Source organism: Dermacentor andersoni, chromosome 1, assembly GCF_023375885.2.
Source record: "Dermacentor andersoni chromosome 1, qqDerAnde1_hic_scaffold, whole genome shotgun sequence".
In the NCBI taxonomy this organism is placed as follows: domain Eukaryota; kingdom Metazoa; phylum Arthropoda; class Arachnida; order Ixodida; family Ixodidae; genus Dermacentor; species Dermacentor andersoni.
The window spans coordinates 152,542,914-152,615,002 of NC_092814.1; the positions used below are offsets into that span (position 1 = coordinate 152,542,914).

Here is a 72,089-nt window from a genome sequence, read left to right on the forward strand (position 1 = left end):
GAAGGATGTTTCAGCCGAAGACCTCGGCAAAACGGCGCAGTGTTGGTTGTAGCGATAGGTCTACTTGTGCGTATAGCGAAAGCACCTGATTGCCACGGAGGATGGAAAATGACTAGGAGGCACCCTAAGCACAAAGATGAGACAAATGCTTGTACTAAGCATAATTCCCATGGTGTCGGAATTAATGCAAGGCCAGAGCTCCCGCTAGTGATATTTGTAGGCAACTTTATGACACATGTTAGAGCGCAGTGGCACATAAGACCATGATTGGTCAGCATGAGACGACTAGTTCGCGGATCGAGTGGCTCCTTCGAGGAGAGTAGCACGCTTGAATTTTGAACCGTTTCTGTGGCGTGCACCAATCTAATACTTCGCACACACAAAATCGCCATAGCGCAGTCTACCGACGGCACTTGCTTGTTATAAATTCCCAAACCAGGCGAGGGGCCCCTAATTAAAGGAATTTTGATGAGTAAAAACAATGTGCGAGTTTAATTTTGCTTCCGCAATGGTGACTTGAAATCAGCTAGTGTTTATTTGGCAGAACAGTAAGCTCTAGGTCTGCGACTGTTGCCATATTGTCGTATTCCCCGGTGCTGCTTCGAGTGGTTTGAGATAATATATGCAGATAGATGTATACATACTATATGAGTGAAAATTTTACTTGTTGCATACTATCGGCGATGCTTAATTGTGGATAATTGTTAGTGTTATTCGTCACTCAGACAAACGAGCAGTGAGTATCGAAATGTATATACAATGTGAACAAGTGATGTGTCTTAAAGACTGCTTTCGCTCTCCTTAAAGAATTTCTTACAGGCACAGAGAGAAAGAGAAGAAAAGGCAGTGAGGTTAGCTAGACTTTGTTCTGTTTTCTACACTACCCGAGGGGAGGAGGGCGGCGGGGTGGTGATAAAGAGAAAAGACTGGAGTTAAGGTCAATCCCCCGCATTAGACAAGGCGCAGCGAGTCTACAGCCGAACACTCAAGTCTGTCGCCTTCGTGCGCTGTAGAAAAGCTCGTATGGCTTTCGGGCCTGATGAGCTGTGAAGCCAGGCTGGCGTTGCTTTGGCGTTGTTCGTCGAAAGGCGAACAGTGGTTGTGGCATAGATTCTTAATCTAGCAATACCTTAGAGGACACGTAAGCTGGGGCGCTATAACGTAAAACTATTCCAAACTTTTCTATTCCAATTCTCCAATAAGGCCACCGCGATTGGTCAAAAACATTTTTGGACCCCCCCCCGCCCATTTCACCTCTCTGTCACGCGACGTCCCGAAAACCGCGATAGATTCCCATCTGATATGACGTGTACACACTGATTATGCATAATTTGACCGAACAAAACAAAAATATTTATTTCTGATTCGACGCCTTTTTTGCCATTAGGCCTCGGCTGTTGGTCAAAAGTTTTCGAGCTGCACCCACTTCACCTGCCTTTCACGCGACGTAACAAAACCGCAAAAACTTACCGCGTCAAAGCGACGCGTGCGCGTTAAAGATGAATTAATATGCCGAACAAAACAGAATTTTCTTCTGAATAGCCGCAGGCTGCCCCCTTCCGAAAGGAATAAAAGATGGCTGCCGCCAATCGCTCCGGCACTGGCTACTCGCCCCTGTAGGAGAACATGTGTTTATTTGCGTATAATAAAGCTTTTTGCATAGCCGTGTAACGTTTTCGAGAACTTTCGGCACGTTTACTACCTCGTTCTGCCAACTCTTCTTTGCTGAGGATCCGTTTTAACGTCATTCTTAACTTCCGTTGCATGCCGCCGCGATTGTCGACGAGCCACCGCAAGCTAAGTAAGAGAAAGCGGACCAATCGCAGACGCCGGCACCACCCTCTTCATCCGGTTATCGATATTCAGTGCAGAGGCTCGGCCCCATCGAATCCCTCTCCACTTGAGCATGCTCCTCGGCTCTTGTGAGCCAATTAGATAAGACAAGCCGCTCAGTGCAGGCAATGTTATTCGTTTTTCAAGGAAACAAAAGTGACCTCCTATGAACGAGAGGAGCATTTGATTGGTTTGTTCAGACAACCCTGTGGGTGACCGCCCGAAGCTTGCGTCGGCGGTTACGCAAATTTGACGTCAGGAGATTGGAATAAAAACACCTTGGAAAAGTTTTACGTTATACGGCCCCTGAATGCATGATTAACAGCACTAAGCGCTAACGCTAGCCACCAAACTAGGCAGCAACAGTGTGTGCTATGCTCTTCCTCTCCGTTGTCAGAGAAGTTTCATAACTGATCGAAACACCGTCACACTATAGATAAGGTTTCATTCGTTTCGGCATTTTATTATGTCCGTGCGGCATGGCTTCCACCATGTCGAATGTATGACAATGGGGGGCTGCAAGGGGCAATATAAGCAATTAGGACATCCGCGCTGTTGTGATCTTGATTGGCACTTTTTTGAGGAAAATATAGCCAACGCGGCCGAGCAGCATAGCGAATGAAAGAGTACGCAAGAATGTGCATACGTTACATGTGCCATGATGTCGTCGCTCATTGACTTCCTTGCTTAACGGAATCAAATACGGCTAGTTGGAAAAGACATCACAGTAAATTTTTTTTATATTCTAAGGACTGCCATTATACTTTAAGAGTTCGGAAATGCGACATAACAGAAATTTCAAATCACTGCTCTTTTGATGTAAGAAATGACAAGAGGTGCGTGTCATGATGTGAATACTGCGTGTACTTCGTGCAGTATTCACATCATTTTCGTGCTGCGGTAACCAACGCACTGGCGAGTTCCGAGATTCGGTGCAGCAGTTTTGTTCTGTTTCTAATGCTTCCTTAATGAAAATCATAATGCTTTCATGAAAACAGGAAAAAAAATGAAACAGTACATGGACGAGTGCATGATACTGGTTTTGCGTGGCTTGCGCGGGTGCGCTTTAAAACCACGGCGCTGTAATGATGCTTCAGAAGCTTTCCTTTCCTTTCTTCTTCTCCTCCCTTAAATTTGTTCTCTTAATTACTACACGCAGAGCCAAAGCAACAGCGCTCACATTTGATCCCGCATATGAGATGAATATATGTATATATATATATATATATATATATATATATATATATATATATATATATATATATATATATATATATATATATATATATATGTAGAGAGAGAGAGAGAGAGAGAGAGAAAATTATCAGTCATAGCACTCGTGCTATGACTAATTTGAGTGCTATGACTGATAATTCTCTCTCTCTCTCTCTCTCTCTCTCTCTCTCTATATATATATATATATATATAGAGAGAGAGAGAGAGAGAGAGAGAGAGAGAGAATTATCAGTCATAGCACTCGTAGTACAGCCCTCTCGGCCGTTCTCTTTTTCGAAAGTAGTCTTATTAGGGTTATTATAATTACACGAAGGTCGCCCTCGTGAGCAGCAGTCCTTGAGATAGTTACTCGAGCTAGCTTCCCACGCTAAGAGTGCCGCGCTCGCACCTGTTTAAGGTTTTCCTAGACTCTAGAGCTATACTATGCCCGCGAAGCCTTGAGCGATCGGAACGCACGTTTTCTGCGCTTGGCCGGCAAAAAAGGGGGCTTTGTTCCGGCCATAAAGCACTCCATGTCTCAGTAAGATGCCTGGTGTGGTCTCGTGCGGACGCTGTCATCTCGGTGAGCGCATATTCCCCTCATCTTTTAAAAAGTTCAATAATTCCAAGCATTTGTCTCGCAAACCATACTTAGTTCAAGGGAATTTTCCACGTCTCAATAATTTCTCTCGTCGTATTCGAGTGCCGATTGTCCTGTTATCGGTTGTTCACGAAACTTTCTCTCAAGTCTCCAAATATTTTAAGGCAGTTTGTCGTGTGCGTATCATGACCACGCACGCTTATATCTCCTTCCTTTTCTCTACCGCGGGTGCGCTTTAAAACCACGGCGCTGCAATTATGTTTCAGAAACTTTCCTTTCCTTTCTTCTTCTCCTCCCTTAAATTCGTTCTCTTAACTACTACACGCAGAGACAAAGTAACAGCGCTCGCATTTAGTCACATATAGGAGATGAATGTATATATATATATATATATAGAGAGAGAGAGAGAGAGAGAGAAAATTATCAGTCATAGCACTCGTAGTACAGCCCTTTTGGCCGTTCTCTTTTTCGCAAGTAGTCTTATTAGGGTTATTATAATTACACGAAGGTAGTTCGCCCTCGTGAGCAGCGGACCTTGAGATAGTTACTCGGGCTAGCTTCCCACGCTAAGAGTGACGCGCTCGCCTAGCACGTGATCAAGCTTTTCCTAGTCTCTAAAGCCGCTCGAGTTTGCTCTTATCCACGGGCGGCCATTTTGCCGAGAAAGTATGCCTTCCAATCGACCATCGCGGACAACATTAGTCCCTTTCCACGTAACTATGAGGCTCTGGACAGGAGCTATGGCGCTTCAATGTAACCTGAAGCCTGACGGACCAACCGACTGAGCTATCTTTCCGGGCAACATCCAAGGGTCACGAGTTCAAATCAGCTGTTCTCTTCCTTTTTTAGTTTTTGTTTTCCTTCTTTTCTTTTCCTTTTTTTTCTTCCCCCTTTTTAATGTCTTTTCTTTAAGTTTATCACTGTAAAAGGACCCTCCTAAAAAAATAGAAAAAAATATTTTCTATTATATGGCCACACATGTGCAGGTCATAAATACCAGGTTCTCTCGTTGAGTGCCATCCGTGCGGTATAACCGAGCTCAGATTGGTCCACCTTCAGTGATCAAATAAGGCCCCACTGTAGGTTAAATGAGGCGTACAACTCCTGCGCGGGCGGTAGAGTATCCGCCTCGCGTGGAAGAGGACCGTGGTTCGAATCCCGGTGCCGCGCGATTCTCCACCGGAAAAAAAAATACCGTGTTGAGAAAATTGCACAAACAGGCCTGGAGTGCGGCCTGATCCCCGTGACCAGAACCGGTAACGCACTCTCTCATCAGAGCAGGATTGGCCACCCTGGTGCAGTACTTGGCCACAACCTCCTATATGATTACAACAATCAAACCCCGGCCCTCAGTCCCCAGAAGCCGCGAAGCAACTGACCACGGCCGCGGTCAGATCTGTGACGCAGCAGAGGGTGCTAAGAATACCTGGCTCCGGACAGGCTGCCATTGGAATCGGAACCTGGCAACGTTTAACGTTAGAACGTTATCTAGTGAGGCGAGTCTAGCAGTGTTATTGGAGGAATTAGAGGGTAGTAAATGGGATATAATAGGGCTCAGTGAGGTTAGGAGGACAAAAGAAGCGCATACAGTGCTAAAAACGGGCACGTACTGTGCTACCGGGGCTTAGCGGAGAGACGAGAACTAGGAGTCGGATTCCTGATTAATAAGGATATAGCTGGTAACATACAGGAATTCTATAGCATTAACGAGAGGGTGGCAGGTCTTGTTGTGAAACTTAATAAGAGGTACAAATTGAAGGTAGTACAGGTCTACGCCCCTACATCCAGTCATGATGATCAGGAAGTCGAAAGCTTTTATGAAGACGTGGAATCGGCGATGGGTAAAGTCAAAACAAAATACACTATACTAATGGGCGACTTCAATGCCAGGGTAGGCAAGAAGCAGGCTGGAGACAAGTCAGTGGGGGAATATGGCATAGGCTCTAGGAATAGCAGGGGAGAGTTATTAGTAGAGTTTGCAGAACAGAATAATATGCGGATAATGAATACCGTTTTCCGCAAGCGGGTTAGCCGAAAGTGGACGTGGAGGAGCCCGAATGGTGAGACTAGAAATGAAATCGACTTCATACTCTGCGCGAACCCTGGCATCATACAAGACGTAGACGTGCTCGGCAAGGTGCGCTGCAGTGACCATAGGATGGTAAGAACTCGAATTAGCGTAGACTTGAGGAGGGAACGGAAGAAACTGGTACATAAGAAGCCAATAAATGAGTTAGCGGTAAGAGGGAAACTAGAGGAATTCCGTATCAAGCTACAGAACAGGTATTCGGCTTTAACTCAGGAAGAGGACCTTAGTGTTGTAGCAATGAACGACAATCTTATGGGCATCGTTAAGGAGTTTGCAATAGAATTCGGTGGGAACTCCGTTAGACAGGATACCAGTAAGCTATCACAGGAGACGAAAGATCTGATCAAGAAACGCCAATGTATGAAAGCCTCTAACCCTACAGCTAGAATAGAACTGGCAGAAGTTTCCAAGTTAATCAACAAGCGTAAGACAGCTGACCTAAGGAACTATAATATGGATAAAATTGAACAGGCTCTCAGGAACGGAGGAAGCCTAAAGGCAGTGAAGAGGAAACTAGGAATAGGCAAGAATCAGATGTATGCGTTAAGAGACAAAGCCGGCAATGTCGTTACTAATATGGATGAGATAGTTCAAGTGGCTGAGGAGTTCTATAGACTTATACAGTACCAGTAACACCCACGACGATAATGCGAGAGAGAATAGTCTAGAGGAACTTGAAATCCCACAAGTAACGCCGGAAGAAGTAAAGAACGCCTTGGGAGCTATGCAAAGGGGGAAGGCAGCTGGGGAGGATCAGGTAACAGCAGATTTGTTGAAGGATGGTGGGAACATTATCCTAGAAAGACTGGCCACCCTATATACACAATGCCTCATGACCTCGAACGTACCGGAATCTTGGAAGAACGCTAACATAATCCTAATCCATAAGAAAGGGGACACCAAAGACTTGAAGAATTATAGACCGATCAGCTTACTGTCCGTTGCCCACAAAGTATTTGCTAAGGTAATCGCAAATAGAATCAGGAACACCTTAGACTTCTGTCAACCAAAGGGCCAGGCAGGATTCCGTAACGGCCACTCAACAATAGACAATATTCACACTATCAATCAGGTGATAGAGAAATGTGCAGAATATAATTAACCCTTATATATAGCCTTCATTGATTACGAAAAAGCGTTTGATTCAGTCGAAACCTCAGCAGTCATGGGGGCATTACGGAATCAGGGTGTAGATGAGCCATATGTAAAAATACTGGAAGATATCTATAGCGGCTCCACAGCCACCGTAGTCCTCCATAAAGAAAGCAACAAAATCCCAATAAAGAAAGGCGTGAGACAGGGAGATATGATCTCTCCAATGCTATTCACAGCATGTTTACAGGAGGTATTCAGGGACCTGGAGTGGGAAGAATTGGGGATAAAAGTTGATGGAGAATACCTTAGCAACTTGCGATTCGCTGATGATATAGCCTTGCTTAGTAACTCAGGAGACCAATTGCAGTGCATGCTCACTGACCTGGAGAGGCAAAGCAGAAGAGTGGGTCTGAAAATTAATCTACAGAAAACTAAAGTAATGTTTAACAGTCTCGGAAGAGAACAGCAGTTTACGATAGGTAGCGAGGCACTGGAAGTGGTAAGGGAATACATCTACTTAGGGCAGTTAGTGAACACGGATCCGGATCATGAGACTGAAATAACCAGAAGAATAAGAATGGGCTGGGGGGCGTTTGGCAGGCATTCTCAAATCATGAACAGCAGGTTGCCACTGTCCCTCAAGAGAAAAGTGTAAAACAGCTGTGTCTTACCAGTACTCACGTATGGGGCAGAAACCTGGAGGCTTACGAAAAGGGTTCTGCTAAAATTGAGGACGACGCAACGAGCTATGGAAAGAAGAATGATGGGTGCAACTTTAAGGGATAAGAAAAGAGCAGATTGGGTGAGGGAACAGACGCGGGTAAATGACATCTTAGTTGAAATCAAGAAAAAGAAATGGGCATGGGCCGGACATGTAATGAGGAGGGAAGATAACCGATGGTCATCAAGGGTTACGGACTGGATTCCAAGGGAAGGGAAGCGTAGCAGGGGGTGGCAGAAAGTTAGGTGGGCGGATGAGATTACGAAGTTTGCAGGGACAACATGGCCACAATTAGTACATGACCGGGGTAGTTGGAGAAGTATGGGAGAGGCCTTTGCCCTGCAGTGGGAGTAACCAGGCTGATGATGATGATGATGCTGATGATGATGATGAATCGTCTTATCGTATGCTAAATAAATGGGACAACTACCGTGACTTCAGCTCTTTCTAAGCCTGCTTCTGAATTTAAGACAGGTGTCACCTCTTATTTTCAATAACCTGCAGTTTTCGATTACAGGTCAACGAGGTCTTGAAAAAGTGTTTCTTTTTCATGTCACAGCACTTTCACTCGATTCCAGCTGTAATGAACCTTGTGCTGATTTCTACGGATTCCTTGAATTGTCTTGCGATTTCCCCGTATTAAATGAAAAAAAAAAAATTCTTTGTCAAGAATCGTGGGAGGCCATGTTCGCGGCACCGGATTCGGAGGACCAGCGCAAGCTAGTTAACCAGGCCAGCGAAGCAGCAAAGGCCAATAGCTACTGGAATGACGAGGCCAGCCGCCTTGGGTGAAGAAGCACTCTTTCTTGGTGCTTCAGATTATTTAACTTTTATTATCTCTCTCTCTCTCTCTCTGTCTCTCTTTTGTTAGTTGTGCTGCAAAGTGATGATCACTATAATTCATTTATATTTTAAACAGCCTGGGAAAATGATATGGCGGAAGAGGTTTTCTTAACTTGTCGTTTTAAAATACTTTGCAAGGTATCTTATTCCAGAGGAATATAACGATTCTTTTTCGTGCTGTGATGTAGGAAGAAATTACTAAGCGTTCTGATATAAGTAAAATACGCCGCACTTCTCTTCGATTTTCTATTATTAAAGTTAAAAGACTCCTTTATTTTTCTTGATACAGACCTGAAAAACAAATCTGGGAGTTTCAAATCTAAGGAAGTATACGGAGAACAAAGCGTTTTAAGCCCCAAGACGAGCAGATTAGAAAGCTAAGAAAAAGAAAGAGAATAATTTACACTGGAAGCACTGTTCGCAGTGCAACGCGCGACGACATACGGTAGCTGTCGCTTCATAAAGACAACGGAGTCGTATTATAACAAGAACAAAAAATGCCACAGGAAATCGGCCGTCATCTGAGGATATTATCATTTGCTGATGGGAAACAACAGTGAAATTTCTCTGGAACATGTGCTTTGAGAAAAAATAAACGACAAGTTTGGCGTTTTATATGCGCCACGTGAGTGAATGGTGCTGCAAGCAAGAAGATTGAAGCTTTCGTTGAAAATTGCTGACGCGGTGCGGTAGGGGCTTCGTCATTTTTGTCGTACCCTTGTGGAAAAAAGAAATGATAGGTATTATGAGCTGTAAGAACTTGACGGAAAAGTCATATTTAGAAAACTTCGCTAACTTCCAAAAAATAACTTATACGCTGCCTACTGACGTATAATACATGGCGCACTGAGATCCTTACGTAATTATCATTAAAATAATGCAACTGAGTTTACGAGTGCACTAATTAAACGCTTGCCCTGCGTAGTTGTGGCTGCCACAGTAACGAAACACTAGAACGGCAAAATGCGGCGCGTTTATTCAACCGGCCCATTTCTGACTATCTAAGTAAAGCTTGAAGACAGTCAATGGTTTACAAATATTGCATTCGGCGGGTACCTGACGTTCACGCTCATCTATATAAACGCAGTGCGAATCATCACTTCCGTTGCTAAAACGAGGCCCGACTTCGGACAGCGGACGCTCGGCGGGAGATGTTATGTCGAAGCTCACGGGCACGTCCTCTCCGGGCATCGTTGTCCCATCCGACCGGCTAGTTATGCGTACGCCTGCGCCCAAACCACGCTGTGGCTGTTCATGTCAGCGTCCGCGAGTTATACACTCTCCCGCTATTGAGAGTTGAACGTTGAAAAGGGGGATCAACAAAAGGGCGGCAGCCAATGCTACGGCGGCTCGGTGCTGCCATCTTGCGCACTAAAACTTCCTCCAACTGGTAACGCAACTTTTCTCTCGCCTCCTTCCCTTTTTGTCTGTCCTCTACGCGTGCGGCCGTCCTCCTCCTCTCTCTCCTCGTATCTCGCTCCGCCGCCGCTGCGATGCTTTGCTGTTGTTTTGCGCGCTGGCAGTTGTTTCCGTGCCAGCTCCGCACATCCTGCAAAAGGGGGAGGGCCCCTCCGGGCGAGTTGGCTTGGCGGCAAGCGCTGCTGGGGCGGCCGACCGTTTTCGCCGGGGTCTTGCCACGCGGGCGTGGCTGCTAGTGAGAGCGCCTCGGCCGCAGCTGTGTCCACGCCGACACTTGTCGAACGAGCGTCAAAGCAGCGCACCCGCGCACTCCAGCGTCTTGCGTTTTTCCTGCCAGCAGCCAACCCTTGATTTGCACCGCAGGTGAGTGTGCGATCGGGACCTGGCCACGCGTCTCTGCGAGCGAAGCTTGCACAGGTGCGTGGCCTGCCGCCCACCGGTAACTTCGCAGGCGATGCAGCGGTATTGTTGCAGTGCACCGGTAATGTTGCGGAATATCAGTGTTGTCGTAGAGCAGCAGGTGATACGTGTTCCGCGGTCGAGGTACTGGGCCTTCGCTTATTTTTTTTTTTCATCTCTATCGTGCTCAGCACTAACCGCTAAGCGAAGGCGAGCAAAATGCGAAGCAGTCCGAAATCCGCCGCCCCCTTCTGCCGGTCTCAGAGCTAGCAGTCCGCTGAGTTGGGATTGAAACATAATCGAGCATACCGCGTAACTCTGAGTCAGGTAATAAATACTTTATTCGGACTCCCGCTTTCTAACTAGTCGAGTTGAGCAACAGGTGCAGACGTTGCTCTGTTGGGGCAAAGCCGGCATAGCAGACGGCGCTGCCCACGTCCCCAGTAAGGGAAAGGGAATTCGTCGCCTTGAGCAGAACCAATTATGGGGCAGCAGTGGATTGCCACAGTTTGCGCCTCGAGCACGATGTTGCCGTGGAAGTCTAAATGGTTTTGCACGCCCCTCAAGGCTTCAGCCATGTCGTGAACTTGGGCCTGGGATGAACTTGGGCCTGGATATGCGGCGATACCACATGCTCGGCTTTTGGCATCCTGCGTGAAAGCGCGAATGTTGAAGCGCTATTAAATGTTCGCGCGTTCACTCAAGGTATTTCAACACTAACTAGCCCAATCGGCTATACGTTACTTGTCTTCTAGGTTCCTCCTATTTATAGACGCCAAAGAGTCCCACCAAATCAAAGCTGCTTGCAAAGGCTGACTGTTTTAACTCGCTAGGTGGACACTACGACACTCCACGTGTCAAATTTCCTTGATTCTTTTCCCCCCTCACTTCGAAAAATGATCCATTGTTTATGATTTCTAAGTAGCTTATGGTATATGGTATCGTCAATGTGGCAAGCAAACGCTATTTACCTCTCCTTACCCTCACGCAGCGTCACACATGCTCATATTTAGAACGATATTAAATTATGATTGTGGCAAGTAGAAAGAAAAACAATGCTTTAATTGTAGGGGTAAATAAGGGAAACGCTGATGCTGACCAGAAAGTCATGTCGTGCTTTATTTTTCACGGATTTCTCCTCATATTACTTTTTTTAGCATACTTTAATTCTGCATGACATGCGCTACGAGTACATTCACGTAATGAGGCATCCACACGCTGAGCTCGTTCCACACCGGCTTCGGTGACGATCACTATACTGCTTCGGGAAAGTCTACGTTAACCACAGAAAGAAAAAAAAGCACACACAAAAGAAAACGCACAGAACTTCTTTGCGTGCAGTTCTCCGGTAGCTGTTTGTCGTTTCATCGCAGCTAACTCAGAGGAGGCCTCAGTCGAACACAACAGAAGCAGTTACGTGCTCGGGTGAGCGCGAATATCGGCAGCCGAGACGTAAGCGCCGCTGCGGCTGCTGCTCTCAGCGCTACCCGAGCGGGAGACCCTTGCTCGCGGCAGACGCTCTTTTTTGAACCACGAAAAGGGGAAGCGCTGAGCATGACGCCTTCCTTGCATTTGTTTTCATGTTTGCGAGTGGGGAACGCAGCCAGGGCAGCGAGCCTCCAATAAAATGTCCCCACCCCCTTTTCTTTTTTCATTCGGTCGTCTGCTGGTGTTCGCTTTACTGCGCGAACAACGCCTCGCGTTGATGGCCTAAAACAACGCGAAGCGTGCGGAACGACAACTACCCAAAGAACCGAATGAACGCAAACGGGGGCATTGACGGCTGAATGACTCTGAGTGGCATATCAATGCACCGTTCACGCTGCGTTGGCTGCATTGACAGCAGAGTTCGTGTTCTGTCCGATGGAGCCCATTAAAGTAACGGGCCTTCTCACGCGAACCTTGAGCGAGTTTTGTTTTCATTTCGTTCTTCATTTCTTTTTACGCGCTCCTATTCTGCCACCCGTACAAAAGGCCTGTGTTATCGTACTCGAGATAGGCTCGTGTCAGTCACTGAGTTTTGCTCCATGTTGCATGACGTCCTCCCCGCGTGCAGTTTGTTTGTCAGTCGTGCTCTTTCAAGGCCCTCTTCTGCGCCACGTGACAGGAACGCTTCATGCACTGTCAATAACCACCGGAACAAAAAGCATGTACCGATGGTGTACTGATAGGCCGGGAAGGTCTCTTATTTCCTTCCTGTAATGTTCGTTAAGCTCTTTCATTCCTTCATGTAATGTTCGTTACTTTGTTTCCTTATAGAACAAACTTGTTATTTTATCCGTGGTATGCCGTTTACTTATGTTAAACCTCAAATGCCGAGATCATGGCTATCTGCATAAGAAGCAACGCGCATTCTAATAACCAAATGGCGAACTGCTGCGTTCTTTTCTTTTACGTCTTGTTTTCTGATCTTTTCTGCCCCTTATCCCATTTCCCTGTGCAAAGTAGCCAACTGGACACTTTGTCTGGTTAACCTCTCTGCCTTTCGCCTCTTGCTGTCCCTCCCTCCTAATAACCAAATGTCTTCCGAAATAGGATGAAATTAATTGTACTCAGAGGTTTTACGTGCCGAAACCACGATCTAATTGTGAAGCATGCAACAACAGGGGACTGCGGATTAATTTTGATCTCCTGGGGTTCTGTAACGTGCACACGATCGTCTTTATTTTTTTTTTCGGCATTTAAATGTGGCCGCCACGGCCATGATCGAGTCGGTGACCTCGTGCTTAGCAGCGAAGTGTCAGCCACTGGGCTAACACGTCGGGTGAGAAGGAAATCGCAAGATGCGTGGTCATCGCTGTCTTGGTCGACGCGTTATGGCAATGCTGTAGCACACAGGAATAATTAATGAGCCAGCAAAGCGGAGTAGACGTTCAGGTAAGTCTTTCTTAGACGACACCAATATGGCTCTTGTCGGAATCACACGTCACAAACTATACCGTTCTGCAAATAACGGTTTCAGCAACAGTAAGTCTACTGGAAGGCTGTCAATGAGGGCTAACTGTGTTGTTGCCGGGTGATGGTTACGTCAGCGACACATCATTACTGGGAACTTTTGAAAAGGATGTGTATGCTCCATAATAACCTATTCGCAGACTGAGCAGAGTCTGTGGGGAGGTATGCAGTTAATTAGTTGGAGCTCCGGGGTGCTGCAACCAATGTTGGCTGTAATAAAGGTGCTCTGCAATAGGAACAAGGATTGTGGATACTCCAAGTACGTTGCCGCGCAATCTTTGAAAGAAATGCAAAAATGTTAGGCTCATACTAAACGTTTATGATTGAGGCAACAATTCTTCTTTTGCGTGGCATAGATTGATATGTGTTACTCGAGTCTGATTTTGTTATTTGTTGTTTGTGTGTCTTGTTATGTAGATATGTCAAGATACGTTAGCCGCCTCATCTGCAAAACTCTCCAACCCTTTCATGCACTTTCACTTGTTTACATAAACTGCGTGGATTGTTAACAGTGTCTCTTAGTGTCGTTCTTTCACTATCTTCTGAGTCTTGCTTTGCTCGTGCGCGGAACTGCAAATGTTCGTGATATTTGCATGTCTCCAGTGCTCTTCGTGCTTTTAGCATTGATTGCCCTGCGATGAGGAGTAGCCATCGCCATAAAGGCGCCTCAACCTACCCTTTATTTGCACACCAATAAAAAGATGTAAAGCAGGAATATGGGCTTTACTGAGACTTTGTGTGTGACTGTGTAACACTGTATGAAGAACATTTCTATTTATTCTATGCTGGAAGGTAAACAGTCCCTCTTATGCGTAACGAACACTATTACTTTGTCAAAAAGAACAGAAGGCCCTTCACCTAAAAGAAGCACATGATAAAAGCGGACGTCCTGAGATACATTCGAAAAGCAATTTCTGTGCCTTTCATATTGAGAATATAATGTTAGTTAAGCAGATACAGTAAACAACCGACGTGATAAGTTAACCGCACTACGTGAAGGGGGGTAAGAAGCTAAGAGGTGTGTACAAGGCATCGTTTCGTAGACGTGTATGTCGATACGAGCGCTCGGGGGAAGCGGTGGGAATTCATCGCTCGAATCAGTGGCGATAGAGACAAGAATGATGACGACATTCAGACGAGTGTTTAGTAGGGAATTTTGTGCCGGTTATTCGAACGATTCCAGCGGGCAGGGATCGCTGCAACAACGTGCGCAATTTATTATGTCTTACGCAATGTATGTAAAAGAATGTAACAAAGCTTTCTATCATCTCCGGAGCTTACAAGCAATATCGAGATACCCAGAGTCATAGAGCTGAATCACCGCTTGCCATTTACTGAACGATGGATCATTTAGCATATGTGTGCGTGCTTTGAACTTTGCTGCTTGTCATCTTTTGCCGCCTTTTGCCTTTCCCGAGTGCAGGGCATCCAATCGGGCTCAGCCTGGCTATCACTCTCTCTGGCAGCTGTACTGCCGCCATTATAAACAGCCCTTTCTTTACGGGCCGGATTCGCAACGCTTTCCGTTAAGTGCCGTTTCCTCTTTGTCTGCCGGCTCCGCTAATAATATGTATGACATGAAGAGTAGCTTACATTTGCTTTTAAGAACGCTTCTAACGTAAGAGCGTTTATCTTGAATACGAGCTTAGAAGATGAAGGTGCGAAAATGACCGGGAACGCATAATAATAACAAAAATAGCCAAACAGGACATCACTATTGGATTGGTTGTGTGTTTTTGTACTTACGTTGTCCGGGTTGTTTATGTTCCTTGACGTCTAAAGTCATAAAGTAATGTCCAACCAATTAGAACATTGAATTGCGCCGTACATGGATTTATAGCTCGATGAACAGCGACAGTGAGCGAGCATGTGGCATGTTTGGGACGGGATAACTGGAACACAAGGCATTAGAAAGTGCCTGTTGGGTGACACTGACATCTAGGACAGCCTGGTCATTGCCTTCATTACTATTTGTCAACTGAGGAGTCAGTAAAAGGTTTGGACTGTAGATACGACCTAGAGGCTTGCAATCGGCTATCTGCCTGCGCTGTTACTATGTTATACGCTGCCATGGTCGTCTGAAGACAGATGCACGTGTAGTCTCGTACAGTGAAGGATGCTTTGAACTCCTCAGATACTTGAAAGCTTGAGAAGATGTTGCGAGCGCCGCCGATGGATCGATTCGTCCAGTAGGGAGGCAAGCTTCTCCTGCAGATTAGGAATAACAGTGAAACGTCGCAGACAGGTGATTGTCTGCACTGCATCTCCGTTCGCCCCTTTTAAACGGCCATAGCCCGCCTGTTTTTCACATTATTCTTTTTAACCCACATAAATTACGCACTTTGCACTGATAGAATGATGGCAGCTCGTGAAGTCGGCTGGAGCCATGCTGGGCATCCCTGCTAACGTTCCCTAATAAAGAAAGCGAAGCCCTGTTGGCCGAGGTGATGTAACTATTTTATCAGTTATTCCATTTTGAGCTTAGGCAGTGGTTCGAGCGGCTGTACACCCACGTTATACCTGGAACGGCCGCCCGTGAACAGCGGAGGACTAAATAAAAAATACGAAAGGTATCGAGCGAAAGAAATGTTTAGGTTTCACCGGGCCAGTTCGAATGAAATTGACTCTGTTGTTAGCAGCTTCTCGAAGAAGCCTCCATAATTTTTAATTAACTAATTGTTGATAATTGCCTAAGTTTCTAACAATGCAGTTTACCGCCAATGTGTTAATAAGTTCTAAGAGCAATGTTTTTAGCGTCGGTCCTTCCACATTTCCCCCCTTTCTTTACGAAACCGCGCGAAATCTGGAAAAAAAAAAATCCACCGTGAACTCTCATTTGCGTACTGCTGAAGTGCTTGTCTCAAAAACTCTGTGAATGTTTTATTTATTTGTTTATTTATTTGTACAATACCTTACAAGGCCGCTACATGGGGATTGAGTAAGGGGGGCATAAAATCAAGTAAGTACATACAATCTAGTAACTGTATCCTAGTAATCTAGTAATTGAGTGATTTTGTTCGTGTAATCATCAGTCACGCTCATTCATAAGTATGACATTATTGACGCTTTTTCATTTAGCCTGGTATAGAAAATCGACAGCCTGTTATGTGGGACGTGATAACTTGGTTCTCGCAGATTGCTCGACGCTGTTGCAAACTCTCCCTTGCCCGGGCCGGACGTGATTTTATGGCGCTGGCAGGAGTTAAGACGCTATAACCACGGTAAATGCGACGTGAAATCGATGCAACCACCGGTTCAGGAAGGGAGCATGTTGAGTTCGTTAGCGGCGTGTTTTGGAGTAGCACTGCTGTAGCGCGTGCATGTGGGAGACGGCGTAGGCGTCTCTCTTTTTCTGTCTGATTTTTCATAGCCCAAATTTCGCGTTTTTTTGTGTAGCCTGAAAAAAGAAAGAAACAAGAAAGAGCTCTGTTCAAGATCTCGCACCGCAAACTAAAACTGATGTTTGTAAATGTGCTCTACCACGTAGTGACAGGCTGACCGTAAATTTACATATTAAAAATTAGATAATCTCAACAATTTATCTCCTTAAAGAGAACACAAAATACCGGATGCTCCTTAAAAAAATTTCTCCGTGTGACCCAGGATCCTGCTGTATACCGTACAACAATATTCACAATATAGCGACTGCGGTTTACATGCTTTCATCCAGTTCGTGATTCAAGGAAATGAGAAACCATCGTGTTCATTACATGATGTCGTCTGTGCAGCATGTAGTACGTGTGCTATTCGCCAAGATATTTCACGAAGTAGACTAATTTCTGGTATTCATGATCAATATTCCTGAGTATATGTTCTGAGATTGAATACCTAGATGAGACACGTTAGAAAGAAGCTCTGTGGCTTGCTCGTACTACGATGTAAAAGAATAATAAGAAGATAGACAACGAGTTTTAGATTTCTTGTGTTCAGCCGGGACACTCCCAGTATCCGCGATAGCCTTGGACTCGATTCCAACTGCCTTGCTTTCATCTTCAGCCTTCGGAGTGCTTTCGGTATGCCTACACTTGCGACAACGTTCAAAGCCGCCTGCGCACCAACGTTCCGCCAAACCTACATTGTTTTCAGCACTCTATCTTCGGCCACACCTGCTCTGTCTGTCGTTCCGGCAGTCGTTGTTTTCTTAGCTGTTATTCGGAGTCACGGAGTCGTTATTTTCTAACGATCCATTTCATGTTCCATTCTTAACGCCCGTCGCCATTGGCTCAGACGTGGCTCGGACGCTGCCGCGCTTGGTATCGGCCGCTAAGCTGGGTGCATAAGAAAAAATGAACAGTAAATTAAACTCTACATAACCCGTTCCTTACTGGTATGTGAGTGCATCTTAACTGATATATTTGTTTGCTTAAATGACGTACCAGAGGTTTGAACATGCTTACCCGCATCTCCTTCACAGTACTTAGAACCATCATCATCATAATGAGTTCTACCCCAGTTTGCCTTCGTCTTCGAATTGTTGTAGCGCACAGAAGAAGATACAGACGCAGACATAAATGGTACACCGGACAACACACCTTATGTGTGTCCCTGTCTTTGTGTGTGCTGTGTAACAATTTGAACATGACATGCTAACAAGCCCATGAGCCACTCTCATTGCCTTCGTCGTTCATCAATGAACATTTTTGTCGGTCAGCTACGTGCTTGCAGAAATTTTCAAAACTGCGCCAAGGTTCGTGTATGTAGCCCTCTTGTCGACGAAAGTTAGTTGAGGACGACCACCTTTACTTTCAGATCCGGTGGTTGACGCTTGGCGCTCACAGATGGCTGATTTACGACACCAGTGACGCAATGTTATAACTCTACATTCCTAATGTTACTTTGCTTCGAATTGCAAGAGCAACAAAATAGAGAGGAGGGACAGGCAGGTTAATCGGAAGAGAAAATCCGTCTTGCTATATGCCCTACACTGGGGGACGGGTAAGGTAGAAAAAGCATAAGGAAATTTGTGGCACGTGAAACAAATGTACAACGATAAAGACAGTACCTATATGGAAACGCTTTTGCTTGTCGTGAGTGATGTCTTATCGCCTGCTTGTTCAACTGACATATCGGCCTCACTTGCTATATTGTTTCGTCCCAACGTGGCTTGCTGTAGCGCCAGAATATCACCAACAAAATTTAGTGAATTTTATAGAAGTGAATCTAGCGAGCTGCACAAGCAGCGCGCAGAGTAGAGTGAGGGGAGTGCTGTTTTGTCTGAATAGTGACAGCGAAAGTCTCAACACTAAATAAGGTCCGTGCATTGCCTGCACCGGTACACTAGGCACTCTGCCAAGCGTATACGGAATGATTTCCCGGTGCTCCTTGGTTGGACGATGCAGCCGTGGGGAACGGCCCACTGCCAGCTCGCGCCATCTCATCAATCAGGCACTGCCGTCTTTCCTCTGCCCTGTGGCGAACCTTTTTTATCCACTACCTGGTTCAAATTTCGAAATGTGGCGCGCTTTTACGCAATTAATGGCGCTCACGCTGCCGTATGGGAACCCATCACGGCTCGAAATTATAAAGAGGCGAGTATGAATGCCGCTTTAAGTTGGCCGAAAGAGTGCCCAGTCCTTTGACAAATTGAAAGTGACTTTATTTAAGTACAGCTTCCGTATTAACCATGATACAGCCGTCAGTGAATTATTTGTTATTAATAAATTTGATACTCTTGCGTATGTGTTCAATGAAAGTGTGAGGAATTTGAATCGCTTGGCCTTGTAGCCCGCCATTTATTTTCTTCTCTTATAGCCCTGCTTTTCTATCTTTTATTTTGCCACGTTACTTGAGAGCTTGTTGCTTAGTTCACCGCGTGACATGGGGTCAGTTAGTGATTGAATTTGTCACATCAGTCATTTTTCGTTTGAATCCTTAATTTCTTACCGATATCTTCTTGTAAAAATATTTCTTGCAACGAACGGTTATGACATTACAAGTACGAGTATATATGCTTGCGCGTCAAAGTCTGAGACGCATTTTTGTTTGATCCCTTGCGTGTCACTTGCAGACAGCTGTTCTCCAGAACGCTTGTTTACTGCCGCTTCCTCGTCGTTCTTACTTTTTCCGGTGTTTTCTCGTTACACTCGCCCATGACTGCAGATTACGCTGGTGTTTTCTTCAGAGCTCTCAGAGTTGTTTTCGTTGAAGTGCAAACTGGTCGATTAAGATGGCTTTGGCGGGCTGCGCTGGATGTTGCGAGCCAGTTGTAATACTCGTAGACGATCGCGATGTCGTGGTTGGGCAAGCACAGCAAGAACTCTTTGAAAACAGAGCAGTTATTGGTCGCACTTATATGCTGTTTAAAAACCTAAGTCGTCTATGCGACCGCCCATCTTGTCTTCGTCATGTGTGTGAAACAATCTGAAGTCATCGCCGGCGTAATGACACCGTAGATATAATATTTCGTTTTGGTGCGCGATGAAGCTGTTATTGAGGTCTTGACAAGTACACGGAATGTTTAGAACGGCGGAAGTATGTAAGACTATCGGAAAGTAGAATTAATCATCCGTACAGCAATGCGGTGATGCTTCTTTCGCACTGTGGCCGTTGGCAGAGATGGCTCACTGATACACTCAAACTGCCGGAGCTTGACGACACGTCGAGCGTGGCTGAGCGGTCCATGAATGAGGGTGAAATGAAAGATGTTATCAGGAGCTATGACGTCGGGTGAACCGTGGAGGTGACGGGTCTGCGATGTCCAGTGGAAATGACAGCTTGTGTTCGTGACCTGGTGGTCTCCGAGCTCGTTCATTTTTGAACCTCTACCTGGGTTTGGTTTGGTGTTCAATGGTGGGGCTGGGTTAGATCTGAATGCGGTGGAGAGTTGGCTGCCGGAAGGAGTCTGAGCATTCAGTGGTTTGTCGTTACAGCAGGTGGATTGGCGTACCCACAAAGATCGGAGCGGCAGCGGTGGTGTACCGCTTGTTTCGTACTATTTGGGCTGAAGCACACGGCATAACTTTGAGAGCTGATGCCTCCATGTGTTCCAGCGATGGTTAGCGGGGAAGTCGCGTCACCAATGCTTCGGGCCGTGAAGAAGGTTTGGTTTCAGATACATCCAAGATCTGCTGCGTTAAAAGTAGCTTGCGTTAGGAAGGAAACGTGATCAGGAAGCGAGTATGACATTTAAAGTAGTTTTGCCCTCTTTGACGACACGCTCGGACAGCTTTCAGAGGGCGACATTTGCCAATTTTCCATGGGTTTTCCCATCCACAAGAAAGTGGACGGGAAAACGGCGCCGCGGTATCTCAATGGGTAGAGCACCGCAACGCGCAATGCGAAGACGGGGGATCGTCACCCACCTGCAGCAAGTTGTTTTTTCATCCACTTTCATTTCCATTTATTTATCGTTTGTTTAATTCGATTAGTAAGTAGAAGTTATTTCCCCTATGCTGTCCTTGGTGTCTTTGCTGTCTTCTTATGCTAGGACTAATAAAGATCGGGCCCCTCAGTTGAGTTTCTTGTAGTTTATTTATTTATTTATTTATTAGTACCTCAAATACCCCATTTGGGGTTTTACATGAGGGGTGGGCATATTTAGATCGTATTTTCAATGAATGCCTTGAACGATGGATGGATGAATGACTGGAGTGGTGCACCGCTTCTGCAGGTAGATGATTCCAGTCTTTCGCTGTTTGAACGAAGAAAGAGTTAAGATGAGCGGAGGTGCGAGCTGTAGGGGGATAAACAGCCTTTGAATGGCTATGACGGGATGAAGTGCGATGCGCAGGCGCGATGTCGGTCTGATGAAGTAATGAGTGATAAAAATTGTAAAGGGGCACAGGCTTGCTGTTTTGCGGCGCTGCTCGAGGGTTGGGGGGTTCAGAGATGATTTAAAGGGAAGCTGAAGAGTCTGTCGAATTCAATAAAACGCTCATAGACGGATGCGGGCACCTTATGAACCATGTAGGTAAAATTTGGGTTTTTTTTTCAATTAGGAGCGACGTAATCGTCGGATGAAATTGCACTGTAGCTCCGCCCCCCGTCGAATGCCGCGCGCTTCTGCTGACGCTGGCGATGCGAGCGGAGACCGGAAACCGCGGTGTTGTGACGTCAACTCTAGTGTTTCGTTCCTTCGCAGCGTCCGCGACCGTGCCTGACCGCGCTTGTTTCTGCGTGCGTGCCATCGTAATCTGCTTCGATCGACCCTGCATTCCTTTGTTGGTGCGTCTGTGTGTATGTAGAGTGGTAGTCAACGTGCGTGGTAGTCAACGTGAGTGGTAATCAACGTGAGTGGTAGTCAACGTGGTAGTCAACAGATGAAGGTCACTACACGTACTGCATGAAACGGGAAGCTTTTCACGCGTTTAAACCGTCTTTGTAGATTGCCGACAGCTTTGGACAGCGCACAAATGCCGACGATCGCATTCCCGCTTACGTTCCACGAGGAGGCATGCAGGAACACAACACTACAGTTGTTTGACCGGAAACGAGCTCACTAGATCGGCGAAAGATCGGCGAGATCACTAGATCGCTTTGCAAAAAACATACTCACCAAAGAGCATTGCCAACACGAGGAGATCCCAAGACTTTGCTTTCGTTCGCGTCGAAAGCACTGCTCGCACCAGCATCGTTTGCTTCTTCGAGAGGCCGGCTCTTCGCAATCGGCTCGTACATGTAGGGAGTAACGCCGAACTCCTCAGAAAAACGCAGTCTCTCTAAATTTTCCATTACCGTCTCAGAAAAACAGCACCAAACTACCTGGCACCGCGCTTCATGTGTAGCGGCAGTGGTCGGTTACTAGAGTTGACGTCACGAGGCGCCCGACCAATCACAGGCGGAAACGAGACGCGCGAGCTGGGCGTGTCCGCTGCTGCACTTTTCGTCAAAATAAAATATATTTGCGCTTTCTTTCGCTCAATTTCGATACGATATTCGAATTCGGAGGGTTGAAAACCATTATGTACAGATGTTCACTCATTTTTTCTGGAAAACCTTTCAGCTTCCCTTTAAGTTTAGTAACGCTAGTGTGGTAAGAGTAGTCAGAATGAATGAACCTTGCTGCACGATTCTGTATGGATTCTAGTGCTGTTGCCAGGTTAGATGGGTGTGGGTCCCACACTGAGAATGCGTATTACAGTTTGGGTCGAATGATTGTTAAATATGCGAGTAGTTTTACATAGGGCGGAACAAGACGTAGATTACGGCGCAGGTAGCATAGTACACGATTGGCATCATTGCTAATGTTGCAAATGTGCGAGGACCAACTGAGGTTATTGGACAACTTAATGCCTAGGTACTTATATGAAGTCACAGCACATATTTCCGAACCGGCGATAATGTAATTAGCTGAAATAAATGATTGGCGACGATGGAAAGTAAGTAGCGACGTTTTTTGACGTTGAGGGACATTAGTCAATTATTACACCAAGTTTCAATGACGTTAAGGTCGGACTGGAGAGCGCGAGAATCAGCGTCGTTAGTAATAGGACGATAGATTACACAATCATCAGCAAATAAACTAATTTTGGAAGAACAACCTATCGGTAAGTCGTTAATGTATATTAAGAAGAGTAGTGGCCCTAGAACTGTGCCTTGTGGCACGCCGGAGATAACGGGTGATAAGGTAGACGAGCATTGATTAGCTTAAACGAACTGTTGACGGTTAGTCAGAAAGTTGCGGATCCATTGGAGAACGCAAGGGTTAAGATTAAGACATGATAGTTTTAGAAAGAGCCGTTCATGAGGAACCTTGTCGAAAGCCTTTTGGAAATCTAGGAAGAGGGCGTCTATGGGTATGTTTTGATCAAGATGCGAGCTGATGTCATTAACGAATAGAGCTAGTTGAGTCTCGCAGGACATGCCTTTCTGAAAACCGTGTTGATTAGGATTGAAGAAATTAGCGGATGTTAGGAAGTTTACAATATGAGAATAAATTATATGCTCCATTAGTTTAGAACAAACACTGACGAGGGAGATTGGGCGGTAGTTGTGGCACGATGACGATGATCCTTTTTTTGGTACTGGAATTACTTTACCTATTTTCCAGTCTTGCGGCACCACTCGAGATGATAATCATTGTTGAAAGATGTGGCATAAAAATACACTAGAGATGTGCGCAGTGTTCTTAAGCATTTTGGAGTTGATTCCATCGATGCCGGCTGAGGATGTTAATTTGAGGGATTCAATTAGCTTGGTGATACCATGTGCTTCGATTTTTTTTTTATTGATATGATATAAGGAGATGTTGGCGCGCAATTTAAGGCGCCGGCTACTCCTTATCTCTTGGGTGGTTCCGTCATACATCATTCAGGGTTCACGGTTACATATCAAATAATCTTTTCACACAAGCACCAGGACTTATAACGCAACGTTTCCACAGGAAGACTATGACGTAAGGAACACATGGTGCATACAATATACATGGCAAATGTCTCCAGACTTATGTAGTCGAAAGTCTCAAAAGTACAAACGGTACTGTCGCCTAATAACACATTTTCTAGTCAGCGGGTCAGCGGGTACATACAATATACATGGCAAATGTCTCCACACTTATGAAGTCGAAAGTCTCAAAAGTACAAACGATACTGTCGCCTGATAACACATTGTCTAGTCAGCGGGTGGTATATACATCGTGTAAATATATTAGCACATACAGTCACAAGAGAACAGTCAACATAACATAATTCCCAAACAGATACATATATAGAGTGACATTGAAATGAACAGAACAATGAAAGCACTAATAACGTCCAACGATGCCGCTGTCCTCAAGAAAAGTCTTTAGTGCTTTTAAAGCGCTCTTCTGCAAGGCCGTTGTTGGCCAAGGGCCCAAAAGTTTCCTTAAACTGAAAGGTCTGCGGTCTAATTTACTTAGCGCTGATTTAAGTCGGCATCTTGGTGTGTCGTGATGTGGGCGATCTAGAAGGAGGTGATATATATCTTCATCTACAAATCCACAATCACATTCGGGGGTTTCCGCTCGGCCAATTCTGTGTAAGAAATGCTTTGTGTAGGCAGTGCCTAGCCTTAATCGATGAATAAGCGTTTCCATAGTTCTATCTAATGACAATGAAAATTTGAATTCAATAAATGGATCAATATGATATAAGTCAGAGCTCTTAGAATTCTGGTCAAACCAAGTGTTTCTAGACATGTTGAAAGACGTTGTCCTTATAATGCAGCGTAATTCATTCTTTGATATTGGGAGCGGAGCCGTATCATCTTTCAGGTGCGCTTGTTGTGCTGCTTCGTCGGCTGCTGTGTTGCCAGGAATGTTGAAATGCCCTGGTATCCACTGGAATGCTATTGCATGTTTCGCTTCGCTTGCATTTGTGAGGTTTTTAAGTGTTTCATATATTATACTGTCGCTGAATGTTTTCCCCTTTGTGCTGCAGAGTGATGTTAGAGCCGCCTGTGAATCGCTGAAAATTACCCATTTTTGCGCTTCTGTTACTGACAATATAAATTTTACCGCACATAGGATTGCGAACAGTTCAGCCGTTGTGGACGAAGTCGCACGAGATAACTTAAATGATTCTTGTTTGTTCAGGTGCGGTATAATGAATGATGAAGTTGAAGAGGTTGCTGTACTGGAGCCGTCTGTATAGACGTGTGTGTATCCTGAATACCGCATATATATCTGGTATAGTGCTAGTTGTTGAGCAGCTTGAATGAACATGTCTCTTTTGCTGAATATCCCTTCTACTGACAATTCGATTTTTGGAACTGTAAGCAGCCATGGAGGATATTCAATGTCTGAGTTCCAAAATTCATTTCCTGGCAATATGTGAAGATTTTTTTTAATTTCTATATGAACATAACTTCTATCTCGTTTCATTATGTCTAGAGCCAATGGGTGGTTTTTATGCTGGGTTTCAAGACGGAAATAATGCCGGCATGTTTCTGTAGTTCGCATAACTGGAAATGGTGATTGGCGAGCCTCAGCTATTACAAGAGAACTCGAAGTCGCTCGTGGAACTCCTAGACACAGGCGTAGTCCTCTAGCTAAAAGTCTTTGAAGTCTCTCTTCTGACGTGTGGGAAAGTCCGTGTAAGATGGGCGCGGAATATGCAATTTTTTGTCGTATTAATGCATTGTAAACAGTCGGCATGGACGATACTGATCCGCCCCATGATGTGCCTGCAAGTCTGCAAAGTACAGTCACTATGGCATTGACCTCGTTTTCGAGTTTTTTTAAGTGGGGTGCCCAGGATAGCTGCCTATCAAGTATTATACCAAGAAATCGATGCTGTGTGACAATCATTAGAGGGTGTCCTTCCAGATTAAGAGTGAAATTTTTTAACTGCCTCCGAGTGAAGGGCAATACAGCAGTCTTTGCGTGTGATAGTACCATTCCTCTTTCTCTCAAAAATTTGTTGATGATATTTATTCCGTCTTGCAATGCCATCTGAAGTAGTTGAGCATTAGACCCAGATGTCCAAATACACACATCATCTACATACAGTGAAAACTTTAACTGTGATGGCAGTCTTCGCGTTAAATCAGCCATGACGCAGTTAAAAAGGAAGGGGCTGAGTACGCTTCCCTGTGGTACTCGCTGTTTGACAATATGTTCAGCACTCTTTCCTTCACCCGTCTGAACAAATATTTTGCGACCTGATAAAAATTCAGAAATCCATCGCAAGGACCTGCCAGACAGACCAAGTTCCAACATGCTTAGCAGAACATGAACGTGACTAACAGTGTCAAATGCCCTCTTGATGTCTAGGAATGCTGCTATAGTCATGTTTCCACGTGCACGCTCGTGCTCCACACAGGTTACTATATCTAATATTGCATCCATTGTGCGTCTATATCTTCTAAAACCAACTAAGTAGTTGGACAGCACATTCGTTTCATTACACCACCATTGAAGTCGCGCGTCAATCATTTTCTCCATTACTTTGCATAAACAACTTGTCAAACTAACGGCGCGGAAGGATTCAAGGCACAAGGGCGTCTTACCAGGTTTTAAAATTGGTATGATTCGAGCGACTTTCCAAGAGTCAGGTACAGTTTCCTCTATCCATAAGTTATTATAGATGTCTAAGAGAGCATTTGTACCTGTCGGTCCGAGGTTTCTTAGCATATTGTACGTAATGCCGTCCGGCCCAGCAGCGGACTTTTGGCGACATGATGCAATTGCACATTGAAGCTCGCTTAATGTGAAAGTGTGATCTAATTGAGGATGTTGGGCCCAGTAGCAAGCAGAAATTTTCGCTTAGCCAACTCTACTGAAATATCAAATTCTGCACATTGTGATGAAAAAGCAGATCTGGAAATAAGCTCACAAAATTCATCTGCAACTATTATTTCACACGTGTCCCGGGCAACAGCGAGAGCACGAAATGGGAAGCTTTGTGTTACAGGTCCGCTTAAAGAACGAATTACTAGAAAAATTCGTGGGACAGCCGTGTGAGGAGACAGCGTGCCGCAGAAATCGCTCCAGCGCCGTTTGCCTAAGCTTTCCATTCGTCTGCGCATTACATTGTGTATTTTCTGAGCGTTTCTGTATGCTTCTAAACTTCCGCTCCGTCGGTAAGCTCTTTCGGATCGGCGTCGGATGGCTCTTAGGTGTTCATATTCTCCGTCAACTGCAGCATAATCTTTTGGTATTGGGAGCTTCTTTGTGCATATGTTCATATTATCCTGCAAAAATTCTGTAAATTTTTCCACTGTTGCATGTTGGGTAATTTGATCCGTTAGGCGGTACCGAAAAGCTTGCCAGTTGGTTAGTCTGGTGTAACGCCTGATATCATAGTGCATGCTAGGGTGGTTAACAAGGATGGGAAAATGATCACTTCCGCGCGTTTCCATATCAGTTGTCCATCCCACAGCATTCACTAGATCATGTGAACACAGGGTAACATCTATGCAGCTTGAGTAATTATATCCACGAAGGAATGTTGGCGACCCATCGTTTAAAACAGTCAAGTTGCATTTATCTATGGCCCACTCAATAACATTACCCCGTGCATCACAATGATCACTGCCCCAGATGATGTTGTGTGCATTGAAGTCGCCACATATAAATGCATTAGAATGAGCTATTTTGAAGATATCCACTAGCGCATCTACTGAAATCCGGTTTGAAGGTTGTAGATATAGATTAATCATTGTTATACAGAGCTTGCCAAAGGATACTTTACATGCGATGAATTCCGGGAAGTCTGAATCACTGGACTGAATTTGATAAGATGGTAGGTCCTTTCTGACGCACAGGAGCACTCTGCTAACAGCACCTTGACGAGAAGTCTTATATATCACATAATTCGAGAGGCGAAAGTCGTCAGTGATTCCCGCCTCTTGAATGCAAAGTATTGGGAAGTTGTATTGCACAAGCAGTTTACGAAAGTCAGCACACTTTCTTCGAAAACTGTTGGCATTCCACTGAAATATGGAGACATTTTTGTAGCGGTTATTCATGCTGTGCCTGCCGCAGTTTCGGCCCGGATTGTTGACACAACAGTGCTTCTAGAGGCAAAAAGGCTTTTACTTCTGGTAGGTTGTTTGCTTCCGGCAAAGCAGATAGGATTGCCTTAAGAGCTGCGAAAAGCATTGGCAAAATCAGTTGTGTCACCGATGCTGTGGTATGTTCGCTATTAGCTGGTGTTACTTCTGCAGTAGGTGCGTAAGGTCGCTGAGAGAAATGTGTGCGAGTACAGGAGCTTTCTTGTGTGTTACTTTCTGCCTGTTGTCCTCTGGGTTTCCGTAGCACTGATGCATAAGACTGGGCGCTTGACTGTGATCCTCTTGATTGGTCTCTTGATTGCACTGATGGTTGTTCTCTAGAGGAGGGATATCTTATTGGTGCTCTTGGTTGTGGTGGTTCCGGTGCCCGCTGAGGTGGGTGATCTGGCACTGGATTAACAATCTCGAGGTTTGGTGCGGGTTCATTGCGTCGCGGTTGTCTTCCCTGAATTAGTTCATGTCGACGCATTTGTGCCGCTGCTTTTTTCTGTGGGCAGCCTGAGAAGGAGGCGGCATGGTTCCCCACACAGTTTGCACATTTTGGTTGAAGAAGTGACTTGCACTCCTTGTGGTCATGGTCTTCTGAGCAGATTTTGCATCGACGTGTGCTACAGCAGGTTTTCGCCATGTGCCCAAATCTCTGGCAATTATAGCAGCGAAGTGCGGGTCCTAGGTATTCCTCGACAGGGTGACTGGTGAAACCCAAGTAAGTTCTTCCAGGAATAGGGCGTTCGTCTCTGAAAGTCAGAATTACCGTGTGAAGTGCTTCGATTGTTATGTCTGGCATCGTTGGGTTGTTGAGGTAAGGACAGTCTGGGAGGTCAGGGTTAAGTTCAGAAGTGAACACGGAAGAGAAGACAGAGTTTAGTACTTCAGATACTTTATGGTCTGGAACACGGTTATTGTCGTTATCATATAATAATAATGGTTTGCGGTTATTTAAGTTAATGTATTTCCAGAATTGTTTGGGATTGTTTTGCAGCATGTTAGGGAGTGTAGTTGAGTAGAAGGTTCGTTTAGCTGTTGCGGCCAAAGAATCAAACTCCTTTTCAGTGACGTAATATTTTTCCCAGGCCGGGGCGGTATTGGAACGCTTGGCTTTACGAAACAATCTTTTCTTTTTATTGTTTAGTCGTTTTAATCTGTTGTTGAACCATGGGGACGAAGGTCGCTCTGTTAAAATGATAGTTGGTATGTAAGTCGTAGTTAGTTCGATCATTTTATTGGTGTCTACTGTGCGGTTCCGGAAATCTATAATGCACCAGTTGTAAAACTCGGTTAGTGCATTGTTGATGCTGATGTAATCACCTTTGTCGTAGAGTGTTATTTTCTTTTTTGATTTTTTTGCACTGAGGTAGCTGCCAGGATAATTCTGCATGCAGCACCGAGCGATCACTTAGTTCTGGTAGATGTGTTACAGAAGAAACACTGTCGGGATGGGATGTTAAGATAAGGTCGAGTATGTTAAAGCACTGTTCGTTTTTTCGCGTTGGGGTAGATACTAGCTGCGTCACACCAGGTGAGGCATGTGTTAAGAAAACTACATTCAAAGTTATTTTTAGACAGTGTTATGGCTGGTTCGGACCATGTTATATCAGGAAAGTTAAAGTCACCTAAGAGGAGTAGTTGTGCATGATTAAATGACTTCGTAACAGTTTGCAGTGCCTCGTGAAAGTGAATAGTGAAGGAAGCATCTGTGTCGGGGGGTCGATAGCATACACCGATAATAGTTTGTAGGTATGAAGAACTGCACAATACGAATAAAGTTTCTAGAGGTGAAGTGATATTGACAATGGAGCAACAAAGGTTGCGATGGGCAGCTATCAGAACACCTCCTCCGCGTTTGCCTACACGATCCCGCCTAAAAATGTCAAAATCAGGAAGGAAAGAATTAAGCTCTGTGTTATCGACGGTACAGTTAGTACATGAAGCTTACAATCAGAAGAATCGATAAGGCTACAGAGTGCTTCGCGCTTGGGCAACAAGCTTCTAATGTTAGTATAAACGAATGATACAGGGATGCTATCTGGTTTCGCGATAGTGCGCGATGGTAGCTATGAAGTTGATATACCTCTATTTGTAGTGTTATCATACTTGTAAGTTCTGTTATCCACGATTAGTTTATCGTACCGGAGTTTGAAAGGTTTCTGTTGCGACTTGCCGAACTCAATTAGTTGTTTACGTGCATGCCGAGTGTTAGCTGAGTAGTCTTCCGATATGCTGTAGTTGGACCCTCTAAGTTGTTTAGCATTTGAAAGAATATGTTGTTTTACTTTGAAATGAGCTAATTTGATAATTATGGGTCTGTTTCTATTAGAGCTGTATCTGCCAATTCTATGAGCGCGCTCGATATCTGAGGGGTCCAACTTGATATTAAGGTTAGAAGCACAAAGTTCCACAATCTTCTTCTCCGATTCTTGCCACGTTTCACGCTCAGTATCAGATACCCCAAAACACACACACACACACGTATATATATATATATATATATATATATATATATATATATATATATATATATATATATATATATGTGTGTGTGTGTGTGTGTGTGTGTGTTCTTCATGTCGCAGTGTAGCAGTTAGATAGCTATGCATTGCTGTCCAAAGATCACACAGAATTGACTAATTATAACATTATCACAAAGCAGCGTCTGAACACAATGTATATCTTGCGTGAGCGCATCTTTTACCTTGTGCCAGCATGAAGCGCCGCCGGTCACCTCTCTCGTCAGAAGCACACCCAGCGAATCATTAATATTTTCACTAAGGCCTCGCTAAAGGCCGCACGTGTTCCAGTTCAGCTTTAGCCATCGTTATCGCCCTCGCAACTCTGGGCACCTAGTTTTAATTTTATTTTAGTCAGTCACTGACATATGCAAGCGCACGGCGAAGGCTGGAAGCCGAAATATCGCCCGATGCCGTCAACCATCCAAAAGAAGTGCTGGAAACCCGAGAGCGCGCGAAAAAGCCGTTAAATATGTTTTATTCAACGCGCCAATGTTGTATTCTTATTTATATTATTGGCATTAAGAGCCGGCTGTTCTCCTTTTTTCCACGTCTATGCGGACGTCCCCCCACCCCCCACCCCCCCGCCCTCCCCCTCTTTCTTTTTCATGCTCTCGATGCCACATTTTTTCTGTCTCGGTGCCATCCACGTCCTCTGCTTTGCGAGCAGTTTTTCTCAAGACTCGGCCATTGCCTCCAGCAGGCCCAACTCGTTCGCATTTGTACTCACTGCACAGCCGACAAGCACGCAAGCTCCGCTATGACTCCACCGTCCTGGCGGCGAATTGCGCCTCTGGACGGCATGTGCGCTCGCCTGGTTTGTGTGAAAAGTCTCGCAGCCGTTTCACTCATCCCGCACAAGGTTCTCGCGCAAGCGTATCCCCCGGTAAACTATGCGGCTCGGGAGCAGAAATTGTGCACGCATCTCCCGCTTGAAACCACTCACTCGGCGTGTGTCGCCTGTCTCACGGGCGCCACCAAGCTTGCAGCTTTGCGCGGGAGGGGAAATTAGTGTGAGCACTGTTCGTTGCCTTCCTCATGCTTAGCTGTGCATACCGCCACTGGGCGCGTCGCCATCATCTCTCCGGGAGGTTTCAGATTAAAAGGGCTGTCTCAGATTATTATTATTATTATTATTATTATTATTATTATTATTATTATTATTATTATTATTATTATTATTATTATTATTATTGAAGATGTAAGCTTAGGTAATGGACTCATAAAACGAGAGCATCGTGGGCCATCAAGAGTGTACAAAAACGACGTTCTTGAAGCAAGTGCGCAAAAAAAAAGGGGGGGGGGGGAAGAAAGAAGAACGATTGTTTCCTTTCCGTGCGCTCACGTGTGGTTCTGTGGACGTCGGCGGCCGCAGTGTCCGCCACAGAAAACGGCTCTGTGCAAACATCGCGCGGTGCCGTCCGATTGCAGCACTCTCCTCGCGCGCGCGCGTACGCACACACACACACACACACGCGCACGCACGCACGCACGCACGCAGGCACGCACGCACGCACTGCGGCCCAGAGCAACACCTGGGTAGGCGAGAAACAGCTCTCCACTCGTCGACAGGCGCCGCGCACAGGTGCGCCCAGCGGCGGATCCGCGTCCACAGCTGCTCTTTTACAAAGCTCCCGCTGCTTTATGGCCGGCACGCCGAGCCGCCGCCCGATAACCGAAATTCCGGTGAACGCTCTGCCTGAGGCTATACGCACACCAGGCGAGCAGCAGTGAAGCAGCAGTCTCTACCGTCTCACTACCGCGCATAAATGCAAAAATAAAAATAAAAATAGCGTTTTGTCCTTTAGTACCTTTGTCTGCGTATACTTGCCTGCTCTACGATTCAGCGCGCGTTCGAAATACAAATGCAAAGCAGATCCAACGCACCTTCTGGAATCTATGGGAAGTGAAGCTTCCGTGAATCGGTTATTGGGGAAACGCTATAAATTTGCATACTTCATTCCTGCAGCGTGTGTCTTCGGCGTGAAGGAAATTAGCACGCGCGCGCGTGCTCTAGCTCACCCGTGCTACGTCATGTGGCAACTCGTATATTGGCTTGTGTTTCTTCATTTCTTGTTGTTTTGTTTTGAGTGTAACGTCCGTTTCGTTCCCAATCCCTGGTGGTGGGTATGTGCAACAGTATGGAAGATGCATCATCAGCATGTGGCGATCATCTCAAAGAGGCAGTTGGCGTTGGTGCGATAGAAGTATACGTGCGATTGTCGCCTAACAGTTAAGAAAGTAGGCATAGAAACGTTGGAAAGGTTTGCTTTATATTTGTTGTATATTGGTTGCAATGAGCACATCTAGGTATCATCTGTTTTATCACTGAGTGATTCCGTAGTAAACAAGGCCAGCAGCCTGGACACCTAAAAGAATATAGTAAAGATGGTAGTGCTGTCGAGCGTGCGAGACATTCGGCAAAACCGCAGCAGCAGCAGCACCCACCGAGCCAGCAGCCACTTTCAGGAAAGGTTCGCAAGAAAAGCTTCGCTTTAATATGGCCAGCCGACATACCACATGTTTTACTTTGGATTCATCTCGCATCTCTCTAGTGTGTTCACGGAGGAACAAATAAGAATTCCGCCCGCCAGTAGCGATATAACGCAGAAGAACGAACATGACGTGAGCTAACTGTGAAACTTGTACATGGCGTTTGCAGATTCGACCCCGGCCTGATTGGCTAACGCCGTCTGTATCTGAAATTTTCGCAGCGCTGCACGCAAAGTTTCATCAATGCATGATTATTAGGACATGTCGCCACGCGTATAATTACCGCCTTTTCACGTGAAATGAATACGTAGGGAAAATACCCATAACGGCGCTTAGCGTGAGGCGGCAGAGAAAAGAGTAAAGGCCACAAATAATAATATTATGAATATTTCTATACAATGTCCGCGGCCACATTTTGACCCCGCGCCCACCGACCAATCGCGCTTCACTCACTATTCAGAACAGCTGTGTAACCTGTGTAACGGACGAGCAGAAGTGACAAGCAATCGGTCGTCGGTGTAGTACGTGTTGCTCACGCGCAGCTAGGGCCCTGCAGAGTATACTGCGCTGTTTTGCAGACTGACGGCTGCTACGTGTCAGCGCATCGTCAGGCTGCGGTCACGTGAAGGGCGACGACGTGATAATCACATGGAAGAAAATGGGAAAGAGCCCACGCGACGTGCGTGTGTATAGGCGTAGAGATGCGGCTCCAAGTCTCGAAACGTCTCTCCGTGGTCTAAAAATATCGCCCACTCGAAAGCGTAGCAGCCATAAACATTCTGCCTCGAAAATGCCGTATTTCTTGTGGAAACGGACCAAGGCAAACAGCGAGGTCTCGGTGGGATCAAAGACCTTTGGCCGACGTCGAGCAGACTATCTTCCTTTCCATCTGGTCTTCCTTTGCTTTTTATTCCTCAGAAAAGTCATTGCGGGGAGACCTACTCGGGTTTCACGTGGCCACACCAGCAACGTTTCATGAAAGTAATGGTGAGACGATCACGACGGGGGGAGCGGGCGCCTTCATTTTCTGAGATGAGGTGTGCGTAGCGTTTTTGGGTAGCCAAGGAGCTTCACAAACCAAACTGCCACACTCTGCTGCTTTTACTCCACCGGTGTGCGTTATGGCAGAGTGCACATCCCCCTTTTCACAACCCCCCGCCCTGTCTTTGTTTAAAGATAAGACCAGATAAAAAGAACTATATTGTTACTCGAGTGACAGAAGAAAGCTTCTCAGATCAAGTTCTTATACGCTTCATCTCCCTCAGCTACATTTAACCGTCGACTACGACACCGTTTCTTGCTTTGCTTAAAAAAGAAAAGGAAAGACGCCGGCTGCTTCACTATTATTCTCCCTTTCATCTGTGATAGTTACATTAAAATCGAAAGCAAATGACGAGCGTCGAATAAGCGTAATGAACGCTTCCTTTTTCCTACTGTTCCTTTCTTTCAATTGTAACGGCGATGCTAACCGGGCGAAACGTGAAAGCGCTAGTTAGTAAACACATTGCACGATCCGGGTTATCTGAAGTTATTGTAACTGTCATTTTCCAGGTTGCTTGTTCACCATAATCTCGGTTGCGTTTAAACTTCAAGCCGACTTTTAATAACGCTGAGTTTCAAACACGCCTATGTTCCATCACGAAAGGCGTGAAAGGCGTAGCGATCGCGTTGTGCAACCCAGTTCGGTTGGTTGAAACGTGTGAAGTTCAGAGGCGGCATCTGACAGCAACGTTCCAGCTTCTCTTTGCCATTTCATGACATGTTCGAAGTGCAAGCGCCGATTTATCGATTGATCCACTTGACGGAATTGAAAATGTGCAATTATGATGAATTATCATTTCATTGTGATTTTATGAGATATAAATTACACGTGCATAACTGCCTTTAGTCTATCACGTGTATTTGTGATCACTACGTTCTAACGTGTGGGCGCAGTTGCCAGAGCTGTGGCGTAGGGTTCGGGCGATCGTATGATGGAGATTGTCGCCCGGATAGCCATGAGGGTGAGGCCCGGGTACAGACACCGAGAACATAAATTATGACTTTCTGGGGTGAATTTAAAAACTATCTTTGCGAATGCGTGTTCGAGTAAAGCCAGCATGCCCGGCATTTCCCGGAATGTGATACATTATAGAGCATGGGAGTTCACCCTCGGAACAGCAGCAGACAGCACATATGAGTCATGTCGTCTTTCGGTGCTAATAAGTTGGTCATCGAGCATACTAAGGTTACAACTCGCCACTTCGATCGCACTGGGGACGCAGCACTCGTGTGTTGAAGCGCGCAAAGTTCAGGTACGCCGCCTTGGTCAAACAAGAAACTCGGGCCGAAACACAAAGCTTTGCGTTCGTAAGTGCTGCTTGACATTGACCTGAATCCCTTGCTAATAATATGTCCGTCACCATGATTGGTTGGCATATGCTCTCACGAATAGTTATTGGGCTAGTACTTTTTGTGAATACGGGCCCAGACAACCAGTTCACAAAGCTTTTTGTTCGCAAGCGCTCTTTGCGATTAGCTGGTCACCTTTTCTAATAATATGTCCAGCATCACGATTCCCTGGAAATTTGTCTTACGAAGAACGCTGACGTCAGAGCTTTTGGTTTATATGGACCCTAAGGTCCATAGCCCATATGGCGAAGGCGGCTGGCCAGGGGAAAAAAGCACTTACGAACGAGAAGCTTTATGAATAGGCGCCGAATTCATTAAGCTTCTTGGTATCGATTCACAAAGCTTTTTTTTTATTTCGTAATTGTTGTTTGCCATTGGCCGGCTGCTTGTCTAATGATATGTCAACCACCAAATCGACTGGAATGTTTTCTTCCGAGCAATTCATTCTCACGTAAGAGCTTTTTGTTAGTATGAGCCTAGGACCTGAATTCACGAAGCTGTTTGTTCGTAAGTACTGCTTGGCATTCGCCGGTCGCCTGAGCAAATGTGTCCGTCATCGCTTCTGGCTAGCATTCGTTCACGAACGCTTTTAACGTAATAACGTTTTTGCGAATGCTGGGCCTAGGACGCTTTTTTGTTATAGCTTTCTTAATCGTCCTGCGGCAGCTATAACCTCCCAGACTAGCTGTACTGTTAATCTTATGTGTAGTGTGATTCAGCGGTGTTCACAAAGTGTTCGGTACTGTTTGGCCATTATGCTACACAAATATCACTCATCATAGTCATCATCATGCTAAAAAGCGCGCTCGGTAAGGGAAACGTATTGTCACGGATACACTTCCTGCACCTTTCTGGCATTTCTTCATTGAATAGGTTATGAAAATTGGAGAAGAGCTTGAGAAACCACCGCGATAGGCTAGTGGCTATGGCGTTGCGCTGCTTAGATCAACGTCGCAGGTTCGATCCTGGCCGCGGCGGCCACATTCACAGAGGGGCCAAGTGCAGGAACGCTCGTTTCTAAATTATGGGGTTTTACGTGCCAAAACCACTTTCTGATTATGAGGCACGCCGTAGTGGAGGACTCCGGAAATTGCGACCACCTGGGGATCTTTAACGTGCACCTAAATCTAAGTACACGGGTGTTTTCGCATTTCGCCTCCATCGAAATGCGGCCGCCATGGCCGGGATTCGATCCCGAGACCTCGTGCTCAGCAGCCCAACACCATAGCCACTGAGCAACCACGGCGGGTGGAACGCTCGTGTACTTGGGTTTAGGTGCACTTTAAAGCAGCCCAGGCGTGCGTCATAATCATATCGTGGCTTTTCCAATTAAAACCCAAGAATTAAAGTTTTATTGCGATACGAGTTATACGGACAGTCGAGGCAAAGTTTTGCCGTCGTCATCGCAATTGCGGTCGCCGTGATGTTCCGTATGAAGTCCCATGCAGGGCGATCAGTATGAGCGGCTAGCGCGCCGTATGGTGCGCGTTTGACGAAGAGTGTGCGACGCCGTATGGTGCGCGTGAAGAGTGTGCGAAGGTGAGCCAATTGGGATAGTGGCTTGATGCACGTTGTCATCTCGCGCACCCAATGTTAGAGGTCATGTGGTCAAGCGCGCGCTCGGGTAGGAGAGTGAGCGTCTCTTCCTCTAGCCCACACATGAGCTAGAACACACACGCGGGCTGCACGCGGTATCTTGGAAGTAATCGGCGGCGGGTGCAAATGTTAAAGGTGAGCGAGCCGTGTTGGCTGGGGGGTATACATGCGCGCTGTCTTCCCGCGCGCCTAGTGTTGGAGGTCGGGTAGCCTAAGTTTTGTTGGACTTTCAGTGAAGCAAGCGGTAGCACTAAGCGTTCGCTATCCGTTGGCGGCAGTCTTCATGACGCCACCATTGTGACAGCAAATAATCGCGGTCATCTTGTGAAAGCTGTCCATGTTTGCCTGTGAACACAATGACACCGTAGTCGTTAATTAATAGACGATTGTTTGCTTCACTTTATGCGGCCGATAGAAAAAAGTTTGCCAGAATGTTACACTCCTGTAACACGTGAAGACGAAAGCCTGCTGAACACGTGGTAATGCATTAGGTTACACAATCGGAGGGGCCAGGCTTCTTGCAAGGCGTAACGAGCCGCAGTGTGAAGTAAACGTGTGGCGCTGTAGGTTGACCTCCTCAACGACATATGCGAGCACCTAATGCACTACTTAAAGTTTCTTCCTTTCTTTCTTTCTTTCTTTCTTTCTTTCTTTCTTTCTTTCTTTCTTTCTTTCTTTCTTTCTTTCTTTCTTTCGTTCCTTCTTTCGTTCTTTCTTCCGTTCCTTCATTCGTATTCAGCCTTTGCATCTTTGTTTGCTCACGGGGGTATGAGCCATTCCTGATGATCTTAGTTTTTGCTTCACTGGACTAGGCGCTGATCTTTTAGGGTATGAGCCGTTGCAACGAGCCACTTAAGGCTGTCGCCTTAATGATGATGATAAAATGTATTTATTTAGGGATGGCGCGAAGGCCTATAATGGGGAATAGGAAGAGGAGGGGGAGGCGTATTCAGAGCCGTCCTAGAAGCTGCGCGTCCTTGGCGAAAGCCAAGAGCGAGTCCAGAATGAGCCTGTCGGAATCCATCGAGCCAGTTGCCGATCTAATCCACTCCTCGTAGGACGACACTCGCACCGCCCTCAGGTGGTGGTCCCGCTGCTGAGCGTGTCGCTGGCACTCCCAAAACAGATGGGCTGCGGATGGCCGCGCGGCCATGTCGCAGTCAGGGCACCTGTGTGGCGCAAATAAAAACCTTAGTCTGTGTCCATTACTTTAATTGTCCATTACTTTTCTATCGCTATGAAAGCTCCGCCTTTCAGACGAAACAGCGACTTTTCAAAAAAGGAGTATGAAAATCACCACGCAGGTTTTTTTTGTAGATATAACATAGATACCACGTGTCTCTTTCGGACGTTGGACTGGACCGTGGATTCGGTCCGACTAGGGTGTGTAAATCGTTCGCGAGCCGCTCCTAATGTTTATAATCACTCAACTGCAAGTTCCTATAGTTGTAAGAGTATAAATCTTAAACTTTTGAGCGTTTTTTTCCATAAATATTCAAACTGTTCGTAAAGGGTAGGTGGGGCTTTAGGAAACTATAGAGCAATATAACCGTTTCCGCGTCACGTAATATGCGCTGCTAAAGTCATTCGACACGCAAGAAGAAATGAACAGGTACAATCTGGCTTAAGGACAATGAATAAATTAAAACGGGAGAAAAGTAATTTGTGCGTCTTTCCCTGTCTTTAGTGCGTTCTTGATCTGTTGAGTATTTCGCTCTCGCCCTATTCGCCGAATAAAGAGTTAAACCCGTGATTCACAGTTTTGGCACTGAATGGTTCTTCACCATCATTACAAACGTGATCATGTATAAAGGATACTGCCGCTGTATCGCCCCATCTCGAGCATTTTCATTTTCAGCTAGTCTCACGACCCCAAGAGTGGAGAACAATGATTTCCCCGCATCACGAAGCTGACAGCGCTAAAATTGTGCTGCCCTGTTAACGCTTCCGGGTCGCCAAGGTAACCTTGCTGCCGTTGCTAAACGCGCCTTGAGCCGCAAACCCCAGACCTGGCACTGCGCCGGGCTCGTCCGACACATGAGAGAAAGAGCATGGCCCAGAACTAAGTGGCCACGAAGTAAATACAAAACGCTGACGCTGCCGCGTTCTTGTTGCCGCAATTTAGCTGTATCTTTTCCTTTTGTTCACGGCTAGCATAACGGTGCAAAGGCTGGAAGAGCTGACGGCGGTAGCATGGCTTTGCAGAGTTTATAAATATTCCTCTTAGAGCACAGCGCTTCCAGTAAAGTACCATGCTTCTCCAGAAGTATACCGTCTAGACTCTGCTACTCTTGAGAAAAGTTGCAAAAAGTCTTCAATGCTTTTTTTAGAGGTCACCGTCTTCGTCTTTTTTCTAAGCTGGAATACAGTCATCCTTTGTCCAACCAGCGTCCTGATGGAGGGCGCTACTCGTACTTGTGAATAAAACTGCTTGTGGACACTGCGACAAAGTTGAAGGAACAACCGTTTCCACGCGGTTTGGCAGGTGTATGTTATAATTGTGAATCCAAATTCACGGGCACTCTAACCACTGCCAGAACTAGAACCAATGGCGGTGATCCGGGCCATTTAATACAGCTGTGGGGTACATTCTTTGATTACAGTCACTCAGATGCGTCTGTTGTATCCAGCCAGCAGCAAGCACCGCAGGCGAATCAGTAGCACCCAAAGCAGTATTCGCAACAATTATTCTAGCAAGACTAAAGAATGAATTCAACATGTTGTCACGTACTTTACGCACAGCAACATCATTTATTGTGAATCATCCTTTTTTTTACGTATATTTGCGTTTACGCTAAACAATCGCGGGCGATCAAACCTAGTCAACCGCTAGGGCGTTCCTCATAGCCCACTGTGCAGTTCCGGAGCGTTGAACGCCACAACCTATTTTTTATACCCCTTAAACTGTCACCTATGTCCCATTGCTACAAATGTTGCGTTTCCTTTACAGCGAAGCTGTATACCTCTACAGTCCAAGGAAATTTTCGTGTTGTTGTTGGCGTGGTAAGCAAAAAACTCCCCATACGTGGACCGATCCCGGAGATAGTGCAATGCCGGGCCGACCCGCGGTGCAGGTGAAGCAGGCGTTAAGCACTCCCCATACGTGGGCCAATCCCAAAGATAGTGCAATGCCGGGCCGACCCGCGGCGGAGGTGCAGTTCGCCATTAAAGGGCCCACATTACACAGCTTCGCTGGTCGTCTTTCTTCACAGAGTGGAAGGGCACTGAGTTTTTTCTTCTTTTCTTCTTTTTACCTTTTTTTCCGCTTCCATCTCAACATCATCTCTTCAGTTACTTAGATTATTCGAATAGCGGACATCATTTTTTTATTTCGAAGCTTGCCTTTCAACATAATCATACAAACTGCTTCATATTCGAACAACGTTGCTGGTGTAGTTCCACCCACATTCTTAGTTTGACAGGCAGCTTCTTGTCATAGAGGATACTGGATTCATCTCTGTCGTTCTTCCATTCTGACTGAATCCCAGTAGTCGCTTATCTTTCCACGCTGACTTATTCATGTACCGTGGAACAAAAATAGCTGAACTGAGTTTTCTTGATAATTGTCGCATTATAGAAAATAAGACTGCAATTTCCTGTGTTGCAGGCAGTGCATACTCCCAAGATTCCATGTCATAAACTGACTTAGCTTCAGCATTTGCCTTCGATATGCTTGGAGAGAGGCCTTATTTCCGCAAAAAAATGGGGCCATCTTCATAGAAGATGTTGCAAGACGCTTCTTTTGCGTCTTTCTGGACAACCATCTTCGTGTCAAAAGCAAAGGCCACAATACCTACATTTGGTGAAGCTCTAAGCTATCACTTTCACAAAGAGAGCTCGGAATCAGTGCTTCTCTGCATATTTTCTTGGTGAAATGGATGCACTGCGGCAGATATTTTACTCGGGGCAGTTCTAGCCGTAGAGAGTTACGCAGTGGCGTTGTTGTTGATTAGCAGAACGCGAGTAAATATGTGCTAAGGACATATACATGGCGTGTGTATGAGCAGTTTTAGTAATATTTAAAAATGTCCGTTTTGAAATAAATGGACAGTTCCTTCGGAGGCAAACCGGACGTGGTAGCAACCACGGGGTGACAGGTGATACGAGGTTATTAGTCATTAATCAACAAAAATTCAATAATTAACCTTTAAACTTTTAGTTTCAAGGGGCTCATCGCAATCGGTAAATTGAAGCGAAATCTCTATGCAAGCCATATCAACTTTTGGATCTGGAAAATGCGATTACCTGCGGAACTCAGGCGCAGCGAATTTTGGCTATGAGAACGCGCGAAACCGAAACTGAGAAGCTGCAGCGATCCCAAAGCCGCGCGCCTCTAGGTGACGTTCTGTTTACGTCACCCAGTAGCGGATGTTGCGTTCTCCAGGGTAACGTACCCCACCGCTGCCGAGTTGTTGCGACGCCTGGTTCTTCAACCGCGACCGGCGTTACTATTGGGTAGCGTGGCGTTGTCGGCAGGCTGCAGGCGTCCGGTAGACCATGGCGATCAGGCAGGGACGAGACGACTTCTAGTGCGAAACTTGCACGGTTTATTCAATGGTTGGTGAAATATGAGAAGAAGAGAATGAATGAAGTGCGGGGCCCCTTAAATAGGCCCACTAAAATCGTAGGCGGGATCTTGCTCACGTCAACGTCACGTGACATGCACTGAGTCTGGTTGTCGATGGGTGGCTGATCCCTGCTCGTGAGGTGGCACAGGCTCGCCTCTGCAGGTGGTAACCCGCAGTGTCTGGTCGAGAAATAGGCGGCGGATCTCTGCTCCCAGGTGAGGTGGCACGGGCCGGCCTCCGCAGGTGGCAACCCGCAGGTCCGGGATCGTAGGCGCTTATCCTTTCTTCTAGGCGACGTTGGTTCGCGGAAAGGGCGTATGATTGTGGATGGGCCGCTGATCCCCTTCTCTTCTAGGCGTCGTTGGTTCGCGGAAAGGGCCTTCCCCTTAGAGTGGGACAGTTCACACACAAAGGGGTCTTTAAGTACAGCGGGGCGCCAGCCGGACCGGTAACCACTCGAGACAACCACAACAAATTGGGAATCCACCCTTCGTTTCGATGGGGCATGGTGGTCGAGCATCCTTTTTGCCTGGGATGCTACACGCCAACCGTAACACGGGGAGCCAGCGGGCTGCGACAGCGAGGAGCATGGAGCCGCATCCCGCCGGTTGCCCGTTTAGGACGTTGCCTCGACGGGCGTGGCTTTGCGCTCGCTGCAGCCTCCCAGTTTCAATTGCGGGCGCTCTGATGGGTAAACGCATTTTGCCAGATGAATGAATTATGGGGTTTTACGTGCCAAAACCACACTCTGATTATGAGGCACGCCGTAGTGGAGGACTCCGGAAATTTCGACCACCTGGGGTTCTTTAACGTGCACCTAAATCTAAGTACACGGATGTTTTCGCATTTCGCCCCCATCGAAATGCGGCCGCCGTGGCCGGGATTCGATCCCGCGACCTCGTGCTCAGCAGCCTAACACCATAGCCACATTTTTCCAGATGCAAACGTTTAATGGCTTGCAAGGAGCTCTCGCTTCAGTTTCCCAATATCGATGAGTTCGTTGAAACTAAAAGTTGAAAAGTTTATTAATTATGCTTGTTAATTAGTGATAATTATCCTTTCCACCTGTCAACCCGTGGTAGTCACAAATGACGGTATGTCTCTGAAGTAGTTGTCCTTTTCTATTAAAATGGTCATCTTCAAATATTACTTGAAGTCTCCCTAGAAACACTCGGTAAATGGAAATATATGTGCCAGCAATCAAGAAGGCTTTGGAATTTCTGTAGTTTTCCTTTGTGGCACTGTCGCAGTAAACGCGGTCTTCTTTAAGGACGTCAACTCAGAAGTGCTTCTCAATGTTTGATTCCGACGTTATGAAATAGCATGTATAGCTGGTTTTCTCGGAGCTAAAATATGTTTCCATCAGCGTTCGGCGTGCATTCGCTTCCGCCTATATACCGCGTATGCGTCCACCTAGTTAGCGTTTCACTGAATTTTGCACTGCTCGCGTTGGGCGAGGCAAACGTGGGCGCCTCCACAGTGCGTCCGGTTTCTTCAATGCCACAGCTGGGAGCACTCGGCAACCTCTATTTGGCAACCTAACGATGTAACGACCACTCGTGTACGTTATGAGCGCGTAGCTGCTTGACTGCCACTGAGGGAATTCGTCGGTTATCTTGCGCCGCTTGGACCACCTGTGTTTCTTGGCTACTGTCCCTACATTCGGGGTGGATGAGAAAGTTTGTTTACTTCCATTTTTACGTATGCACCGAAATCTAGTAGTGAGGGTGCTTCCACATATGCGTACAGAGAGAAGTGCCCCGCAGGCCTAGTGAGGTAAAGTGTTAACCCGCGTCTCCAGCAATGCTGCAGATACATTCAAGCACTTAAAACTAATAAAAAAAACTAAGCCCTTCACAGTAAAACGTGGATTTGTGGAGCCGAATGAGCGTTGCGGAATCAAGTTGATTGTCCTGTATATGCAGGGCGTCTGATTTTCGTTCAATGTATGCCTTCAGCGACGTAATTTTTCACTCATTCCCATGGGACCAGTGTTGTAAGAGCTTTCACACTTTCTTCCGAATCATAAAACGTGACAATTCGTTGACGACCCTGCAAGAGTACCTGTGAATATCTGTGAAGAAGCACTACGTGGCTCTATAATATTCCGTTGTATCTCTAGTCAAAACACGTGTCCTTCGGGCCACTGGCTACGTACGTGTGAAAAGCACTCGAACTACCGTTCTTTCCATGTTTGGCAATATGTCTTTCCTGTGCTCTTCCTAAAATGAGAAAGAAAGTTAAAGTAATGCAGGGCTTCTAGCATAGCGCAAACAAGTGACTCGCGTTACAGCTGAGGAGTACAATTTCTTAAGAAAACCAACTGTAAGAACAAGTTGGCTGAAAAATTATTTTAAAATTACCTTACGGTAATTCCGTAATACCTCAAGGTTTTCCGTGGCAAAGCCACGATAGGATTATGGAGCATGCCGTAGTAGACGACTCCGTATTTTGTTCTTTGCCACTTGGGGTTTTTTAACGCACACCTAAATCTATAAGCACACGAGTTTTTTTTTAATTTTTTTTATTACGCCTGTATCGAAATGTGGGCGCGTCGGCCGGGCGCATGAGTGACGCATGACGTCACTAGCGTCAAATACTCCGCTATCGCGACGGTGTCTTATGAATACCTGAGCAGATACTCATATGTTTGTGCGTGCGCAAGTAAATTGCTTTTGTGATAAACCTGCTCAATTAGCACACACGATTATGTGCCCCAGAATTTTATCGAGCCGTGATGAAAGGGCTAAATCAGTTTCCACTTCGGCGTTTGCCTACCTCTACTCGGAAACCGTACAGTCCCAACATTCTCTCGCCAAATCTCTTGACGTGTGCTGCCGGACGTTTCTCGCTACAGGCACGCGTGATGGCCAGCTCCGGAGGTGCCAAGGTATGCTGGATGCTGGTGTGGCTGCTGCTGCTCATCTTCGCCGCCTTCTGGGTAGCCGGCTTTGCCGCCTTCTGGTACATCCTGGTGTACGTGCTGGTGCCCTGCGTGCCGGCGGCCAAGGACGTGGCCGCGCTGCTGCACCGCGGCGTGCTGCTGCCGTACTTCTGCTCCGACAACATGGTCAACGGCAGGGACATCAACAGCGGCGTCCAGTTTATATGCGCGGGAGGCACTGTGCCCACCTGAGCTCTTCGCTCGGCGCGTCTGTCATTAGCCACAGAATGCCGGCGGCACGCCACGTGTGCCTGTCCTCGTCCACCTCCTGCTTCTGACGGGACGTCTGCCACCCACTCCACAGCGCGGCCGCGCATCCCGAAATGGAAAACGCAAACAAAGAGCACGTTCACTTCGTGTGGCTATTTAGAACGCAGTCTTCCAGTGCAGTGCTTCTCACTGCTGATATTCAAGGGCGCTCAACCGGGACAGTTGCCTGGAGAGTAAACAGAGGAGTCGCGATATCGTGAGAGTAGGAAAAAAAGACCGGAAAGAAAAAGAAGAACAAGAAGAAAGGAAGAAAAAAAAGAAAACGGTGCTTGCTCTTTAAAAAAAAATTATTTTTTTCATCCCGGTAATTAGACTATAGTGGCAGTTCGTCGGCGTTTTCTGTTTCGAAGTTAAATTGACCGCAGCCGGAAATTTGAGGGCAGCTCGTGTCCTAGTCAAATAAAATACGACGTATTCTTTAATGCATCATTTATTTACTGGACTAAACAAAGGCTTCTTTATGTGGTCGCCGAAGAAGAGGAGGCGGAGGGTGGATATGAAGGAAACAAAGTGTGTCATCATCACAGTTTAGCGAATGAAACCGCTCTAAGTTGGGCGAGTGCCATCGTCATTTTCCTTAGTTCATGGTATTTCTGCAAGCGAAGGGCAGTTGGTTTGGTTTCTAAATGAATGTACTAGCAATGGAACCAGGTTTTATGAAAGAGAAGCTTTTGTATTGCTTATTGACCTGAGCGATCATCGGCATACAAAAATACTTCTATGATTCGTGATAGGCGGTCTGCTTATTCTGGACTCGTCCCTCTTGTTCCTTTTTTTTGTAAGTTTCTTTCTTGGCGAAGTTTCTTGCCATGTATAAGTAATGTCTGCATATATCGCATGACCGAAAAATTGTCTATTCTTTATTGCTGAAAAGGGTAGCATAGTGCTTGCATCCTTTTTTTTTCTGTTGCAGTTGGTTGCGAAAAATAGTACGTAGATGCTCCGTTTATTTGTGTCGGGGACGTGCATATATCATAAATATTTTCTTGTCCGAAGTTACTGTTAAGTCTATGACTTCTGGTAACGCTGGTGTAGTTTGTGGTGCGTAGTTTTGGTTGAGTTCATGTTGGGTTCGTTCGTAACAGTCCGTGACTACCGGTGGCGACTATATGTCGTGTGTATGTGCTCGTGCGTCAACCACTTGTGCCTAGCTCTTTTACATCATTATAACCTCAAAGTCTATCATTGACTAATGTGTACTGTTATTCAGACGTTCGTGACAAGGAAGCCAGTTGAGGATATTACGATTCTCTTCGGTGGTATACTTTTTCTTTGTTTAAGATGAAATAGGCTCTAATAATTAATTTTCCAGTAACCATAACTACTGAGCAAGCATTCTCGTTCCTCCAATTTGTCGCACTGTTACGATTCCTTTCGTTTTGTACCGGTGAAAATGTCATCTTGCGACACAAGGCTCGGCTCCAGCGTTGAGCGTGAATAAGTAGTTTTGCTATTAACTTATTGCCAGAGCAGGTTTGTCCAATGGACAAAGAACATAACGGTTTATACAGGCTTAGTACGTTTCTTCAGCATATTCATTTAATTCAAAGCTACGCTAGGCTGCAGTTATTTGCTGCACTGAAATTCCAAACTGGCAGACAGCTTTGCTTTTCTTGGGCCTTCGCGGCAGAGCTCTCGCTTCACGTTGTTGAAAGTTTTTGTTACCTTTGTTTGATCTCGAATTCAGGCCGAGGACAAGTTAGAAGGGCTTGCTTGGTATTTAGGGCACGCGGCACGTCGCTCGGGGAAGACCTTGAAGTGAACACTTCGATAGCACTGCAGTCTTTCAAAGAGCACCTTACAAATGAAAGCACAACTTGGGCACACTACACACATTGCACGGAACAATGTTCGTGGTACGGTAAGATTATTCTATGTTCAACTTTGTGGGCCGATAATTATTTGAGCGACGAGGCACGAGGACAGAAGAAGAAGGTTCTCAGTAGAACCGTGTACTGTGGATTTGCTATTACGCCTGGCAGTTAGGCAGGTTGTTTTAGTGTATGCGTGGTTGAAGATATACAAATCGCTACCATATATGTATGGAATGTGGAGTGTTGTTTGCTGTATTTGTTTTTGGAATCACAAAGTTGTGTGAGCTGACCTCTACAAAACGAATTAAACCATGTGCCTTTCACAATGAAGTCATGTTTCATTGCACACACACAATGCAAATTGCGCTGTGTAAAGCCAAAATATGGAGTTGTTCCTACAGCGATATTTTCTGTAGCATAATTTGTTTCGTTGTAGGGGATGTCGCAACTTTAAGAAAATGACACCGAACGCGAATTCCCCTAGACAGCCATTTAGGTTGGCGGGTTGGTCCAGCGTCACAAGGGAGGACACAGGCACAACGCGGTTGGGCGACCGCCATTTTTCATTCCGCCCCTTCTTTTTTCCCGTGTCCCGTCCTGACTAGTTTAATTTCTTCGACTTCATCACATTCATCTATAGTATATATATATATATATATATATATATATATATATATATATATATATATATATATATATATATACATATATATAATTGGATTCGTCGGACGATCCCACCGCTGGCATACAGTAGTGGGAGTTGTCGGACGATCTCGCCGCTGCCACCATTTGTAAGGGTTGAAGGTCGTGGAGGGGAACTTGGGAGGAACTAGGTGAACAGTGTTTATTTACATATTAACATTTTGAGCAAGAGATACATTTACACAGTCTATGCGTGACTCCCAAATGGCGCCCGCAAGACGAAGCATAGAGCAAACGAGCACACAGCTCACGAGTACATTTCGAGCACGACAACGAGCACAACGACGAGCACACTCTAGCAGCCGACAACCGCTGCTTATAAGCACTCCCTTCGGCGTCATCGTTCGACGTCATAATAGACTACCCGCCTTTTGGAGGAGGAGGGCTCACACACACGTGCCGCACAGGTTTCAGTGCTCTCTCGAGGGCAGACGACGTTTGCAGCGCAGTCGTCGTGGTATCCATTGTCCTGCGTCCGCTTAGTCAGGTGGTCGCGCCCGAACCCAGCCGGCGCCTCTACATTCCAGAGCTGCCGTAGTCCACAGTTCTCCAAAGGAAGTTCACGGTTGGTTAGCGCTTTCCTCGCTGGTTCTCTGAAGGGCGCCACCACCCCGGATTAATCGACGCACCTGCAGCGGGCTGAAATAGCTGCAGGCCGATCCTAACAGCTCCTCCATGGCCCGGAAAATCTCGCCTGGCCAGTGCTGGCAACCGCTGGGCAGGAAGAGAATGGCTGGCGAGCAAGACGATGGCTTTGCTCTCTGCAACCCCTGCGCATTTCGACAGCCTTCAACGATCTCACAACAACTAGAACAGAAGAGTCGATCCCGGCAACACAGTACCACTCAGCGTGAAAACGCCCGGAATCAGCTGTTAACCCACTAGGCTTCCTATCAAAATGTCAATGCAAGCCACTCAACTAGGAGCCCCAAATTTGGCCCCAAAATTTTGTACTACCAAAGCGAGCGTTCACGTTCCTCTTGAGTTCGACCAAACCCGACCGTAGCGCTGCACAAGAGTAAAAGTTTACGCAGAACTGAACCGAAGGCTCTCAACCACCAATACCCGAACATATCTTAAGCAGCCTAACTTCACGAACAGCCTGTTCTTACCCTATCGCAGTGGCGTATTTATCTCACGTACTGTTGCCACTGAACAGTCTGGCAAACTCCATAGGTACGTAATAAACAAACGCGCTAGCTTTGTAGTCCCTATTCCGAACGCGTACTTGCGTCTTACGCAAAACTTTCATCACGCTTACTCACATTTGTTCATTTAGTCCACACAGGACACGTTCCTTAAACGAACAACCAAATTTGCGTAACTTACGTAACACAGAGGAACCTTTAAACAAATGTGTCTTCTAATAACTAGTTCTACCCACGCGTACTAGAGAAGTCAGAATACGGCTGCCCTCAACACACACGAGCAACCCAGTCATAAACCTTCTGCTTCCTTCCGTCCGCACAGGACACGCGCTAATGGACCTAAGAGCTCTTAGTGCAAATCACGCACTTACTGAAAACCTACGCGCTTAACCTGAGAAAATAAAAAAACACATAAAAAAGGTTAACTAATACAGACGCGCGTTACGATAGGCCTCTTACCGATAACCTCGACCTTCAGGTCACTCACACACAAAAAAAGAAAGCCTATCTACTCATTAACGAACACCTCGCGAAACTACATGTTTACTTAAAACGCGTCTTTCAACTCTCGGAGCTTCTCAGACAAAACATAAGCAAAGCTCATACCTTTACATATTGAAAGAAACCTTAAACGCGAAATTTTCAAGTGCTCAAAAATAAAACAAAATAACACGTTTTACTTCTACGGAAGCTCTCGTGGCCTCCCGTTCCAAACGCTTACGACTGACTCGTGCTTTTGAGCCGTACCCGAGGTGGTCGCGGTTCGAAAGCTACACTGGCTACCGAGGAACAACAAAAGGGCTGACTCACTGTCAGCTCCTTCAAGACGTTATAGTCGCCTGCCAATTTGCGTCCTGGCGGCTCACTTTCATCACTAACTCGACTGACCGCGTCGCGATTCCCTACCACCTGGTCTCGTCTTGCCACCTTGCGCTTCTTTGTACTACACGCTGAACTTCGAAAAGAACGACGGACCGACAAGGAACATAACTGCCCCGTGCCCTTTGTCCGCGTCCGTGCAGAACATGTTTCTCGGTCTCCTTTTGACCGGTGGCTCGAACGTGTTGGGTGCGTCAACATCGTCAATGACGACCGCACCATTCTTTTCCTCGCGCCCTGGCTTTTCGCGCCTGTCGCTGACTTTGGCTGCGCTACATTAGCCACCGCATTCCGATCTTTAGCGCGCTTCTTTGTGCGGCGCTTTCACTTTGAACTCCCTCTCATGTCGCCTTCTGGCGCCTCGTGCTGGCCGGTACACATCTCGTCGGCCCGGATCGGTCTCTTACCCGCACAGTCTGAATGATCTTTAACTAAATCATCCCTCTCTTGGCTACCTAGACTGGCGGAGAGCTGCACCGATCCCTGAACAATGCAGTTGTTTTCTCTTGAGCTACGCAGCTCGCAATCCTGAGAGCTGCCCTCAACTGCATCGTCGAGCTGGCACTTCACTTCGGCACGCAGATCTGACTCGACATGGGTGCTCGCGTCTGTCAAGTCCGCAGTATTCTGTACCTCGCTAACGACCTCGCTACCATGAGATGCGACGCACACGTGCGGTAACTGTGCCAATTTGTTCGCAGCTGGCCTAGCTGTCTCTGCAGTCCTCTGTTGGCACAGCACCTCGTCGCTCTCACTCTGGCCTTTAACGGCCTCTGTTGCCACTAAGGCATCGTTAGCTGCTAGCACTTCGAGTTCACCTATGAACGTGCTGCTATCCTCACAGGTACTACTACTTCTCTCGGCTTTCGACTGAAATCTGCTATCGACTTCCTCCCACTTTTGCTGCGTCCAGCCTACAGATTTCTCAAGCCGCTGTTGACTTTGTGCGTTTAACTGCTGTAAATCCTGTATCTGTTTCTTCACAGCTGCCAATTCCTTTTCAAGCTTTTGCCGTTTTTGCTAACGCTCTTGGCGTTCTTGCCTAATTGATTCCCGTTCCTGCATGTTGCTTAGAATTCGTTTACCTAGTTTTTCGATGAGCTTCAAATCATTGTTACTTTCGAGAATTGTTTTACGAATCTCTGATTCCGTCAAGTCCTCCTCTACGTCTACCTCGAGCTCTTCACACAGCCACAACAGGTCAGCTCCCGTCAAACACATTAGGACCATGGTCGCTACTTTAAGCTTTGGCTCGGCGGTCACACAATACTTGCTGCGATACCCACGCAAATCAATATACAAGTAAAAGATCCCCAGCGATTCAAATCAACAAACACAGTGAAATTGAAGCCTGGTAAATCTTACAGCCAAAACCAAACGCTTACCCACTGAAGCAGCACCATATCACCAGTCCTCCGCCGTATCCAGTCAGTTGCAAGAGGTGGTCAATCCCAAGTCGCCTCCAACTTGATCAGGATACCGGTCGGTCACCATGTGCCAAAGTCCGTGAGCTGCCGTTGCTGTCTACGAGCCGTAGGCCGATTTACGAGCCGTAGGCCGATCCCACCGCTGCCACCAGTCATTGGATTCGTCGGACGATCCCACCGCTGGCATACAGTAGTAGGAGTTGTCGAACGATCTCGCCGCTGCCACCATTTGTAAGGGTTGAAGGTCGTAGAGAGGAACTTGGGAGGAACTAGGTGAACAGGGTTTATTTACATATTAACATTTTGAGCAAGAGATACATTTACACAGTCTATGCGTGACTCCCAAATGGCGCCCGCAAGACGAAGCATAGAGCAAACGAGCACACAGCTCACGAGTACATTTCGAGCACGACAACGAGCACAACGACGAGCACACTCTAGCAGCCGACAACCACTGCTTATAAGCACTCCCTTCGACGTTATCGTTCGACGTCATAGTAGACTACCCGCCTTTTGGAGGAGGAGGGCTCACACACACGTGCCGCACAGGTTTCAGTGCTCTCTCGAGGGCAGACGACGTTTGCAGCGCAGTCGTCGTGGTATCCATTGTCCTGCGTCCGCTTAGTCAGGTGGTCGCGCCCGAACCCAGCCGGCGCCTCTACATTCCAGAGCTGCCGTAGTCCGCAGTTCTCCAAAGGAAGTTCACGGTTGGTTAGCGCTTTCCTCGCTGGTTCTCTGAAGGGCGCCACCACCCCGGATTAATCGACGCACCTGCAGCGGGCTGAAATAGCTCCAGGGCGATCCTAACAATATATATATATATATATATATATATATATATATATATATATCATCAGCCTTGTTACGCCTACTGCAGGGCAAAGGCCTCTCCCATACTTCTCCAACTACCCCGGTCATGTACTAATTGTGGCCATGTTATCCCTGCAAACGTCTTAATGTCATCCGCCCACCTAACTCTCTGCCGCCCCCTACTACGCCTCCCTTCCCTTGGAATCCAGTCCGTAACCCTTAATGAGCATCGGTTATCTTCCCTCCTCATTACATGTCCGGCCCATGCCCATTTCTTTTTCTTGATTTCAACTAAGATGTCATTTACCCGCGTTTGTTCCCTCACCCAATCTGCTCTTTTCTTATCCCTTAACGTTACACCTATCATTCTTCTTTCGATAGCTCGTTGCGTCGTCCTCAATTTCAGCAGAACCCTTTTCGTAAGCCTCCAGGTTTCTGCACCGTAGGTGAGTACTGGTAAGACACAGCTGTTATACACTTTCCTCTTGAGGGATAGTGGCAACCTGCTGTTCATGATTTGAGAATGCCTGCCAAACGCACCCCAGCCCATTGTTATTCTTCTGGTTATTTCAGTCTCATGATCCGGATCCGTGGTCACTACCTGCCCTAAGTAGATGTATTCCCTTACCACTTCCAGTGCCTCGCTACGTATCGTAAACTGCTGTTCTCTTCCGAGACTGTTAAACATTTCTTTAGTTTTCTGTAGATTAATTTTCAGACCCACCCTTCTGCTTTGCCTCTCCAGGTCAGTGAACATGCACTGCAATTGGTCTCCTGAGTTACTAAGCAAGGCAATATCATCAGCGAATCGCAAGTTGCTAAGGTATTCTCCATCAACTTTTATCCCCAATTCTTCCCACTCCAGGTCCCTGAACACCTCCTGTAAACATGCTGTGAATAGCATTGGAGATATCGTATCTCCCTGTCTGACGCCTTTCTTTATTGGGATTTTGTTGCTTTCTTTGTGGATGATTACGGTGGCTGTGGAACCGCTATAAATATCTTCCAGTATCTTTACATATGCCTTATCTACACCCTGATTCCGTAATGCCTTCATGACTGCTGAGGTTTCGACTGAATCAAATGCTTTTTCGTAATCAATGAAGGCTATATATAAGGGTTGGTTATATTCCGCACATTTCTCTATCACCTGATTGATAGAGTGAATATGGTCTATTGTTGAGTAGCCTTTACGGAATCCTGCCTGGTCCTTTGGTTGACAGAAATCTAAGGTATTCCTGATTCTATTTGCGATTACCTCAGTAAATACTTTGTAGGCAACGGACAGTAAGCTGATCGGTCTATAACTTTTCAAGTCTTTGGCGTCCCCTTTCTTATGGATTAGGATTATGTTAGCGTTCTTCAAAGATTCCGGTACGTTCGAGGTCATGAGGCATTGTGTATATAGGGCGGCCAATCTTTCTAGGACAGTGTTCCCACCATCCTTCAAGAAATCTGCTGTTACCTGATCCTCCCCAGCTGCCTTCCCCCTTTGCATAGCTCCCAAGGCGTTCTTTACCTCTTCCGGTGTTACTTGTGGGATTTCAAGTTCCTCTAGCCTATTCTCTCTCACCTTATCGTCGTGGGTGTTACTGGTACTGTATAAATCTCTATAAAACTCTTCAGCCACTTGAACTATCTCATCCATATTAGTAACGATATTGCCGGCTTTGTCTCTTAACGCACACATCTGATTCTTGCCTATTCCTAGTTTCTTCTTCACTGCTTTTAGGCTTCCTCCGTTCCTGAGAGCCTGTTCAATTCTATCCATATTATAGTTCCTTAGGTCCGCTGTCTTACGCTTGTTGATTAACTTAGAAAGTTGTGCCAGTTCTATTCTAGCTGTAGGGTTAGAGGCTTTCATACATTGGCGTTTCTTGATCAGATCTTTCGTCTCCTGCGATAGCTTACTGGTTTCCTATTTAACGGCGTTACCACCGACTTCTATTGCGCACTCCTTAATGATGCCCATAAGATTGTCGTTCATTGCTTCAACACTATGGTCCTCTTCCTGGGTTAAAGCCGAATACCTGTTCTGTAGCTTGATCCGGAATTCCTCTAGTTTCCCTCTTACCGCTAACTCATTGATTGGCTTCTTATGTACCAGTTTCTTCCGTTCCCTCCTCAAGTCAAGGCTAATTCGAGTTCTTACCATCCTATGGTCACTGCAGCGCACCTTGCCGAGCACGTCTACATCTTGTATGATGCCAGGGTTCGCGCAGAGTATGAAGTCGATATCATTTCTAGTCGCACCATTCGGGCTCCTCCACGTCCACTTTCGGCCAACCCACTTGCGGAAAAAGGTATTCATTATCCGCATATTATTCTGTTCTGCAAACTCTACTAATAACTCTCCTCTGCTAATCCTAGAGCCTATGCCATATTCCCCATATTCCCGCACTGACTTGTCTCCAGCCTGCTTCTTGCCTACCCTGGCATTGAAATCGCCCATCAGTATACTGTATTTTGTTTTGACTTTACCCATCGCCGATTCCACGTCTTCATAGAAGCTTTCGACTTCCTGGTCATCATGACTAGATGTAGGGGCGTAGACCTGTACAACCTTCATTTTGTACCTCTTATTAAGTTTCACAACAAGACATGCCACCCTCTCGTTAATGCTATAGAATTCCTGTATGTTACCAGCTATGTTCTTATTAATCAGGAATCCGACTCCTAGTTCTCGTCTCTCAGCTAAGCCCCGGTAGCACAGGACGTGCCCGCTTTTTAGCACTGTATATGCTTCTTTTGGCCTCCTAACTTCACTGAGCCCTATTATATCCCATTTACTGCCCTCTAATTCCTCCAATAGCACTGCTAGACTCGCCTCACTAGATAACGTTCTAGCGTTAAACGTTGCCAGGTTCATATTCCAATGGCGGCCTGTCCGGAGCCAGGGATTCTTCGCACCCTCTGCAGCGTCGCAGGTCTGACCGCCGCCGTGGTCAGTTGCTTCGCAGCTGCTGGGGACTGAGGGCCGGGGTTCGATTGTTGTGTTCATATAGGAGGTTGTGGCCAAGTACTGCACCAGGGTGGCCAATCCTGCTATATATATATATATATATATATATATATATACACAGTAAACTCTCAGTTGTACGAACGTCAGTTTATCGAATATTTCAGAATAACGAACTTTTGAAAAATCCCCGGCAGTTTTCTTATAGATTCTATGAAAAAATGTTTCGCTTAAACGAATTTTGGAACAGTCAATATTTCAGTTTAACGAACTCGCTCAAAGGACCAAGGCTTATTTTTAACTATTTTTAACGAAGTTTTGCGCCCTGCACTACAGGTATAACCGTTGCCCGCCCTCATCAAACCGCCGATCCAGCGGCAATGTAACGTCGCTGGCGCTACAGCGCCCCTGGGGCAAAGCGGCGGCGCGGAAAACGAACGGCAACGAGGCATGGCCTCCGAGATTGCCCGCACAACACGAGCAAGCATGTAATCTCGGAGGCCCTGAACAAAGTAACATCGCTGGTACTTACAACGCCGCCAGAGCAAAGCGGCGATCTGTCAGCCCACAAACCACGTGGTGTGTGTTTTTTCTGACCGTCTAGTCGTGGCATGGTCGTCGTCTCTTTCTTTCCAGTCTGGTTGGTTCCGCGTGTGCACACAAAGGCAGCATTATGACTGTTATGAGCCTTGTACTTGTTGATATATGCAAATTCCATTTCACACATTTCTAACGCTATCGGTGCCATGTCTTTTGCTCCATGAATTGCACTTCAAACTTTTGACTCTGTATGCCATGTCTTATGTTGGTCTAGTGAATATTCAGTTTAGTGAACTTTCAGTTAAGTGCACTATTTCCGTCGGTCCGTTGAAGTTCACTCAAGTGAGAGCTCACTGTATATATATATATATATATATATATATATATATATATATATATATATATATATTGTAGCACTCTTCCATGAAGCACACTAAACACACTGGTTTATTGTGGGCGTACTTGTGCCCGGAAACTCAATATTAAGCATTCACACACTTTAAAAGAAGAGTTAACAGGAGCCTATTCCACAGTCAACCGCGTCTCTCCGCCGAACGCACTTTTCACGCGCCCCGAAGGCCAAGAGCCACGCCATGGCTTCTCATTGGACGGCAGACTCGGGCGCTGCTGTGAGCGCGTGCACGGCAGACGCGCTGTATCGCCATGCGCGAGGCGTTGCTGGCGCTCTTCTAATGGCGATGCGACGAGTAATAGGTTTTCAAGATGAGGCACTTGGAAAGGTACCTCACGAGAGTGCTCGTAACTGGCATGTGGAGAGCTCTCTGCGGCACTAGTCCCCCTCCGAAAACGCATCGTCCCGATGCGTATGAAACAAATTTATCTATAGATGTGTTTCCATTGCCTGTCGTAGTAAGGCTTCATGCGGACTACGTGTACGAACTCCGCATGGATGTGCCGCTTTGATCGCTCTTGTTCATGAGGGATGACTTCGTAATTCAGGTCACCTACTCGGCGAATAACTTCATAAGGTCCAAAGTATCGGCGATGGAGTTTTTCACATAGTCCGCGACGACGCACTGGTGTCCATACCCACACTTTGTCGCCCGGGTGGTACTGAACTTCTCTGCGGCGCAGGTTGTAGTAGCTTGCTTCCCTACGTTGTTGCTGGCGGATACGGAACCGTGCCAACTGCCGGGCTTCTTCAGCTCGTTGTAGGAAGTCGTCGACGTTGTACGGGTTGTTGTTGTCATCATCTACCGGCAACATAGCATCCAGTGTGGTTGTTACTGTGCGGCCATAGACCAGTTGAAATGGAGTGACCTCGGTTGTCTCCTGTACGGCCGTATTATAGGCGAAAGTGGCGTAAGGCAAGATTGCGTCCCATGTCTCATGTTCGAGGTCGACATACATAGACAGCATATCGGCCAGGCTTCGGTTTAGACGTTCCGTCAGGCCATTTGTTTGGGGATGGTATGCAGTGCTTTTTCTTTTTCTGTGACTGGTGTGAGTCACCTTCATCAAACATTGCATCAAATCAGCTGTGAAGGCCGCTCGTCGATCGGTAATCACGACCATTGGTGCACCATGTCGCACTACTATGTGACAAACGCAGAAATTTGCAACTTCAACTGCCGTTCCTCGCTCAAGGCAGCCAGTTTCAGCACATCGTGTTAAATAGTCCGTCGCTACTACGATCCATCTGTTCCCTGACGATGATGTTGGGAACGGGCCAAGAAGATCCATTCCAATTTGTTGAAATGGAGTCTTTGGTGGGTCTTTGGGTTGAAGAAGGCCGGCCGGTTTCACGGGTGGTGTTTTGCGCCTTTGACATTCTCGACATGTCTTCACGTAATGCTGCACCGACGTAATGCTGCACTAACAATTTAGGCCAGAAGTATCTGAGACGAATTCTGGCGACCGTCCGGCTGACGCCTAAGTGACCCGACGATGGCTCATCATGGTAAGCTTCCAAAATTTCTGGTTGCATGGCTGACGGTACGACGAGTAAGAATTTTTCCTGGTTGCGTACAAAGTTTCTCTTGTAGAGCGCATTATCTCCGAGGCAAAATGACGATAAACCTCTCATAAATATACGTGGGACTTGGACATCGTATCCTTCGAGGTGTTTGATGAGTGGGAGCAATTCTGTGTCGGCCCGTTGACGCTCGGCGATTTCCGAAGCTGTCATCGCTGTAACAAACGGGAAATCTTCTTCTTCTGAAGGAGTAGAATCCACTGGTGAGCGGTACAAGCAGTCAGCATTGTTATGTTTTCTTCCAGACCTGTACACGACAGTAATGTCGTATTCTTGGAGCCTGAGGCTCCACCTCGCAAGTCGTCCAGATGGGTCTTTTAGGTTGCCAGTCAGCAAAGAGAATGGTGATCGCTAACTGCACGGAACGGCCTGCCGTAAAGGTATGGTCGGAACTTGCTGATGGCCCATATGACAACCAAAGACTCCTTTTCTGTCGCAGAGTAATTTGTTTCAGCTTTCGAGAGAGTGCGGCTAGCATACGCTATGACTTTCTATTCCCCATTTTGCCACTGAACTAAAACCGCGCCGAGACCGAGATTGCTTGCATCTGTGTGGACTTCTGTGTCCGCTGTCTCGTCGACGTGGGCGAGGATCGGTGGGGCTTGCAATCGTTCCTTTAATTCATTGAACGCAACCTCTTGTTCAGTATGCCACATGAAGGGGACGTCTTCTTTAGTAAGTTTCGTCAGAGGTTCGGCAATTTTCGAGAAGTTTTCTACAAATCGCCTGTAATAAGCGCATAGTGCCAAGAATTGCCGTACCGTCTTCTTGTTTGTAGGCTTTGGAAATCGTGCAACGGCAGCAGTCTTGTCGGGATTCGGACCAGTACCTTGCGCGCTAATTACGTGACCCAGGAAACGAAGTTCTTGGAATCCAAACTGGCACTTTTCCGGTTTAATGGTTAGGCCTGCCGAGCGGATGGCTTGAAGCACTAAACGCAGCCTCTGGACATGCTGGTCGAATGTTGCGGAAAATACCACTACGTCGTCTAGGTAAACTAAGCATGACTGCCATTTAAGACCCGAGAGGACACTGTCCATCATGCGCTGGAATGTCGCCGGCGCACAGCAGAGGCCGAATGGAAGCGCTTTGAACTCATACAGCGCGTCTGGGGTTACGAAAGCAGTTTTTTCACGGTCTCTTTCGTCTACTTCAATTTGTCAATATCCGCTCTTGAGATCTAATGAAGAGAAAAATTTTGCATGTCGTAGGCGATCCAACGTGTCATCAATGCGGGGAAGAGGGTATACATCCCGCCTGGTCACACTGTTCAATTTCCGGTAATCAACACAGAATCTCAATGTATTGTCCTTCTTTCTCACAAGGAGTACGGGCGACGCCCACGGGCTGTTTGATGGCTGAATGACATCGTCCTCAAGCATCTCTTGCGCCTGACTCTTTATGATCTCTCGTTTAACCGGTGACACTCGGTACGGATGTTGGTATACTGGCCTGGTCGCTTCGTCTGTTATTATACGGTGTTTAACAATTGGTGTGCGCCGTACCTTTGACGAGGTGGAGAAACATTCTGTGAATTCATTTATAAGGTCCTCCATCATTTCTTTCTAGGCTGGCGACAGACTTTGGTTGATCGCAACTGATGTTACGGCGTCATGCATAGTTTGGACAGCAGGCGGCCTTGACGCTAAGCTACATACGTCTGTGACCGCAGTAGCCCTGTGCAGGAAGGCGATGGCTGTGTTCTTTGCAACGTGCTGAAATTCACTTCCGAAGTTCGTCAGCGATACATCAGCACACCCATCGCGTAGTTGAACAGTAGCTCGACGTTGGCCTCCGCTATACCTTCCGAGTCATCGAAGGCTTCGTTTCTTACGCGAACCAGCATGCTGCATCGTGGTGGCACGGTTATGTCATCGTCGGTAACCCGCAAAGCAACGTGTTCTAGCTCCTCCGACTCTTGCATGTCTATAGCCTGCTTCGTAGAAAATGAGACGCTAGAATTCTGCAGGTTGATTATGGCACCATTCGTTAGGAGAAAATCCATTCCGAGTATTACATCCTTCGAACATTCTGGTAGCACGACAAAATCAGCGACGTAAGAAAAACCCCGAATTCCGATTCTCGCTGTACATCTACCCAGGGGCGTAATGAGATACCAGCCGTACGTATCTGGGGTCCACTCCATGGCATCAAAACATTTTTCAATTCCTTGGTGAGTGCATCGGTACTTGTGTCAACTAATGCACTCAATTCATGACCGTCTATTGTAATGCGCAAGTCTGAAGAAATTCTCTGTTCAGTTATCTCATTCATCCGCTTCTGTTCGTCGCGGCTGCTCGGTAAACTTGACGGAGGATCTTGGCTTTTTCGAACGTCAGCGGCCTCGCCTCCACAGGTCGCTCGCTTCAGTTTTCCGGACGTGGGCTCAGTGAACGACGCCTTGGTGAAATCGAGGATGGCCATGGACTTGGTGATCGGTAGCGTGCAGACGTTGATGATCGTGACTGGTGTTGGTATCTAGCAGCCGGATCCTGTTGTCTGGTCAAGTAGTCCTGAATTTCGATGGGTCTTTCGCCGTTACGGGGACACGGCGCATTTATCGTAAAGCCGCGAAGACCTGCTCTGCGATATGGGCACATTCTGTAAAGGTGTCCAGCTTCGCCGCAGTGGAAACAGAGTGGCGTCCGGTCGGGTGCACGCCACACGTCACTTTTTCGTGGCCTCAGCTCTGCTAGAAGGGGTCCACTGCGCAGAGTCGGCTGGCGGCTGCTGGGGGTCGCGAATGGAGAACTATGCCCGGTCGGTTGACATAACACATCAGCGTACGTTGGCACGCGACGTACAGGTGGTGGTTGGTCATGATGAACAGGCGGTTCCTCACGTGCTGGCTGCAGAATGGCGTGGCGAACTTCACCTCGAATGACGGCGGCGAGAGTTGAAACTGTCGGCGTGGCTTCCGGTAGCTGCAGCTTTCGAAGCTCCTCCTTTACGATTGATCGCACCAGTTCCCTTAGTGCTTCGGTGTTACTTCCTGGGCCTGCTGACAGGATATCGGCCGGTGCGCTGGTGACATCACGATTGTAGTGATGGGCACGCTGCTGCAGCGCCTTCTATATGGTCATCGCTTCGGTGCGAAACTCAGCAACAATGTGTGGTGGGTTACGGACGAGTCCTGCAAACAGCTCCTGTTTAACGCCACGCATCAGATGGCGTAATTTCTTCTCTTCGGTCATGTTTGGATCCGCGCGCGTGAAGAGACGGGACATGTCCTCGATATACATGTCGACACTCTCGTTAGTGCACTGGTTTCTGGCTTGTAGAGCGTGCTCTACCTTCTCTCGCCGATCGGTGCTGGCATACGTGGCAAGCAGCTGTCGCCGAAATTCTTCCCATGAAGATAGCGTCGCTTCATGATTGACGTACCACGTCCTCGCTGACTCTTCTAACGCGAAGTACACATTGCGAAGCTTCCGTGTCTCGTCCCAGCCGTTGAAATCTGCCGCTCGCTCGAAGTGCTCTAACCAGTCTTCCACATCTTCGAACGTATCACCGTGGAAGGACTCCGTCGTGCGTGGTGGGTACACGATGAGCTGGGACGATGCCACTGGGCTGGTCATGGTTGCACCGTCGCTGGTAACTGTTGCCTGTACTGCTGCAGCAACAGGAAGCGGTTCGAACTCGGGTGGATCTCCTCGGATGCGGCGGCTTGTGCGCTGGTGTACTGGAGTCAGTTCCCTGGGTTCCAATCGCTGAGGGTCAGGGCTCCGTTCTCTTGCGAACTGGAGACTTCCAATCATACCCCGCACTTCCACCAGAAATGTAGCACTCTTCAATGAAGCACACTAAAAACACTGGTTTATTGTGGGCGAACTTGTGCCCGGAAACTCAATATTAAGCATTCACACACTTTAAAAGAAGAGTTAACAGGAGCCTATTCCACTGTCAACCGCGTCTCTCCGCCGAATGCACTCTTCACGCGCCCCGAAGGCCAAGAGCCACGCGGTGGCGCTTCTCATTGGACGGCAGACTCGGGCGCTGCCGTGAGCGCGTGCACGGGAGACACGCGCTGTATCGCCATGCGCGAGGCGTTGCTGGCGCTCTTCTAATGGCGATGCGACGAGTAATGGGTTTTAGCGATGAGGCGCTTGGAAAGGTACCTCACGAGAGTGCTCGTAACTGGCATGTGGAGAGCTCTCTGCGGCAATATATATATATTTATATATATATATATATATATATATACAGTACTGGAGAAGAACGCGCAGCAGGCATTGCTTCGAGAAAGACGACGACAACGTGTGGTTGGAAGCCTTGTGTCTGTGTTGCCGAAGCTCTGTGTCCTCTCGCTACGTGCTCTGGTATCTGAGCGTCCATTCAATCGAACTATAACGCATCTTAACAATATATATAAATATATATATAATGTGTTCTTTTAAATGTACTGGTGTTAGTGAACATAGAACAGCGTACAGAAACGGCAGCGTTGTCATCAGGCAATATATATTTGTGACACACTGCACGTGAACGGCGCAACCGTGCTCGTCAAGAGAGAGAGGGCAAATGATAAATGAAAGGCAGGGAAGTGAACCAGGACTGTAAAAGGGGACGGAAAGAATAAAAGAAGAAGAGAAAGTCCACTGGGGATATCGTTCGGTCACTCAGTCCGGATAGGAGACGCTGACTCAATTCGGTAACTTTCAAATATCGCAGCAACGCTTTTGTGGCCTTTTGTAGTTGCGATATGCGAGGCCATGGTCCCAAGATCTTGTTCAAGCTGAACGGTTTTCTATCTAACTGATTGAGAGCTGTGCAGAGGTCATGTCTTTCATTTTCAAAAGATGGGCAGTAGCACAGTAGATGTTCTATAGTTTCCTCGATACCGCAGGCATTGCACTCGGCGCTATCAGCCATTCCAATCAAAAACGTATATGCATTGGTGAATGCAACGCCCAAGTGTAAGCGGCACAGCATTCTTTCCTCATTACGCGGAAGGCCTGGTAACAGGCGCTGTTGCATAGATGGATCGAGGGAATGCAATCGATGTTGGGTGAATTCAGGTGTGTGCCACTTCTCCAATGTCACACGGTCCGCTGGCGTGCTTAAGTGTTGGGCTGCGTCAGTCCGCGATAAAGGTACAGAAACAAGGGTTGCTCCTTTCTGTGCTTTCCTAGCAACTTCGTCAGCGAGGTAGTTGCCACAATGCCAGGCAGCCACTGAAACATGACGGCGTGTCCTTTCGCGATCATGTGGTGGCGCATTTGTCGTATCTCCGACACGAGTTGTTCACAGGACCCGCGACGACGAGATGACAGAAGACATTGTAAGGCCGCCTTCTAATCGCAGAATATTGCCCACCGATTAGCCGGTTGGTTGTTAATATAATCAACGGCACCTCGGAGGGCAACAAGCTCCGAACCGGTCGATGCTGTCAAGTGAGAAATCTTGCATCGGACGCTTAGTGATCGTCATGCTATAACCACTGCGCCGGTGGAGCTGGTCTGAGTGGAAGAGCAATCCGTATATATGTGGACTCGGTCAAAGTAGAAAGTGTGCGAACAATCCAGAGCTGCTTGCTTCAAGGCCAAGGTTGGCAGGTCGGTCTTGTTTCTTATCCTTGGAACCGTAAGCCGCACTTAAGGTTGTTTTAAACACCACAAAGCTGAGGTTGAACGTGTTGAGAGTGTGAAGCCCGATGATAGGGAGGCTTGATGGATGTTGATCTCGTTGGAGGACTCCTGTGGTCGTCGTTCTGGTAGGCAGGCAAGAAAGCTTGATTGCATCCGTGAAACATGACGAACATGGGCCCTAAGCGTGTCGGTGCTAATGTAAGTCGTGATCAGATGGTCTTGAGCCTTTATAATGGTTCCTGCTGTTGAGGCGCTAGGCGGAAGCCCTATGCAAACACGTAGTGCCCGTGCTTGCACGCTCTGAAGTTTTAGATGATTTGACTTGCATGTTTTAGCAAGCACAGAAGATCTATAGCGTAGGAGTCCGATAAAAAGTGCTCGATATAACTGTAGCAAGGAGCCTACTGACGATCCCCATGTTTTGCCGGCGATGAACTTGAAGACGTGAACAATAGATGTGAGGTTCTTTTTAAAGTGGGCAACCTGAGGGCTCCAAGAGAGGTCCCGGTCAACAATGACACCCGAAAACCGATGATTTCTCTTGTAGGAGATAAGCTGGTCATTGATGCATACTAGATAACGAGACATCGCTTTTCGCATAAAAGCGACTAACACACATTTTTTCGTTGAGATGGTAAAGCCTTGTGTGTGAAGATAGTCAGATGCCTGTGTTGCTGCTTTCTGTAGCCTTGTGCGAACCTGCAGGCGAGGACCGCTGATGTCCAGATGCAGATGTCTTTGGCGTAGATTGAAACACTCACTGTTTCCGGTAGGGATTCGGCTAGCCCAAGAAGCGCGAGGTTGAAAAGAATAAGGCTTAGAACACCACCTTTGGGAACGCCTTGGCGCGTGTTGTGGTCGATAGTCGGACCATCTTCCGTACGTACGAACAAGGACCTACGTGCCAAGTAGTTTCTCTCATAGTCCAGGGGCTCATCACGAAAATTATTCTCTCTGAGGCGCTTTGTGATCACTATTGACTCCTCGAATTTGGCACCGTATTTCTGATGGGCGACCTATGCATTACCTCGTTCGACCGAAACCTCGTCGCTCATGTGGCACTACGCACCTCGTCTACCCATGTGGAAGTTGGCGTTTCACGGCAGTAAGGAAGTGGGGAGACACGGATTCTTCCGTCTCTTTTCTATCCTGTACGTCTTTCACTCCTTGCCGCTGTATTGTTGCTACGAGGAAAACATTAATACTCACCCTACATTTCAGCGGATACTCCTGGATTTTCTGAAATCGGCCGGGAGTCTTCGCTTCTTGTGATTTTTCAGTGACTATGGTGTAACTGTATCAGGCTATATTGCTTGCATTCTGGTTTCCAACCGTCCCAAATTTAGTGGGACAGTCAGAACTTTTTAGCAAAAATTCCTAGTTCCGACTTGACCGAGGCAGTTTGGCCAAAAGTCCGGACTTCTGGTTTGTTTTTGCATTGAATAACAACGAAAAAACAAGATATATTTTCTACAACGCTTGGCGGCTCGGCTGCACATTCTTCCCTTGTGTCTTCTGTGGCGTTGTCATAGACGCCATGGCGATTTTTTATTGTCATGGTTCTAGTTATGTTGTACATTCTAACCGTTCGCAGTAACTCTCCGCTGTGGTAGCCGTCTTATAGGCCACTACTGCCACTTTCTTGTTTTAAATTACGACGTAATAGACTTTAGAACAATTTTTTTTCGGAACAGTGTTGCAATAGCTGCTCCTGGCGATGACAGCGTCAGTGGACTGCAACCGCACCCGGCAGAAGAAATGGCAGAAGCACAATATTAAGCCCAGGAAGTCTTCCACAGTTTCGAGCGATATCGTTAGGAGTAAATATTCACAGGTTCGCACGGAGAAATCTCCAACCAGAAGAAAACCTTATTCATATTGGAGGAAGCGTTTCCCGGTGGGGAAGTGGAGAGGCGCGGCTTTACTTGCTTTTCTTTCCTGTCCTGCTTTTCGCATTTTACGGCTGGCTTCATTTAAGTTCTTTCACCTCGGTGCTGGCTTTCGGAGCATGGCGTCAGCCCGTCAAAGCGCTAGCGCTGCCTTATAAAAGCGCGATCTCTCCCTGGCGATCGCGCTCTCCAGGCGGAGTATATTGAAGTCGAAAGCCTTATATGCCGCATGAAGCGAAAAATCCGCCGTCCGTTGTTATCATACGATGGTACCAAAACCCACATGACCAAGGAATGACGTCACGTTCCTGGCGCTGGACCTGCTGCGGCTCGCACTGCGAAATCCCACGGTGAACAGCCACGGCGTCGGACGGACGCCCTTGCCCACACCCAAAAAACCGACCTTGCCCACTCCCAGCCTATGGAACAGTGTTCTATACTCTCGTTACGTGGACATAAGCGGCAGTTTGTCGATGATCCCACATGTATGCCTTTTTGAGCCGTACTCAGTTTCAGTCGGCGCATGACAAGATGAATGAATACCAACTAGCCCCAATTCCTCGCTTTACATAACCCCTCGCCTCCAACATTGTCTTAACATTGCCAGCGCGATATCTTTGCACTAATTGGTCTACATACCCACTGGAAAAGTAGTATGCGTGATAGGCAAGCGGGAACACCGCTATCAACGAAATAGTTTTTTTTTAGAACTGCGACTTATGTACGTAGTGTGTGCGTAGCTCAAGAGCCGCACCTTGATCGGATGGGTTTGCTTTATGTATTCATTTACCTCCCCGAATATTAACCATGGGTGTGCTTGAATTTAATCACTTGCAAGGAGATACTGTCTCTTTTTCCATGCAGTAAAGAAAGAAAGGCGGATTGTATGAAAGGTAGAGGTTCTCAACTCTGTGGGACCGGGGTTCGATTCCACTCTGGGCATTGCGGATTTTAATGCGAAGCTTTCGCGAATTTATGGCACTTTGAATCTATCTATCTACCTACAGGCACGTACCCTGCCCCCTCCCTCCCCTCCCGAAACTAAGCGGCATACCTTCCCCCCCCCCCCCCCCTACCCGCGCCACCACTCCTCACATTACTAAAGCGCCGCCAAATCATTCTAGAGACTTGACAGCTATTCGGCGGTGAACATTTTGCGTTCTTTTTCACTCCTTTTGGATGGCGGTAGTTATCGGCATCTCCTGAGGTGTGAAGGCAAGTTTTCTCATCGATTCGGTGCCCGCGCGATTAACTCGAGATGCGTTCAGTTGTCACCATCTATTGCAACAGTCACGCGCATCGCTGTTGCCTCTTTAGTTCAACCATGTTTGTTTAGACTGGTCCAGTGACCAGGAAAGGGATTCAGTTCGTAGTCAGCGGGTCCGTATGCTCGTGGAGCGAGTTGCGGCCGGAGACAGAGAGTTTTAGTTCATTGTTTGCAACCAAACGTAAACGCATGACGTACGTAAAGAAATAGCGCTGTCATCACTGCGCATGCTCTGAATGTTATTGGGTTTCTGCAGTTTACGTACGTTAAGATAAAGTACGTTATTTGGCGAGTGTAACGTTCAAATCTTTACGTACGCTAAGAAATAGCATTGTCGAGCATGGCGGCACCCATGGCTCCCGCTTGAGCGTGAATTCTCATGATGGCTGCGCTCTGACTCGCGTTGATCGCCAGCAAGTATTGAAATGAGCTTTCGCTTTCTCTAAACTCACCTGAAACGTTAGTTATGAGTGCATAGCGCGTCCAATTTCTGAGATCGTTCAGCGATTCCGGCGCCCGTACGCAACGAGACGCGTCGGCATAACAACAACACGATGATTGGTAATGGATTATCGTGGCTTGTATAAGTTTGGCACGATGCACCAGACGGCGCCCTGTTTTATAACGTCTTCCTTACGTTTGCGTTCCCGTGCGGTAAACTAAATATCTTGAAAGGACGCGCAACATAACGTTCCGCAAAGGTGATTACGATTAACGTACGTTAGGCGACAAACGCTATTAGAAAACTGCAGGATGCCAGTTGCGCTTAGCTTTTCCTTTTGCTTCATTATTTTCTCGACTGACGGCTCGCCGCGGCGCCGGCATATTCTCGGAACCATATACCCGTGATATAGGTTAGATAAGGTGGAAAATGAAATCATGGGAAACAGCGTCCATCATCAAACCCTGCAATAACCATTAAACCCATTAGCAATATGAATGTCACCCGTTACCTCGTCAGGTTTTTCACTCATTGTACAACCCTTTAATGCAAAATTGGCAACTGGAAACAACAGTCGCAAGGAGCTGATAAACTAAGCGATCTACTAAAGGAGAGAGCTGAGGCAACAGCCACATAGGAACGAAAAACGAAAATTAAGAAATTCAACCATTGCTTCTGAAACTATTTATGGATCAACACCTTTTTATTTAAAAAGGAAGTAGAGAAAACGCCTCCGGAAATGGAGAAAGATTCCGTGTGTTTTGAATGACGCTCCTACCGTTATCAGTCTAACCGCACGACGCAGCCACTTCTCTGTTATGCTTATGTGTATGTTTTTCTAACGTTCCGTGGTGCGCGGAGTACATCTAGAACCGCAGCGTCCTGCACTCTGCGCGGCTGTACGGGACTGGCAGCCATGCATCGTTACGCAACTTCCCAAATAACAATACTTGTCGGTTTTGGCACTTAACTTGGGAAGGTGCAAACGAGGGATCCAAAAAAAACTGATTGTTCCGCCAATATATACTTCTCTGTATTTCTTCCAGAGCTAATAAAAAAAAACGCTACTAGAAATCATTTTTTATACTTTCGCTTGTTTACTTGTTCTTGGCAGTGTTCTTCCTGCACTTCATTCCTGCGCGAGTCCATTTGATGTGGTTCCTTGTATGTCAAGAAAAAGGAGAGGTCTATCTTTCCTGTGAGATACACCTTACTTTATTTCTCTTTTGCGGGATTACGCGTTTTTATGTCGAACAGTGGGCATTATTCACATTTACACTAGTAAAGGTACGCTTCCCCTGATTTTCACAGAAAAGTTGCCTTGGGTTGGCCTGCCCCCCCCCCTCCAAAAAAAAAAATCCTGGGTACGTGCCTGCCTGCCTGCCTGCCTGCCTGCCTGCCTGCCTGCCTGCCTGCCTGCCTGCCTATCTATCTATCTATCTATCTATCTATCTATCTATCTATCTATCTATCTATCTATCTGTCTATCTATCTATCTGTCTGTCTGTCTGTCTGTCTGTCTGTCTGTCTGTCTGTCTGTCTGTCTGTCTGTCTGTCTGTCTGTCTGTCTGTCTGTCTGTCTGTCTGTCTGTCTGTCTGTCTGTCTGTCTGTCTGTCTGTCTGTCTGTCTGTCTGTCTGTCTGTCTGTCTGTCTGTCTGTCTGTCTGTCTGTCTGTCTGTCTGTCTGTCTGTCTGTCTGTCTGTCTGTCTGTCTGTCTGTCTGTCTGTCTGTCTGTCTGTCTGTCTGTCTGTCTGTCTGTCTGTCTGTCTGTCTGTCTGTCTGTCTGTCTGTCTGTCTGTCTGTCTGTCTGTCTGTCTGTCTGTCTGTCTGTCTGTCTGTCTGTCTGTCTGTCTGTCTGTCTGTCTGTCTGTCTGTCTGTCTGTCTGTCTGTCTGTCTGTCTGTCTGTCTGTCTGTCTGTCTGTCTGTCTGTCTGTCTGTCTGTCTGTCTGTCTGTCTGTCTGTCTGTCTGTCTGTCTGTCTGTCTGTCTGTCTGTCTGTCTGTCTGTCTGTCTGTCTGTCTGTCTGTCTGTCTGTCTGTCTGTCTGTCTGTCTGTCTGTCTGTCTGTCTGTCTGTCTGTCTGTCTGTCTGTCTGTCTGTCTGTCTGTCTGTCTGTCTGTCTGTCTGTCTGTCTGTCTGTCTGTCTGTCTGTCACTTGAGCCGTTGGGCGGCTCGTGTTCGCATCATCATCATTCAAGCTTCGTCATGCGACTCTTGCCTCTGATTCTCTCGTACTACATGCACTTGAGCCAGGTGGCGCGCGTAGGAAGATTCGGGTAGAATCGGGCATCTCGGCTGCGGAACACCGGGTGGTCGTTTCCTCCGTACCAACAGCGATTCAAAAGTAAGTTTGTAAGGGTGTGCAAATATACGAAACTTTAAAATAACGAATCGAATAGCGTCCTATTCGATTCGGTCTTCGAATCTAATAGTCACTATTCGTAAACGCGAATATTTCTCGAGTACTTTTGGATTATTTCAGAAAGTCAACTGCGCCCAATTAAACATAAAACTGGAGGAAAGTGCGCTAAATTTTCACCTCTGTAGGTATAGCATAGACGTAAAACATGAGAACTTGTGTAATGGAGCAGGCTGCGTCGCTTAGGTTGCCATAGCTTACAGGCTACACAGCGATCATTGGCACACTCTGAAGAATCCTGTGCATGCAAAGAAACTGCTTATTGGGTCCCAATGCTCCATTTGTGCTTTTCATAAACAGCGCTTCATGACGGGCTATGCAGTGCGAGAAATTTGCTAACAATAAAGGGACCCTGAAACGATTTTGACAATTTTCTAAAAACGTAGTGAGGGCAGGTCCTTCTGATCGTTAAGTAACATATTTAAGTGACCCTCATAAGCGTGTAATTTATTGTAGGTTTTAAAAATGTGGGCATCGCGACCAATCGCAGTGGCGCCACTGCCCTGTGTTTTCATCCGTCTCCTCCCAATTCATCCTCTTCTGGCGTCCAGGCCATGCATTGCGAAAAGGACCCCGAAGAGCAAGATCACTAAGAACACCACATCTGTCGAATCTAGGTCTGCCCTAACAAACCGACAGCAATCACCAACAAAATCACAGCAAACTTTTGATTGACAACACCCCGGCGTCTTCTGTCGGGAGGCAGCGCTGTCCAGCTGAGACTCGACGGACCAGCTCAACTTGGTCAACCGAGCGAGAGGGGCAGCCAAGGCCGCTGGGCTCCTGGACTGAGGGGGACCACCCACTGCAGAGCTACCTACGCTCATACGCTCTTTTCTATAAAGCTTACTCTCTCTCTTCTGTCGGTGATTTGTGCGACCAGGACAGGCAGGTGGCTGTAATGCTGATATCGCTATAATTAATACATATTTGCAAGATACTGAACAAGCTGGAAACGCCAGCAGCTCGAAGTGCTCTGCAAATATTGGATGCACTAAATCCAGTGCTTGTTAGGGTCGTTTAAGCACCATTGCTCGACCAATCGTCCCCTTCTGGACTGAAGTTAAAGCTGAATCGATGTTTCAATGCAATGACAGATGTCTCAGGACCCGTATATCAGACTTTCGCCAATTCGGTTTTCCAAATCGTTTCGCCGTACTGGTCATTTGCGAACCAAATACATTGACTCCACTCAGACTGTCTGGTTACGAAGCTTTCATGAGGTGCGCGCACCAAACTAATCATCCACATCCGCATGGACTTTACGTATGTCGCTCACGCGGTAGAGGCTCATAACGAAACCAATATGCCTGCCTGCAAGTGAAAAAGAAGGCTGTGTCATTTACACTAATTTGAGCCTACATATCCCCAGTGGGTCACTTTGACGACTATAGGCGTAAAAAAATATTACTAATGATTAATGGGGCCTGGGTTATCACAGGTGACTAATGCGCATCATCAGCTACGTGGAAGCATTAAAATTGACTCCAGAAGCAGGAGTCTTGCCTCTTTTGTTGCCGACCATGGAAGTAAGGAAAAAGTGCAGAAGGAAAGGCAGGGAGGTCAACCAGTTTAGCTTAACCGGTTTGCTACCCTACACATGGAAGCGGGATGGGGGGGATGAAAGATGGGGAGAAGAGATAGAGAGAGCATATAACACGGCACACATCGTTAGTTACAGTCCGTCACTCTTGCGCGGTACGTGACATCACTGTCACAGCCGCTTGTCCAAGCCCGTCTCCTTCATAAACCGAAGTAGTCCCTTCGTCGCCTTCAGATGCGACGTCTTCTGTCGGCGATATGTGAAAATAGTTGCAACTGACAATGGTCTATTGTCAAGGTGCGCTAGAACGGACGCCAGGGACTGTCTCTGAACATTATACTCAGGACAATCACACAGAATGTGTTCCAGAGTCTCTTCGCAGACAGGCATTGCAGAGAGCGTTGTCGGCCATTCCAATGCGAAATGAGCAAGATTTCGTGAAAGCCACCTTTAGCCATAAGCGATAAAGCAGGGTGGCCTCACTTCGGCGGAGTCCAGTTGGCATACAGAGATGCATCAAAGAGGGCAGGTCGTATTGACGATTGCTCCGGTTGGTCTGGCTGCTTGGTGTGCACCATAGAAAGAGCGTGATCTCCCGTGCAAGCACTCGAAGTCTGCTGGCTGCGTTGGACCGTTAAAGTGGTATGGCATCTTCCTGTGTGTCTGTGTGGCATCTTCCTGTGAAGAAACAGCTGCCCGAGCAGCTTTATCGGCGTGTTCATTTCGTATGATTCCGCAGTCACTTGGCAGCTACTCAAACGTCACGTGATGTCTTTTCTCATGTGATGTATGGAGTAGGCATCTAATATCGAACACGAGCTCTTCGAATGGCCCTCGACGCAGAGCTGATAGCACAGATTGTAGGGCTGCCTTTGAGTCACTGAAGATTGACCATTGCCGAGGTGGCTCCCGATTGACGAAACAAAGTGCAGCGCCAACAGCAGCTAGTTCCGCAGATGTCGATGTCTTTGGGCTGTCAGTCCTAAAGCTGATCGTAATAGCTCTTGCTGGGACGACCACAGCACCGGACGAACACTGGATGTTTGTGGAAGCATCAGTATAAATATGTATACTGTCCGCGTAACTCTCGTGCAGAAGAAGCAGAGACAGTGGTTTCAGCACAGGCGACGACAGCTCAGAATTTTTTCCCGGTTCCTGGTACGCGGAGGTGGACTGTGGGGCTGATAAGACACCAAGGGGGTATCGATGGTTTAGGTGCAGCGGTGAAGCCTGAGGGAAGTTGATCGTTGTACATGACGATAGCTTTAGAGAATGATGCTTGGTGCCTCTCTGAAGGTAGTGTTGCAAAGTGGGGATAGGGAGCACGTGCAAAATGTCTGATATGCGTTCTCAGGGCTTCCACCGTAATGTGAGTTCGCATTGGATTGTCCCGAGCAATCGAAATAGTTGCCTCTGTTGACGTGCATCTGGGCCAACCAAGGCAAACTCTGAGTGCTTCAGTTTGTACTGCCTGCAGAACACAAATATTTGTCTTGCAGGTGTTGTTCAGTACAGGTAGACTATATCTTAAGAAACCGAGATAGAGAGCTCTATAGAGTTTCAGCATTGCGTCTACTGACATCCCCCACGTCTTTTCTGTCTGTCAAGTATTTAAACAACTGGGAGGTTGCTCTCAGGCGCCGTTTCATGTAGACCACGTGGGGGCTACAACGGAGGTCTCGGTCGATAATTACGCCAAGAAATCTGTGGGTTCTGACAAGAAATTCACCGCCCATTGATTGAGATGACATAAGGCGTCATTGTTTTGCAAGTAAATGCCCCTAGTGCGCATTTTTCTGGTGATATGCTGAGACCTTGTTTACACAAGTAGCTCGCTGTCAAAGTAGCCGCTCTTTGAAGACATGCACGTGTCTGAGGAATTCTGACTGCCGAAGTCCAGACACAGATGTCGTCAGCGTATATTGAAATTTTGGTGGTAGTTGGCAAGTATTCGGCAAGTCCAATAAGAGCGAGGTTGAATAGCGTCGGGCTGAGAGCCCCGCCTTGAGGAACGCCCCTGCTGGTATAGCGTCGCGTAGTGGGGCCATCGTCAGTTAACACATAGACTAATCTTGCAGATAGGTAACTTGCAATCCACAAAAAGACTCGACCACCAAGGCCAACCGTCACAAGAGCGTCGAGAATGGCCTCATGTAATACGTTATCGTATGCCCCTTTCACATCTAAGAATAAAGCTGCAGATAAACGCTCACGGGACTTTTAGTGCTGGACATATGAAACGAGATCAACTACATTGTCGAGGGAAGAGCGGTCACGTCGGAAACCAGCCATGGAATTCGGATAAATCGTCTAGT

General features: G+C 46.9%; 1 protein-coding gene and 1 long non-coding RNA gene across 2 annotated transcripts; one reads left to right on the forward strand and one right to left on the reverse strand.

Moving 5' to 3' along the window:
- The first annotated feature begins 9,900 nt into the window (after positions 1-9,900).
- Positions 9,901-46,491, forward strand: LOC126546251 (uncharacterized). Its single transcript, XM_050194406.3, has 2 exons — positions 9,901-10,179; positions 43,995-46,491. The coding sequence occupies exon 2, from the start codon at positions 44,004-44,006 to the stop codon at positions 44,271-44,273; it is 270 nt and encodes an 89-aa protein (XP_050050363.1). The 5' UTR covers positions 9,901-10,179; positions 43,995-44,003; the 3' UTR covers positions 44,274-46,491.
- LOC140217304 (uncharacterized) lies at positions 10,539-31,583 on the reverse strand. Its single transcript, XR_011893790.1, has 2 exons — positions 31,435-31,583; positions 10,539-10,865 (listed from the first exon to the last, which is right to left on the reverse strand). It is a non-coding gene; the product is annotated as an uncharacterized lncRNA (long non-coding RNA).
- Positions 46,492-72,089: the final 25,598 nt, after the last annotated feature.

What these genes read in the sequence shown, in the direction of transcription:
- LOC126546251 (XM_050194406.3), top strand. Translation starts at nt 44,004, where the DNA reads ATGGCCAGCTCCGGAGGTGCCAAGGTATGCTGGATGCTGGTGTGGCTG.